Raw genomic sequence first — 72,089 nt, 5'->3', positions numbered from 1 at the left:
AGTCTTGGGAAAATGGCTGTGAGTATAGTATCACCATTAATATCTCTTTGTGGAAATTGGAGACCTGCAAACACTATGTGAGCCCTCAGGCATAGAGAATTATTATTAAGTCTGATTACAGATACTTCATTTTTATTGTATTTATGCCTGGTACTTCAAGGAATATTACTCTAGTTTACACATTTTAAAACAATGATAGTTGCTGTTAGCAAATATATTCTACCAAGCCACTCTAGAGCCTCACAAGATATGAGGAAATTGTCAAAAGAGTCAGCAATTACTTTTAAAAAGCTAACTACAATGCATACAGGTAACGTTTATGTCAATTTTCTTTTTAAATTGTGACAAAATGCTGGAGGTAAGTTCTGACATGCTTTCACTTATGAAATGTTTAGGATTACATCATATCACCAACTTAACTTACAAAATCTACTATATATTCCTCCAGAATATCTTTAAACTTGGAATAAGTCATTCCCATGGGCTTTGTGGAGACTAGTGTTCTAAGATCAAGCGTAGTGCTTACTTTTGATCCAGTCAAAAGGTCAACTGAAGTGAAGTCTGCTAAATAACATCATGACAGGTAAGTATAGTTAGTTCACCAGGAGACAATATGAGCTTTACCACTGAGACTGAGTCTGCAAAGTGGCTAGTGACAGCAAGAATGCCCACCAACAGCAACAGCTTGTTTCACTGCATAAGTCATCATCCTGAACCATCCAGGCCAAAGCAGAGCTAGCTCTGTATTCATGTTTGGTTTTGTATTCCTCACATTGCTTAAAAGTTTATTTGGCTTAACCGGAAGATGGCCATCTTGGTAAGAAGCTGGAAGAAGGACTCAAATTCTTGAAAGCAGGTAATGGTTCTGATGTTGAGACATTATCACGTAAATATATGTTTGTATTGTTGTGTGTATCTTCAAGACACTGCCAGGAAGGCTGCAGGAGACTGCAAGAGACAATCTTTCTAGATCTTCAGCCAATTCAATCTAAATCAGAAGAATGACCTCAGAAATGTTTCTCTCAAATGACCATTCAAGTTTAATGGTATAAAACAGATGGATGATAACAGTACATTGTACAAATTAGAAGGAAAAATGTTTGCATATCATTTGTTTTGTGGTTGTTGTTAGTTTCTGAAATCTGTATTTCTAAATGGAAACAACTTAGTAAAAATCTGTAGCAAATTTTTCAAAATTGCTTTGAAGATTTTCAAACACACAAAATCAGAGAGAATCACATATAAAACCTCTATATACTCATCACCAAGATTCAGTAATTATCAACATTTTGCCGTTCTTGTTTTATTTATTCATTCCCTTGTTTTTACTTTCTAGAATATTTTAAAACATACACATCAAATGTATCTCTAATTGAGAGCTAATTTCTCAAAATTTTGAGAACATTTAAACAAAGTTTAATGTGGGGAAAAAAGAAATATTTTAGGTAAATATTGCTAAATATTTTCATGCATCATTCCATTTTGAAAAAAATTCAGATGTTGCATTTTTTACTATCCAAAGTATCTAATAGAAGAAAACAAATATTTTACATTTTTGGAAAAAAAAATAGATTAGGTTACTGCCATGCTCCTGTGATGTGTTCAACGTTTAGAATTCTAGATGGATTTCACATGGTAAGTTCTCCCAAACATTAAAAAAATGCTTGTTTTCTATAGGAGATAATTCTAGAGTAAAGTTATTTTTAAAAGCTCTACTATTAGTCTTTTTCTTTGATTATTGTTTTTTGTTGGAAAAATTGGTGTGCTCAAATATAGTTCTTAATTTTATCTCAAAAAGTTATCCAAGGAGAAAAAATCTGTACATTTAACAAGTTCATGTTCTGCTTTAGGAATAATAAAAGTATATATATATATATATATATATATATATATATTTACAATTGTCCCCTCTTATCCACACAGGATACATTCCAAGTGGATGCCTGAAACTGCAGATGGTACCAAACTCTACATATACTGTTTTTTCCTATATATATATATATATATACATATATATATATATATACATATGATGAAGTTTAATTTATAAATTAAACAAACACTGTGCTACTGTGACAGTAGATCTAATAAAACTGAGAGGGCTACAAGTGGCTAATGGATGGGACATACTGGACAAAGGGATGATTCACATCCTGGGCTGGGCCAAGTGGAATGGTGTGAGATTTCATCATGCTACTCATAATGGTGTGCAATTTAAAATATATAAATTTCTTATTTCTGAAATTTTCCATTTAATGTTTTCAGACAACCATTAATCGCAGGTAACTGAAACTGTGGAAAGTGAAACCGCAAATAAGGGAGGGCTACTGTATATGTAAATATATATATATCTGCATATATATACATACTGTTATACATGTACATATGTATATGTATTATATATCTCAAGAAGCTATATATATTTATACTGTTATATATGTGTACATATTAAGAAGATACACACACAGTATCTTATTGAATGAGTAGGCACCTTTGCTTTACTTTTGTTGATATGCTACATGGTTAAATTAATCTAACAAATTAACACTGGGAGCACCACTGGGCAGCAGGCTTCTTTCTTCCCAGTCCTGATTTCATTCTGTGCATTCTCTATCACTGTGCTACCTTGATTCTCCTTGCCATGGCACCTGTGCCTTCACCTTTAGGCTTTCTGTCTGGTGATATAAGAAGCCCCTTCTAGTTCATGCACCAGCTGGAGTCACACTGACTGGCACCTTGCCTAAGGAGCATGTATAGAAATTGGTAAAAGTCAAATACTGGCTTAGAGAAGAAGGGCAACAATGAGAATTTAGAAGAAAGAGAAGCAGATTTTCAATTATTTGCTGTTTGTATTTGTGAAGATGTGCTGAATAGAACTGTGGTTTAAATTGTATATAAAAGAAAATCTATAAAACATAGCCCCTTTAATTCTGAAATTCAATTAATCAATGACAATGTAGTTTCCAAGCTTCCAAATAAATTTTTGAAATTAAAGCACATGTAAAAGGGCCTTATGTTATGATATCACACTTACTTTGAATTTCCCTGTAGCTTCTTGTGATACAGAAATTAATCTATAACACCTTTACTTGTTCTGCTCCTATGCTTCTTTCCCTATGATTAATGGCTTTAAAGGGGGAAAAAGTAGTTTCACTTGAAACTACTTTCTCTAAATGGTAAAAAAAATACTAAATTTTACTTTGCAAATCATTCTCTGCCTACTCATCTCTGTTTTTGCAAAATTATCTTCTGTATTCAAAGATATTTTCCCTACAAAATCAAGATAAAAAACTAGTTATACCTACTTAATTAAAGATTATATGTTTAGTTTCATGAAGAATCTAGAAATGACAAGAATATTAAAATTTTTTCCCTTGTTTCTCCTCAAAAAGCAATACATATTTGAATTTTGTTGCACAAAGCTCTAAAATTATCTAATTAAAAATGTATTGGAGATTTAGTGGAAGGCATAGTAACCACAAATCATATAATAGAAATAATAAGCATGCTCTACTCAGACTAAGTATAACGTAAAACTCAATTACTAATACATTGCAATTCCTCCTCCTTATCAGTGAATTTTGAAAGCAAAATTTTCAACTAATTTTAGAATACAGATAGTGTTTAGTAATACAAAAATCAATATTTTAAAGCTGCATCTACATATAGAAACTATGTTCATGTTTTTCTGCCATGATTTTGTGACTGGCTTCCTCTCTTTTATCCAATGCTTATTTAATGACTGCCTGGTATATTCATCTCACTTCCCTGTCTGCTAGGAATCTTTTCCTAAACATTTCAGCTTTGAGTGGTCTTCCTCTGTTTTGAATTCTTATTGAAAGATAAAACTTTGTTTAAAAGGCCGCAGTTAATAATCTACCATTTAAAATTATTAATTGCTTTTTGTTTATTATTATACATAATAATTATTTATACATAAACTCAATACTACTATTTCTGAAGAAAAACTAAACATTCATTTTAAGAAAACTATAAAACTTAGCATAATACTCCTCAGTGATTTAACAATATAACCTATCATTTAATATTGCCAATAACTTGGAATAGTTTTTAATTCTTGATTAATGCAGCTTTAATCGCATAACTTAACTTTAACCATAATACGTAGATAATTCTTAATATTAAGAATTCAGTAATGATTGAATGTTATAGAGTAATGAGTTACATGCAATCACTTAGAACCATTTAACAATTCTTCCAACAAATGAGCACCATCAAGGCCCATAAGAATTTGTTTTTGAGTTGTAAGTTAAATAAAATGCAGGGAGTGACCCCTTCATTGATTTCAATGAATATATTTATTCAATTCCTGCTAGTAAAAATTATTCTTTCCCCATTATTCTCATTAAAATTCCATTTGAGTCATCTTTTTTAACCTATAAACAATATACTTCCTTAATGCATATTTGTACATTCAAATTTTTATTCAGTGCAATGTATGATTATATAGTCTCTCAGTGTAAGCTGAAGTTTGTTTGATTGGAAATAGTATATTATTTTAGTTTATGACAAGATTTCAGATGAGCATAAGGCTTGTAACCCACTTAATCTGGAGGAATGTTTATCTTGAGTATCTCAGTATTATTTGTACTTACATAGTTCATTTTTGTTCTTCATTTTTATGAAATAATTTTTTAATTTAATTCATCATTTTCAAGGTGTCTTTATTTTTCACACTGGACTTATAACCACACATCCACTAAAGATAAATGTGGAATTTTTTCTTTTTTAATTTTATTTAATTCATTTTTTTTTTATACAGCAGGTCCTTATTAGTCATCAATTTTATACACGTCAGTGTATATATGTCAATCCCAATCTCCCAATTCATCACACCACCACCGCCAACACCCACCACTTTCCCCATTTGGTGTCCATATGTTTGTTCTCTACATCTGTGACTCAATTTCTGCCCTGCAAACCAGTTCATCTATACCATTTTTCTAGGTTCCACATATATGCGTTACTATGTGATATTTGTTTTGCTCTTTCTGACTTACTTCACTCTGTATGACAGTCTGTAGGTCCAACCACATCACTACAAATGACCCAATTTTGTTCCTTTTTATGGCTGAGTAATATTCCATTGTTTATATGTACCACATATTCTTTATCCATTTGTCTGTCGATGGGCATTTAGGTTGCTTCCATGACCTGGCTATTGTAAATAGTACTGCAATGAATATTGGGCTACATGTGTCTTTTTGAAATACAGTTTTCTCTGGGTATATGCCCAGTAGTGGGATTGCTGGATCATATGGTAATTCTATTTTTATTTCTTTCTTTATTATTTTTTTTGCGGTACATGGGCCTCTCACTGCTGTGGCCTACTCACTGTGGAACACAGGCTCCAGACGTGCAGGGCCAGCAGCCATGGCTCAAGGGCCCAGCTGCTCTGCATCATGCGGGATCCTCCCAGACTGGGGCATGAACCTGCGTCCCATGCATCGGCAGGCGAACTCTCAACCATTGCACCACAAGGGAATCCTATTTTTAGTTTTTTAAGGAACCTCTATACTGTTCTTCATAGTGGCTGTATCAATTTACATTCCTACCAACATAGCAAGAGGGTTCCCTTTTCTCCACACCCTCTCCAGCATTTGTTGTTTGTAAATTTTCTGATGATGCCCCTTCTAACTGATGTGAGGTGATATTTCACTGTAGTTTTGAATTTCATTTCTCTAATAATTAGTGATGTTGAACAGTTTTTATGTGCTTCTTGGCCATCTGTATGTTTTCTTTGGAGAAATGTCTATTTAGGTCCTATGTCCATTTTTGGATTGGCTTGTTTGTTTTCTTAATACTGAGCTGCATAAGCTGTTTATATATTTTGGAGATTAATCCTTTGTCCGTTGATTCATTTACAAATATTTTCTCCCATTCTGAGGGTTGTCTTTTTGTTTTGTTTAGGATTTCCTTTGCTGTTCAAAAGCTTTGAAGTTTCATTAGGTCTCATTTGTTTATTTTTGTTTTTATTTCCGTTACTCTAAGAGGTGCACCAAAAAAGATCTTGCCATGATTTATGTAAAAGAGTGTTTTTCCTATGTTTTCCTCTAAGAGTTTTATAGTGTCTGGTCTTACATTTAGGTCTCTAATCCATTTTGAGTTTATTTTTGTGTATGGTGTTAGGGAGTGTTCTAATTTCATTCTTTTGCATGTAGCTGTCCATTTTTCCCAGCACCACTTATTGAAGAGACTGTCTTTTCTCCATTGTATATCCTTGCCTCTTTTGTCATAGATTAGTTGACCATAGGTGCGTAGGTTTATCTCTGGGTTTTCTATCTTGTTCCATTGATCTATGTTTCTGTTTTTGTGCCAGTACCATATTGTCATGATTACTGTAGCTTTGTAGTATAGTCTGAAGTCAGGGAGTCTTATTCCTCTAGCTCCATTTTTTTCCCTCAGGACTGCTTTTTCTATTCAGGATCGTTTCTGTCTCCATACAAATTTTAAGATTTTTTGTTCTAGTTCCATAAAAAATATCATTGGTAATTTGATAGGGATTACATTGAATCTGTAGATTGCTTTGCGTAGTATAGTCATTTTCACAATATTGATTCTTCCAATCCAAGAACATGGTATATCTCTCCATCTGTTGGTATCATCTTTAATTTATTTCATCAGTGTCTTATAGTTTTCTGCATACAGGTCTTTTGTTTCCCTAGGTAGGTTTATACCTAGGTATTTTATTCTTTTGGTTGCAATGGTAAATGGGAGTGTTTCTTTAATTTCTCTTTCAGATTTTTTATCATTAGTGTATAGGAATGCAAGAGATTTCTGTGCATTAATTTTGTATAGTGCAACTTTACCAAATTCATTGATTAGCTCTAGTGGTTTTCTGGTGACATCTTTAGGATTCTCTATGTATAGTATCATGTCATCTGCAGACAGTGACAGTTTTACTTCTTCTTTTCCAATTTGAATTCCTTTTATTTCTTTTTCTTCTCTGATTGCCGTGTCTAGGACTTCCAAAACTATGTTGAATAATAGTGGTGAGAGTGCACACCCTTGTCTTGTTCCCAATCGTAGAGGAAATGCTTACAGATTTTCACCATTGAGAATGATGTTTGCTGTGGTTTTGTCGTATATGGCCTTTATTACGTTGAGGCAGGTCCCCTCTATGCCCACTTTCTGGAGAGTTTTTATCATAAATAGGTGTTGAATTTTGTCAAAAGCTTTTTCTGCATCTATTGAGATGATCATGTTTTTGCTTCTTCAATTTGTTAATATGGTTTATCACATTGACTGATTTACATATATTGAAGAATCCTTGCATCTCTGGGATAAATCCCACTTGATCATGGTGTATTATTCTTTTAATTTGTTGTTAGATTCTGTTTGCTAGTATTTTGTTGAGGACTTTTGCATCTATATTCATCAGTGATATTTGTCTGTATTTTTTTTTTTTTTTTGCAGTATATTTGCCTGATTTTAGTATCAGGGTGATGGTGGCCTCATAGAATGAGTTTGAAGTGTTTGTTCCTCTGCAATTTTTTGGAAGAGTTGAGAAGGATGGGTGTTTGCTCTTCTCTAAATGTTTGATACAATTCACCTGTGAAGCCATCTGGTCATGGATTCCTGTTTGTTGGAAGACTTTAAATCACAGTTTCAATTTCATTACTTGATTTGTCTGTTCATATTTTCTATTTCTTCCTGGTTCAGTCTTGGAAGGTTATACCTTTCTAAGAATTTGTTCATTTCTTCCAGGTTGTCTACTTTATTGGCATAGAGTTGTTTGTGGTAGTCTCTTAGGATGCTTTGTATTTCTGTGGTGGCTGTTGTAACTTCTCCTTTTTCATTTCTAATTTTACTGATTTGAGTCCTCTCCCTCTTTTTCTTGATGAGTCTGACTAATGGTTTATCAATTTTGTTTATCTTCTCAAAGAACCAGCTTTTAGTTTTATTGATCTTTGCTCTTGTTTTCTTTGTTTTTATTTCATTTATTTCTGCTCTGATTTTTATGATTTCTTTCCTCATGCTAACCTTGTGTTTTGTTTGTTCTTCTTTCTCTAGTTCCTTCAGGTATATGGTTAGATTGTTTATTTGAGATTTTTCTTGTTTCTTGAGGTTGGCTTGTATTGCTGTAAACTTCCCTTTTAGAACAGCTTTTTCTGCGTCCCATAGGTTTTTGGATCATTGTGTTTACATTGTAATTTTTCTCTAGGTATTTTTTGATTTTCTCTTTGATTTCTTTAGTTATCTCTTGGTTATTTAGTAATGTATTGTTTAGCCTCCATGTGTTTGTATTTTTTACATTTTTTTCCCTGTAATTCATTTCTAATCTCATAACGTTGTGGTCAGAAAAGATGCTTGATATGATTGCAATTTTCTTAAATTTACTGAGGCTTGATTTGTTACCCAAGATATGATCTATCCTGGAGAATGTTCCATGCACACTTGAGAAGAAAGTGTAATCTGCTGTTTCTGGATGGAATGTCCTATATTTCAATTAAATCTCTCTGGCCTATTGTGTCATTTAAAGCTTCTGCTTCCTCATTTATTTTCATTTTGGATGATCTGTCCATTGGTGTAAGTGAGGGGTTAATATCGCCCACTATTACTGTGTTACTGTCGGTTTCCTCTTTTATAGCTGTTAGCAGTTGTCTTACGTATTGAGGTGCTCCTCTGTTGAGTGCATATATATTTATAATTGTTATATCTTCTTCTTGGATTGATCCCTTGGTCATTACATAGTGTCTTTCCTTGTCTCTTGTAACATTCTTTATTTTAAAGCCTGTTTTATCTGATATGAGTATTGCTACTCCAGCTTTCTTCTGATTTCCATTTGCATGGAATATCTTTTTCCATTCCCTCACTTTCAGTCTGTATGTGTCCCTAGGTCTGAAGTGGGTCTCTTGTAGACAGCATATATATGGGTCTTGTTTTTGTATCCATTCAGTGAGCCTGTGTCTTTTGGTTGGAACATTTAATCCGTATACATTTAAGGTAATTATCAATATGTATGCTCCTATGACCATTTTCTTAATTGTTTTGGGTTTGTTTTTGTAGGTCCTTTTCTTCTCTTTTGTTTCTTACTTAGAGAAGTTCCTTTAGCATTTTTTGTAGAGCTGGTTTGGTGGTGCTGAATTCTCTTAGCTTTTGCTTGCTGTAAAACTTTTGATTTCTCCATCGAATCTGAAAGACATCCTTGTCTTGTAGAGTAATCTTGGTTGTAGGTTCTTCCCTTTCATTACTTTAAGTATATCATGCCACTCCCTTCTGGTTTGTAAAGTTTCTGCTGAGAAGTCAGCTGCTAACCTTATGGGCGTTCCCTTGTATGTTATTTGTTGTTTTTCCCTTGCTGCTTTCAATAAGTTTTCTTTGTCTTTAATTTTTGCCAATTTGGTTACTATGTGTCTCAGTGTGTTTCTCCTTGGGTTTATCCTGTATGGTACTCTCTGCACCTCCTGGACTTGGGTAGCCATTTCTTTTCCCATGTTAGGGAAGTTTTCGACTATAATCTCTTAAAATATTTTCTCTGGTCCTTTCTCTCTCTCTTATCCTTCTGGGAACCCTATAATGTAAATGTTGTTGCATTTAATGTTGATCCAGAGGTCTCTTAGGCTGTCTTCATTTCTTTTCATTCTTTTTTCTGTAGTCTGTTCTGCAGCAGTGAATTCCACCATTCTGTCTTCCAGGTCACTTATCCGTTCTTCTGTCTCAGTTATTCTGCTATTGATTCCTTCTAGTGTACTTTTCATTTCAGTTATTGTATTGTGCATCTCTGCTTGCTTGTTCTTTAATTTTTCTTGTCTGTGTTAAACATTTCTTTCATCTTCTTGATCTTTGCTTCCATTTTTTCCCCAAGGTCCTGGATCATCTTCATCATCATTATTCTGAATTCTTTTTCTGGAAGGTTGCCTATCTCTACTTCATTTAGTTGTTTTTCTGGGGTTTTATCTTGTTCCTTCATCTGGTACATAGCTCTCTGCCTTTTCATCTTGTCTATCCTTCTGTGAATGTGGTTTTTGTTCCACAGGCTGTAGGATTCTTGTTCTTCTTTCTTCTGCTGTCTGCCCTCTAGTGGATGAGGCTCTCTAAGAGGCTTGTGTAAATTTCCTGATGGGAGGGATTATTGGTGGGTAGAGCTGACTGTTGCCCTGGTGGGAAGAGCTCAGTAAAACTTTAATCCACTGGACTGTTGATGGGTGGGGCTGGGTTCCCTCCTTGTTGGCTGTTTTGCCTGAGGCAACCCAACACTGCAGCCTACCTGGGCTCATTGGTGGGCCTAATGGCAGACTCTGGGAGGGCTCACATCAAGGAGTACATTCCAGAACTTCTGCTGCCAGTGTCCTTGTCACCATACTGAACCACAGCCACTGCCTGCCTCTTCAGGAGATGCTACAACACTAGAAGATACGTCTGGTTCAGTCTCCCCTAGGGTCACTTCTCTTTCCCCTGGGTCCTGATGCTCACCCTACTTTGTGTGTTTCCTCCAAGAGTGGAGTCTCTGTTTCCCCCAGTCCTGTTGAAGTCCTGTAATAAAATCCCACTAGCCTTCAAGTTCTCATTCTCTAAGAATTCCTCCTCCAATTGCCAGACCCCCACGTTGGGCTCAGAACTTTCACCCTAGTTGGTTGACTTCTTTTGTAAAAGTGTTCTCTAGTCTGTGAGTCACCCACACAGTAGTTATGGTATTTGATTCTACCATCTCATTGTGGCTTCTCCTTTGTCTTTGTATGCGGGGTACATTTTATGGTGAGTTCCAGTGTCTTCCTGTCGATGATTGTCCAGCAGCTAGTTGTGATTCTGGTGTTCTCACAAGAGGTAGTGAGAGCACGTCCTTCTACTCTGCCATCTTGGTTCCTAATCCTTCATTTTTATTCTTGACACACTGTTTTCCTTATGAAAATTTCTGTTTCTTGATAATATAGTTTAACCACTCTGGACCTCAGTTTCTTCACCTGTAAAATGAGAATTACAGTGGTCCCTTCCTCAGGGGATGAGCCTGGCACATAGTGAAAAAATGTGGTTGTTAGTACTCTTAGTTGTGGTGGCTAGAGAAAGCACTATCAAAAAACAACACTGGTTTTACATAGTGGCAAATAATCAGCATGCCCGAATATTTCCCCTGCAGAATCTGTAGTAATAAGTAGTCATTTTGTTGACACAGAATAACAATTTGGTGATATTTTTCCTCTCTGTGTTCCACGAGGGCTCCTGGATGAACTAAAAATTCAATCTAGGTGTACCAAACCATTTCAATTAGAGCAATACCAAGCAGGAAGAATTTGTTCAGCAGGGGGAAGTATATCAAAAGCAGAGAAATCATTATATTAAAATCTTGTTTTTTCATATATTTCATTCATTTTTATCACTTGTCATTGCAATTTTTATTTTTCTCAACTTTCTGTGAAATTATATCTCAAATTATTCAAACTTCTGGTCCATTGGTTGTTGCCATTGAATGAAAAGTATCTTTTCTAGAGCTATTGTATCATGAGCCCATCACAGCGAGGCTGAGCATGTGTACTCTGGGTTGAGTCAGTGATACAATGTACTGTTTTAAAGAGGTAAAGATTCTTCACATTAAAAAGAATCTAACATTGGGTCCCAGAACTTTCTATGTAGATAGAAAGGCCAGTGTAATATTACTTTTTAGAAAAAAAGAAAAGGCTATGTTCATTAGGACTGTTTCACATGGACAGTGTATATACTGTATTATGGACCTAATATCCAGTATAATCTAAATACTACAATTGTAATGAATAGGTGTTTTAATTCCAAATGAAATTAAATTTTAAACAGAAGTTATTTTTTCTCAGCTTAGACTCTCCCATTCTTCATAATTACTCAAAAATATTACAGATCTTGTCTTATGAAGATTCACCAGAAAATTGTGGTATTGTTTTTAGGTGCAAGAATTTAGGAAATGTTAATTGAGAAGCTCCTTGAGTGGTCCTAGAAAACCCACCTAGTGCTTCTCTTTCAGTTTATTATTGTGAATGGGAATGATACTTGTGTTTTAACCTACATTCCTGACAATAGAAATCAAGATATGAAATATGTTTGATTATCTTTTGCTCTTTGGACAGAAGACAATGGAAAAAATTATACTGAAAATACACCCACTCCTCTACTTTACACCACTTTCTCCTGACCAAAAAAAAAAAAAGAGAGAGAGAGAACCACCACCACCACCAACAACAACAACAAAACCCTGAAAGTTGAAAACCCATACCTGTCTGGTCTAGACTGGCATTCTGGTTAAGTCTTTCTTTTCTTAATGCTCAAGTTAATATTTCTTTGATTGTGAGAAATAGACTTCTAAATACAACTCCATAGACTCCCCAAACTTACCAGAATTTGAAACAAATGACTTTTTTATTATTCCAAAAATAAAAGACTGCCAAGAGGATGAGCGTTCGCTCTCATTACATTCATTTAAATGAGGTGCCACAGACTTTGAAAGTAATTCTAAAAGGGGAATAGAAACAACTTGAGCAATGGAAGTGTTACAGGATTATGTATGGTGAGCTGACAGCATCATTCACTTTTCATTTGTGCATTTATATTCCACTTTATTTCCAAAAGGTTTGAGGAAAGTCTAACACTTATTTGGAAATACAAGTTCTGATATTTTTAAAAAGACAGTCACATAACCTTATTACACTATTATCATACCTATAGTATAAGAATTTTTACCACTCCAGATGAACACAAATGTAAAAATTGTTTCAATATATTATTATCCTTTTTTTGTTGTTTTGTGTATGGATTTATGAAAAAGCATTGACTGGTATTTTAAATGATGCTATTTTAAATAATTTTTGGTGGGGGGAGATAGAAGTGATACATCTTTTTATTTGTTTGCTTTCATCTAAACCAAAACGATGCATACATAGAAACATCACTTGTGAAAATCAGAGTACAATCTCTTTGTTAACATATTGTTTACAATAGTTTTACTAATAAAATTACTTACAAGAAAACGCTTTGAAAGAATCATATTTGACTTCAATCATGACTCAAAGCTGTTCTGTCTGGAAATTCAGGGACCATGTTTTGTTGTGAAAGAAATTTTGTAGCCTTATTTTAGCAGCACTGAGTTTCTTACTTTTCTGTAATCAGTGAAAGGAAAGCAATGATTAATGAGCTTCTCGGCCTGCTCTTTGTCTCACTCATGACACATTTGCCAAGTGCTTCAGCCTGCGAAGCTCAATTACCAAGCTCAATTATTAACAAATTTCTGTGAATGCTTCAAAGCAATTGTGGTAAATAAGAGTCATAATTCTCTGCCAGTTTCCAAATAAGAAATGTATATTAATTAACCAGGATTAATAAGACACTACTCTCTATTTACATACTCCTTGAATTTTTAAGGAATTTAGATTCCTCAGAAGCTTGGGTGTATAGTAAGAAAACTCATTTTTAAGTTCCTATTATGCTTCCTACTTACATTTTTGACTTTGGAGAATGTTTCTCAAAATCTTTGTTTTGTCTGAGTTTCATTATTTTAAAAATAAAAATGATAATAATGGCAATGACCTCACAGGCAGTTGAGCTCGGGATTATGAAAATACTTTGTAACTAGAAGGTGCAGTGAGTTGTTATTACTGTGAGCTAATTAGAGGAACTCTTGTTTATCACCATCTTCGTCACAATGTCACCAGTAGGAAGAAAGGGATTCCAAGTTGTCCATTCTGCTCTGGTTAAGTCTATTTTTTTTTTTTTTTTTGGTGGTACACTGGCCTCTCACTGTTGTGGCCTCTCCCATTGTGGAGCACAGGCTCCGGACGCGCAGGCTCAGTGACCATGGCTCACGGGCCTAGCTGCTCTGTGTCATGTGGGATCTTCCCGGACCAGGGCACGAACCCGTGTCCCCTGCATTGGCAGGCAGACTCTCAACCACTGTGCCACCAGGGAAGCCCTGTTTAAGTCTATTTTTAAATGAACAGATAGTGTACTCCCACCATGTACACCATACATATTGTAAGGGACATAAAGGGGTATAGAATATGAGAGACAGCTCATATTGTTCCAAGCTTCCCAAACATCAGGGGAATCACTTGGTCCTATTTAGAAATTCATCCTCAAAGTCTAAATAGAGATATGATTCCCCAACTTTCTTGGCCTTCTCATACACTATTCCTGTTTCTTAGTTGAAAAGGTAAATTAAATCCCAAAGTTGGTTTCTCAAGTGTTCATTTACCATCTGCTATGATTGTTGCCCTTGACTTGGAAGTGTTTATCTTGTGGACTCTAGAAAGCAAATGCATAGTGACACAGATTGTCTATTGAGCTACTTAGAAGAAATATAATACTGACCGTTCTCAATTCCTAGACTTTGGGAAATGTTGACAGGACCACCCACCCACAATTTTAGTAAGCTGGGGCTTAGTTTCACAAACCTGAGTCAAAGGATTTAAAAATTTTGGGGTTCAACACAGTAGTTTTCCTCATACTAGGCCTCTGAAAAAAGGAGAAGAAAAAAAAAACCCTGTGGTTAAAGCACAAAGAAGGGGTACTACTGACTCTCTTCAGAAAGATACTGAAATGTGATTAACTTTTATAAAATGTATTTGAGAAATTTGCTAGTTAATAATAACAGTGCTATCCAGACTGGGGACATCTCTTTCAAAAACTCATTATCCTGGAGTCTTGCACATCAATGCTCATGATTTCCTAGGTACAGTAATAGCAATACCTACTTATATCTACCTGTCATTTGAAGTTATCAAAATGATAAAGAGCTGCTGTTTGGAATCTGCCTCTAGTTTAATACCAAAATGATAGTATAGCTCAGAACTTCATGTCTCATGTAAAAGATATGTCTTGTTTATTGTTTAGATGTTCTAAGCTTCATTTTCATGATAATGGTTACTAAAAGGAGAGCTGTGTTCTTCCCAATGGGGCTGCATTCATACTTAGTCCACTTTTTATAAAGGAAATCAAGGAGTGACAAGAATTGTAGCTGCTTTTATGTTCTAGAAATTATTTAGTTTTAGCAACAACAGAGGAGCAACTACTACTATGAATCTGGATATTTTCTCTTTTCTTATTATGCCTAGCATTATTATTTTTATAATTTCTTCATCTCTGAATCTAGGAGGAAAAATATACTTAATATTTTCCCCTCAGAAACAGTAATAGTAGATTCTAAAATGATCAAGCAATAACCTTTTATAAAAGATTATTTAAAATTGTGCTTCTTTGAATTTTCTATGTTTACCTAGTATTATCTAGGGGGTAGTGTTGTGCCTCTGTGTCCATAACTGTTTTTTTTTCTTTCTTGTTTTAAAATCATGAAATGAGTGATTTGTTTTTTTAAAAAAGCTATGTTGTCTAAAAACTCATGTACGAGAGGAAAACAAAGTGACTGACTGCTATTATACTGTACTATTCCAAAGCCTCTTTACCCCCCTGCAAGACAGGTTACCAATTCAATATTCAAAATAGTGTAAAAAAGAAAGAAGTCAATGTTACTTAATGGTATAACAATAGGAAAAATTGAGCAAAAACATTAATAATTATTATCATAAATTGTTTACTGCAAAATGGAATAAAGAATGACTACTGCTATCTAATTTTTCTAAAATAAAATGTGGAATAAAGTAAAAAAAGCAAAAAGAAATAGAATTGACAGTAGGCTACAAAAATGTTGATCATTTTCTTCTAAATCTGACAGATCAAATATTCATGGTATGTGAACTACCCATGCTTTTCCTGAGAATATAATTTACAGAGTTAGAATAATGTGGAAGAAAAAGGAAAAATCCCTCAGAAGTATAATTTCACATGGAAGCTGAATTACATATTCCTGAGATTGTTGTTCCCCTGTGAAATAGCTTCAATGATGCTTTCTTGGATGGGCAGACCTGAATTGATAGATTGTTCTAGAAAGACAAGAAGGGGGTCCCCAGATTTGGATCATGTTGCCCATTCTACCACCATCACTTTCTACAAGCAACAAGGGCCGAAGGTACTCACTTTACCCTAGAGGTTCCTCCAGATGTTGTCAACTATCATCAGTATTTATTTTCTTAGAAAAAATGTTGTCCATTAGTGTAAACACATTTAAATGTACTTTTAAAATAGTCACTATTTAATGGTAAAAAATATAATAAATTAAAAGCGTCTTTAAAATAATATTATTTAATATCAATTAATGGGATTGAAATTGATAATTTGTTCCCTATACTACTTAGTTTTACCAAAAAAGAAAATGGAAATTACATAACTTGACCAAAGTTCTCTGCATAAATTATTTCCTTGATTTTTATTTATTTATCAGAGTCTACATCAGAGTGTCACATTTGATGGAATTACAGCAAGATGCATTTCCTAAAGGATAAGGGACAAAGAAATAAATCAAGAATAATTCCATTGGCAGAACGAGCTCCTCTTGCTGCTTTATTTTATTTTTTGAGATACAGGAAACGTAAAAGATTATCAGTGAAGTAGATTAGCATTTAGATATACAAGCAAACACAAACTGGCTTTTCTCCAGTTTTTACCCACTGATGTCATCTGGGAAATGGGCTGGCCTCACATTTGATATAGGACAATGAAGGTGTGAAGGAGGTGTCAGTGACATAAGGTAAATGTCTGATACAAACATAAATACCAGAGTGATCCCTAACGCTCCAGCTTTCTGGGCTCTATATTATTGGAATACCCAATAAAATAATCTGTATTCTTATTTTGCATTTTATCACAGGAAATATAGAATCTTCCTGTTATTGGTGAGATTTTCAAGAGCTGGATTTGGGCCATTGCATGCCCTGATTGTTGCCTATAAGCTTGAACTCTCAACTCTTCCTGCCATCTCCTCAAGACTTTTTCTGAACATTTTGTTATAAATTCTCCAGGCTGCTCTAGCTCATTCTTGTTTACTTCTACACAAAATAACAAAGAGATTATTTCCATAATGCCCCAAGTTCAGGGATCTGCCTCTCTCTTACCAGTTGGAAAACTAAATCTTCATATAGTTTTTACAAAGAGAGCAGTTTAGATACTGTGTTTCAACTTGGTTGTTGTGTTTCAGAATTGAGAAGCTTATAAATATGTGCTTTTCTAAACTAAAAGTTCCTTAATTTTTTGGTCTCAGGACCTCGTTATACTCTTGAAATACTGAGGGCCTTAAAGAGCTTTCCTTTATGTGGGTTATGTCTCCTGATATTTATCCTACCAGGAATTAAGAAAAATGTTAAAAATATTTATATATTAATAATTAATCTAGAAATGAGAGAGTGGCATGGACTTATATACACTACCAAATGTAAAATAGATAGCTAGTGGGAAGCAGCTGTATAGCACAGGGAGATCACCTCGGTGCTTTGTGACCACCTAGAGGGGTGAGGTAGGAAAGGTGGGAGGGAGACACAAGAGGGAGGAGATATGGGGATATATGTATATGTATAGCTGATTCACTTTGTTATAAAGCAGAAACTAACACACCATAGTAAAGGAATTATACGCCAATAAAGATGTTTAAAAAAAATGCACCTAAAATAATAAACCCAAGCAGTTAACTTTTTTATGGAAAATAACTGTTTTCCAAAACCAAAAAAATTTTCATGAGAACAGTGATCCTGCATATTTTTCAAAATTTTTAAACGTCTGGCATAATAGAAGACAGTGGATTTTCATTTCTGCTTCTGCATTGAAGGTGTTGCAATACAGTGCTTTGGTCAAAATATACAAAGAAAATCTGGATGAAGTTTGTGAAGTATAGGTAGCATTCAAAGAATATTATGAAGAAAATACTTAGGGAGGAGTACAGTCAGTTCTGCATTAATGGCACACATGCATTCATAAAAAGCACAGGAAAATAAAGTTTTATGAAAACAAGGTTAAGAACAGATAGAGCATTTCAAAATTTCTCAGTGACATGCAAAGAACTGGTTGGGAATCTAATTTAAAAACAGATAGGAATCTAATAAAAATGGTAGCATAGTTTTACACATTAAATAGTTAAGAAATACTATAATACAGCACTTTACCTTGCCAAAGACCTGAAGTTTGTTCATGGAACTAGGTGAACCACCTATTTGGGTCATGGAACCACCTACCTAGCTCCCAGGTCCACCACCCTAAGGGTGAGAGGAAGAGAACAAAAGGGAGACAAAAAAAAAAGAGAGAGAGAAGAGAGATGAGAAAGAAAAGAGAACACAAACAGAGGAAAAGTACAAGATAAGTTGAGAGGAAATGGGGAAAACTAAAGAGGGGAGAGTGTGGGACCATGTGTCCTTGGCAATTAGAAGGGTTGCACCTTGTGAGTTTCTGTGTAGTGGCAGTGGGAGGGTGAAGTGAAATCTATTAGAACATCAGATGTGCATGGGTGCATCGCAATATCCTTGTGACATGTGTGCTCCAGTGTGTTTTATGTATTCCTACAAGGGCACCCACAGTTGGGTGCAGTTTTCTGCATTCATCTAGTGATAACTGTTGGAATAAATTCAGATTTGCAAAACAAGCATTAAAATAGAATTATTTTTTGTAACCTTTCCAGATAATTGTGGATATTTTTGATATTACACGAAAATTCAACAATTTTAGCATCTTAAACCTTAATTGCAATGTCTAGGAAAACTCACATGAGACGAACACAGAGGCTGTTTCCATCATCTTTCCCTGTGAACCCTTCACTTTTAAAACAAGCCAAGTGAGGAGGCTGAATGCACTCTGAGTCAAGAACAAGAGCTGTGTCTCCCTCTTATGAGAGCACCAGAATCACAACTAACTGCTGAAAAATCATTGACATGAAGACACTGGAACTCACCAAAAAAGATACCCCACATCCAAAGACAAAGGAGAAGCCACAGTGAAATGGTAAGAGGGGTGCAATCACAATAAAATCAAATCCCATATCTGCTGAGTGGGTGATTCACAAACTGAAGAACACTTATACCAGAGAAGTCCATCCACTGAGGTGAAGGTTCTGAGATCCATGTCAGGATTCCCAATCTGGGCGTCTGGCAATGGAAGGAGGAATTCCTAGAGAATCAGAATTGAAGGCTAGAGGGATTTGATTGCAGGACTTCAACAGGACTGGGGGAAACAGAGACTCCACTAATGGATGGCACACATAAAGCCTTGTGTGCACCAGGACCCAGGGGGAAGGAGCAGTGACCCCACAGGAGACTGAACAAGACCTACCTGCTAGTGTTAGAGGGTCTCCTGCAGCAGAGTGGGGTGGCTGTGTCTCACCGTGAGGACAAGGACACTGGCAGCAGAGGTTTGGGGAAGTACTCCATGGCGTGAGCCTTCCCAGAGTCCACCATTAACCCCACCAAAGAGCCCAGGTGGCTCCAGTGTTGGGTCACCTCAGGCCAAACAAACAACAGGGAGAGAACCCAGGCCCCCCAGAAACAGAAAAGCAGATTAAAGTTTTACTGAGCTCTGCCCACCAGAGCAATAGCCAGCTCTACCCACCACCAGTTCCTCCCATCAGGAAACTTAAACAATCCTCGTAGATAGCCTCATCCACCAGAGGACAGACAGCAGAAGCAGGAAGAACTACAATCCTGCAGCACGTGGAACAAAAACCACATTCACAGAAGGATAGACCATATAAAAAGACAGAGAGCTATGTACCAGATGAAGCAATAAGATAAAACCCCAGAAAAAAAACTAAACGAAGTAGAGATAGGCAACCTTCCAGAAAAAGAATTCAGAATAAAGATGGTGAAGATGATCCAGGACCTCGGAAAAAGAATGGAGGCAAACATAGAGAAGATGCAAGAAATGTTTAATGAACACCTAAATGAATTAAAGAACAAACAAATAGAGATCAACAGTACAAAAACTGAAATGAAAACTACACTAGAAGGAATCAATAGCAGAATAAATGAGGCAGAAGAACAGATAAGTGAACTGGAAGACAGAATGGTGGAATTCACTGCTCTGAAACACAGTAAAGAAAAAAGAATGAAAAGAAATAAAGACAGCCTAAGACACCACCAGGTACAACATTAAACACAACAATATTCTCATTATAGGGGTCACAGAAGGAGAAGAGAGAGAGAAAGGACGCGAGAAAATATTTGAAGAGATTATAGTCAGAAACTTCCCTAACATGGGAAAGGAAATAGCCACCCAAGTCCAGGAAATGCAGAGTCTCATACAGGATAAACTCAAGGAGGAACACGCTGAGATACATAGTAATCAATTTGGCAAAAATTAAAGGCAAAGAAAACTTATTGAAAGCAGCAAGGGAAAAATGACAAATAATATACTAGTGAACTCCCATAAGGTTAATAGCTGTTTTCTCAGCAGAAACTTTACAAGCCAGAAGATAGTGGCATGAAATATTTAAGTGATGAAAGGGAAGGACCTACAACAAAGATTACTCTACCCAGCAAGGATGTCTTTCAGATTCAACGGAGAAATCAAAAACTTTACAACAAGCAAAAGCTAAGAGAAGTCAGCACCACCAAACCAGCTCTACAACAAATGCTAAAGGAACTTCTCTAAGTGGGAAACACAAGGGAAGAAAAGGACCTGCAAAAACAAAGCAAAACAATTAAGAAAATGGTAATAGGAGCATACGTATCGATAATTACCTTAAACGTGAATGGATTAAATGCTCCAACCAAAAGGCAGAAGCTCGCTGAATGGATACAAAAACAAGACCCGTATAGATGCTGTCTACAAGAGACCCGCTTCAGACCTAGGAACACATACAGACTGAAAGTGAGGGGATGGAAATAGATTTCCATGCAAAAGGAAATCAAAAGAAAGCTGGAGTAGCAATCCTCATATCAGATAAAGTAGACTTTAAAATGAAGAATATTATAAGAGACAAGAAAGGCCACTACATAATGATCAATCGAAGAAGATATAACAATTATAAATATATATGCACCCAACATAGGAGCACCACAATACATAAGGCAACTGCTAACAGCTACAAAAGAGGAAATCAACAGTAACACAATAATAGTAGGGGACATTAAAACCTCATTTACACCAATGGACAAATTATCCAACAGAAAATTAATAAGGAAACACAAGCTTTAAATGACACAATAGACCAGATAGATTTAATTGATATTTATAGGACATTTCATCCAAAAACAGCAGATTACACTTCTTCTCTAGTGCACATGGAACATTCTCCAGGATAGATCACATCTTGGGTCAGAAATCCAGCCTCAGTAAATTTAAGAAAACTGAAATCATATCAAGCATCTTTTCCAACCACAACACTATGAGATTAGAAATAAACTAGAGGGAAAAAAAGGTAAAAAACAGAAACACACGGAGGCTAAACAATACGTTACTAAATAACCTAGAGATCACTGAAGAAATCACATAGGAATTCAAAAGATACCTAGAAAAAATGACAGTGAAAACACGATGATCCAAAACCTAAGGGATGGAACAAAAGCAGTTGTAAGAGGGAAGATTACAGCAATACAATCCTACCACAAGAAACAACAAATATCTCAAATAAACAACATAACCTTACACCTAAAGGAACTAGAGAAAGAATAACAAAGAAAACCCAAAGTTAGCAGAAGGAAAGAAATCGTAAATATCAGAGCAGAAATAAATGAAATAGAAACAAGGAAGATGATAGCAAAAATCCATAAAACTAAAAGCTGGTTCTTTGAGAAGATAAACAAAATTGATAAACCATTATCCAGACTCATCAAGAAAAAGAGGGAGAAGACTCAAATCAATAAAAGTAGAAATGAAAAAGGAGAAGTTACAAGAGACACCACAGAAATACAAAGCATCCTAAGAGACAACTACAAGCATCTCTATGCCAATAAAATGGACAACCTGGAAGACATGGACGAATTCTTAGAAATGCACAACCTTCTGAGACTGAACCAGGAAGAAATAGAAAATATGAACAGACCAATTACAAGTAATGAAACTGAAACTGTGATTAAAAATCTTCCAACAAACAAAAGTCCAGGATCAGATGGCTTTAGAGATGAATTCTATCAAACATTTAGAGAAGAGTTAACACCCATCATTTTTAAACTCTTCCAAAAAATTGCAGAGGAAGGAACACCCCCAAACTCATTCTATGAAGCCCCCATTGCCCCAATACCAAAACCAAAGATACTACAAAAAAAGAAAATTACAGGGCAATATCACTGACGAATATAGATGCAAAAATCCTCAACAAAATGCTAACAAACAGAATCCAAAAACACATTAAAAGGATCATACACCATGATTAAGTGAGATTTATCCCAGGGATGCAAGGTTCTTCAATATATGTAAATCAATCAATGTGATACACCATATTAACAAATTGAAGAAGAAAAACCATATTATCATCTCAATAGATGCAGAAAAAGCTTTTGAGAAAATTCAACACATATTTATATAAAAACTCCCCAGAATGTTGGCATAGAGGGAACCTACCTCAACATAATAAAGACCTTACAACAAACCCACAGCAAACATCATTCTCAATGGTGAAAAACTGAAAGCATTTCAGCTAAGACAGTAACAAGACAAGGATGTCCACTCTCACCACTATTATTCAACATAGTTTTGGAAGCCCTAGCAACAGCAATCAGAAAAGAAAAAGAAATAAAAGGAATCCAAATTTGAAAAGAAGAAGTAAAACTGTCACTGTTTGCAGATGACATGATACTATACATAGATAATCCTAAAGATGCTACCAGAAAACTACTAGAGCTACTCAATGAATTTGGTAAAGTAGAAGGATACAAAATTAATGCACAGAAATCTCTTGCATTCCTATGCACTAATGATGAATAATCTGAAAGAGAAATTAAGGAAACACTCCCAATTACCACTGCAACAAAAAGAATAAAATACCGAGGAAAAACCTACTTGGGAGACAAAAGACCTGTATGCAGAAAACAATAAGACACTGCTGAAAAAAATTAAACATGATACCAACATATGGAGAGATATATCATGTCCTTGGATTGGAAGAATCAATATTGTGAAAATGACTATACTATCCAAAGCAATCTACAGATTCAATGCAATCACTATCAAAATACCAATGGCAATTTTTACAGATATAGAACAAAAATTCTTAAAATTTGTATGGAGACACAAAAGACCCCGAATAGCCAAACAGTCTTGAGGGAAAAAAACGGACCTGGAGGAATCAGACTCCCTGATTTCAGACTATACTACAAAGCTACAGTACTCAAGACAGTATGGTACTTGCACAAAAATGGAAATATAGGTCAATTCAACAAGATTGAAAGCCCTGAGATAAACCCACACACCTATAGTCAATTAATCTATGACAAAGGAGGCCAGGCTATACAATGGAGAAATGACAGTCTCTTCAATAAGTGGTGCTGGGTAAACTGGACAGTCACATGTAAAAGAATGAAATTAAAACACTCCCTAACACCATACACAAAAGTAAACTCAAAATGGATTAGAGACCTAAATGTAAGACTGGACACTATAAGACTCTTAGAGGAAAACATAGGAAGAACATTCTTTGACATAAATCTCAGCAATAATTTTTTTGACACACCTCCTAGAGTAATGGAAATAAAAAGCAAAAATAAACAAATGGGACCTAATGAAACTTAAAAAGCTTTTGCCAACAATGGTAGCTACAAACAACATGAAAAGACAGCCCTGAGAATGGGAGAAAATATTTGCAAATGAATCAATGGACAAAGGATTAATCTCGAAAATATATAAACAGCTCATGCAGCTCAATATTTAAAAAACAAACAACCCAATCCAAAAAATGGGCAGAAGAACTAAAGAGACATTTCTCCAAAGAAGACATACAGATGGCCAAGAAGCACATGAAAAGCTGCTCAACATCACTAATTATTAGAGAAATGAAAATCAAAACTACAATGAGGTATCCCCTCACACCTTTTAGAAGGGGTATCATCAGAAAATCTACAATAATATATGCTGGAGAGGGTGTGGAGAAAAGGGAACCCTTTTGCAGTGTTGGTGGAAATGTAAATTGATACAGCCACTCTGGAGAACAGTATGGAGGTTCCTTAAAGAACTAAAAATAGACCTACCATATGACCCAGCAATCCCACTACTGGGCATATTCCCAGAGAAAACCATAATTTAAAAAGACACATGCACCCTAATGTTCATTGCAGCACTATTTACAATAGCCAGGACATGGGAGCAACCTAAATGCCCATTCACAGATAAATAGATAAAGAAGGTGTGGCACATATATACAATGGAATATTAGCCAGAAAAAGCAATAAAATTGAATACTTTGTAGAGACGTGGGTGAATCTAGAGACTGTCATACAGAGTGAAGTAAGTCAGAAAGAGAAAAACAAATATCGTTTATTAACGCATATATGTGGAACCTAGAAAAATGGTATTGATGAACCAGTTTGCAGGGCAGAAATTGAGACACAGATGTAAAAACAAATGTATGAACACCAAGGGGGGAAAGTGGCGAGGGTGGTGGTGGTGGTGTGATGAATTGTGAGATTGGGATTCATATATATACATTAATATGTATAAAATGGATAACAAATAAGAATCTGCTCTTTAAAAAAATAAATAAAATTAAATTAAAAAAAGACAATTGCAATGTGGAATCTAAAACCATATTAATAAGATATTTGTGTGCTTACATTAAAATTATGTATGATTTTGTAACATGTTTTGGTCATTTGGAAATTATTGGTTTCCTTAATTATGCAGATCTTCCACATGGTGATACTTTTCATTGTACAATATTTAAAAAAATTACATTTGTTAATACCACCACTAAACTCATCAGAAAAATTGTTGGAGAGCCACATTGTGGCAGATCAAATTTCCCTAAATGCTCAATATTTAATACAATTAGTTTCTTTACTGCTTCATCAAAGACATTCTTTTCTTTCTTTCTTTCTTTTTTTTTTTCAATACGCGGGCCTCTCAGTGTTGTGGCCTCTCCCGTTGCGGAGCACATGCTCCGGACACGCAGGCCCAGCGGCCATGGCTCATGGGCCCAGCCGCTCCGCGGCATGTGAGATTTTCCCGGACCGGGGCACGAACCCATGTCCCCTGCATCAGCAGGCGGACTCTCAACCACTGCACCACCAGGGAAGCCCTCATCAAAGTCATTCTTAAGTGAAACTGGCTCTCTCTTTTAACTGAGATTGTGTGGATATGGAGATGAAGAAAACAAGGAGTGCTACTACAGCTTGGTGCCACTGCTTTGATTCGGACAAAGGCACCAGCATTTTTAACCACCATTGTTTTTTGCACCATCAGCATGCAAATGTGAATACAGTGAAAAAGATCAATAATGTCTAAGTGTTTCATGAAAAAAAATTGACCTTACTGATTCCCTGGAAGTGTCTCAGAATTTGCAGTCAGTAATTTGTGAGCTGTTGTTCTGTACCAAAGGGTCTACTGCATCTGACCTTTACCTTTAATCACATAGACAACTGGAAGAAGCTTTGAAATTACAGCATTTCTTAAATAGCCTTTATTGCCAGAAAAATCTTAGGGTGTGTTCTAGGTCAATTCTTTCCAATGAATTGTCTTGGACAATAGAATAGAGGATAATAGAATAATTTTTCTTCTGATTAAAAAATATTAGTTCCAGGATTTAAAAATCCGTATAGGAAAAATGTTACATGTGCATATTTTTTGTTTGATCTCAACACTGAATTTTAATGGCCTATAGAAAGCATCTATTACACTGAGGGCTTTTATCTATTAACACTGACATTTTAGAGTGTCAGTGGGCTTATGGTCTGAGAAACATGGTCCTGAAAGGTGTTTTGAAATATCACTTTCTCACTCCCACCACAAGACCATTGGTTATACATACAGTGGACTTTCCAGAAAATACTGTATTGAAGCTGGACAAAGTAAGAGAAAGTGACCCAGGAATTCTTTCTCTTAGGAAGAAGAAAGACATAAGAGGAGGAAAACATTTTAGTAACCTTCACTCTCTGTTAATTGACACATAATTAAAAAGAGGCAGGCTTCCCTGGTGGCGCAGTGGTTGAGAGTCCGCCTGCCGATGCAGGGGACACGGGTTCGTGCCCCCGGTCCGGGAAGATCCCACATGCTGCGGAGCGTCTAGGCCCATAAGCCATGGCCGCTGAGCCTGCGCGTCCAGAGCCTGTGCTCCGCAATGGGAGAGGCCACAACAGTGAGAGGCCCGCATGCTGCCAAAAAAAAAAAAAAAAAAAAAAAGCAGACAGGACACCCAATAATGCCATGCTGAATAATTTCAGCACATGTCTGATACTGGAAAAACAGGATTTTCTCATTTCCCATAGTTTGTCACACAGATTTGTGTGCATCTTTGTCAAGAGTCTGAGAAAAAAATAACACATGACTTATGTTTACAATTATGTAATCCATGTATTTGCCCCACATATACACAATCCTTGTTGTTTAGAGAAGTTTTCTTTGTAGGCTTAATTGATAAATTTCTGTTTCTTCTTTACATTGGCTACTAGAGAATTGGGAAGGAAATATAAGGACTAAGGGCTTGAAGCATATAATGTTGCTTAAAATCACAGAGAATTGTTCATGTATGAATTATTAGCAAAAGAAATTTCCCCTTAGAAATTTGAAAACTGGTGTATAGGGTTATGTTGAGAGACACACACGCACACACACACACGTGCGCATGCGCGCACACACACACACACACACACACACACACCAGAAAAGACATTCTACAAATAACAATGGTTTAAACAAGATAGGAGTTTCTTTCCTTCCTTCCTTTTTTTTTTTTTGTGGCCACACGGCATGTGGGATCTTAGTTTCCCAACCAAGGATCACCCACAGCCGCTGCACTAGAAGTGCTGAGTCCTAGCCTCCAGATCCATGGAAGTCCTTATTTCTTTCTTTCATAAAATAAACCTGAAGTTGATAGTTCAGGAATGATACAGATTTTCCACTATGTCTCAAGCATCCTGGTTTCTACATTTCTGCTCTGTACCTCAGTACTCATCCCTGAATTTCTTTGGGGGATTGGCTCCAGGACCCCCTGCAGATACCATAGTCTGAGGGTACTCAAGTCCCTTATATAAAAAGTCTCTTACATAAAATTGCCTATAACCTACATGTATCCTCCCATATACTTTAAATCATCTCTAGATTATTTATAATACCTAATAAAATGTAAATGCTTTGTAAATAATTGCCAGCATGTGCAAAATTCAAGTTTTGCTTTTTGAAAATTTCTGGATTTTTAAAAAAATATTTTTGATCCAAAGTTAGTTGAATTTGTGGATGTGGAGCCTGTAGATACTGAGGGCTGACTACTGTGGTTTTTTTCTTCAAGTTCACCTCATAATCCAAGAGGGCTGCTAGAGATCCAGATATCATATCTACATTCCAGGCAAGCAACAAGAATAAGAGAGATTATCTCCTTCCTTTTCTAGAGATCCACGTGACATTTTTGCTAACATCTCATCGGCCCACATTTAGTCACAATGTTTAGTCATAGCCCAGCAAGGGAAGATGGAATGTTTTATTTTTTAATTGGACAAATGAATATCTGGAGTAAAATTAAAGTGACTTTGTCTCTGCCACAGAAATGCTCATTGCTCTTAAAACATTTTTTTTGTTATTCTTGCTTTCATTTAATTTTTATGGAAAATACAAAACAGACAAAATAGTATATGAACTCTCATACACCTATTATTAAATCATGGCCAATAGTTTTTCACCTGTATCACCAATGTCTTCCTTCCTACTGCTTATTCTTTATTTTCTAATTGAGGTGAAATTCCCATAGGATAAAATTAAGCACTGTAAAGTGAACCATTCAGTGGCATTTAGCCCATTCACAGTGCTGGGCAACCACCACCTCTATCTAGTTCTAAAACATTTTAATTACCCCCAAAGTAATCCTTTATCCATTGAGCAGTTGCTCCCATTTCCCCACTCCTCCCAGCCCCTGGCAACCACCAATGTTTGTTCTGTCTCTTTGGTATCTTTTTTGTTATTCTTATTTTTTATTTGTCTTTGTTTTTGCCTCAATCCTTTTATTCTTCCTATTTAAAAAATTGAAGTAGAGTTGATATATAATATTATATTAGTTTCAGGTGTACAATAGAGGGATTCAATATTTTTATAGATTATACTCCATTTAAAGTAATTATGAACTATTGACTATATTCCCTGTGCTGTATATTATATCCTGGTATCTTATTTTATACCTAGTAGTTGGTATCTCTTAATTCTCTACACCTATCTTGACCCTTACTGTATCTCTCTTCCCACATGAAACCAGTAGTTAGTTCTATATATCTGTGAGTCTGTTTTGTTATATTCATTTGTTTGTTTAATTTTTTAGACTCCACATATAAATCAAAACACAGTTTTTGCCTTTTTCTGTCTGACATTTCACTAAGCATAGTACTCTCCACGTCTCCTGTTGTGGAGCACAGGTTCCAGACATGCAGGCTCAGTGGCCATGGCTCACGGACCCAGCCGCTCCGTGGCATGTGGGATCTTCCCAGACCAGGGCACGAACCCGTGTCCCCTGCATCGGCAGGCGGACTCTCAACCACTGTGCCAACAGGGAAGCCCATCATTGCATATTTTTGTTGAAGATTAATTGACCATAAGCATATGGGTTTATTTCTGGGCTCTCTATTCTGTTCCATTGATCTATGTGTCTGTTTTTGTGCCAGTACCATACTGTTTTGGTTACTGTAACTTTGTAGTATAGTCTGAAGTCAGGGAGCACAGTACTTCCAGCTTTGTTCTTTTTTCTCAGGATTACTTTTTTTCTATTTGAGATCTCCTGTGATTTCATATAAATTTTAAGATTATTTGTTCCAGTTCTGTGAAAAATGTCATGGATAGTTTGAATTGCATTAAATCTGTATATTTCTTTGGGTATTATAGACATTTTAGCAATATAAATTGTTCCAGTTAGTGAACATGGGACATCTTTCCATTTACATATATCATCTTCAATTTTCTTCATCCATGTCTTATAGTTTTCAGAGTATAGGTCTTTAACCTCCTTGGTTAAGTTTATTCCTAGGCATTTTATTTTTGTGTGTGTGATTTTAAATGGAATTGTTTTCTTGCTTTCCCTTTCTGATAGTCTGTTACTAGTATAGCATAGCAACAGATTTCTGTATATTAATCATGTATTCTGCATTTTTGCTGAATTTGTTTATTAGTTCTAATTGTTTTTTGGTGGAGATTTTAAACTTTTGTATGTATAGTAACATGCCATCTGCAAATAGTGACAGTTTTACTTCTTCCTTTCCAATTTGGATGCCTTTTATTTCTTTTCCTGTCTGATTGCTGTGGCTAGGACTTTCAATACTGTCTTAAATAAAATTGGCAAGAGTGGGCATCCTTATCTTCTTCCTGACATTAGAAGAAAACCTTTCAGCTTTTTACCATTGACTATGATGTTAGCTGTGGGTTTGTCATAAATGACCTTATTTATGTTGAGATATGTTCCCTCTATACAAACTTTGATGAGAGTTTTTATTTGAAATGGATATTGAATTTTGTCAAATGCTTTTTGTGTCTACTGAGATGATCATGTGATTTTTATTCTTTGTTTTGTTTTCTTTTTTCTACGAGTTTGTTTTAAAAGTTTTTTTATTTTTATTTTGAACTTTTTTGAAGTATAGTTGATTTACAATATTATTTTAGTTTTGGGTGTACAGTACAGTGATTCAGTATTTTTACATATTATACTCCATTAAAAGTAATTACAATATAATGGTTATGTGCTATGCAATATATCCTTATTTTTTATTAGTTCTTTGAGGAACCTCCATACTGTTTTCCATAGCTGCTGCACCAATTTACATTCCCATGAACAATATACATGTGTTCCCTTTCTCAACATTCCTTGCCAACATTTGTTATCTGTAGGTTTTTTAAGGATAGCCATTCTGATAGGTGTGGTTTTAATATGCATTTTTCTAACAATTAGTGACATTTACCAACTTTTCATGTACTTGTTAGCCATTTGTATGTCTTCTTTGGAAAAATGTCTGTTCAAGTTTTCTACACATTTGTTGATTGGGTTGCTTGGGTTTTTTTTGATATTGAGGTTTATGAGCTGTTTATATATTTTGGATATTCACCCCTTGTGGGTCATATCATTTGCAAATAGGTTCTCACATTTTGTAGGTTGTCTGAGTTTTCCTGCGAGTAAGCAGGCATGTGTGCATGCCCTTCTAGAGTGGAGTCTCAGTTTATTACTGCCCTCTGTTAAGCCTCACTGGTTTTCAAAGCAGCTAAGGGGACTTGTCTTCATGGTGTTGGACCCCAGGGCTGGGGTGCCTTCCCAGGGAGGATCCCCAAGCCTGTGATATCCTCTTCCACTTCTGTGACCCCCTACCAGGGGTACAGGTCCTGACCAAGTTGATTTTCCTTCCTTCCTACCAGAGTCTGTGTGGATCTTTTCTTACAAGCTTGGTTGTAGAAGAGCCCTTCTGCCAGTCTCCAAGTTTTCAGTGAGGAGTTTTCACCTTTTTCAGTGAGAGTTCTCCACATTTAGCTGTATTTTTGATGTGTTTGTTCGGGGAGATGTGTTCAGCATCCTTTTACTTTACTATCTTGATTGGATTGGAATGGTCTTATTATCTTTTATTAACAACCTAGTAATTTTACTTCACAGCCATCCAGACACAGGGGAATATCATTACTCTTATTTTTTTTAATATTCCAATAACTTTCTATATGTACTCAAAAATTAATTGAAAACTAAGGTAAAAGTATTTCAATTTATTTGAGACAATTGCTTACTTTTAGGTTATTTTCTTTAATCTACTTTGTAATAAAAGCTTTACTTCAGGTCTTTGGAAATGCTGGATGAAGGTAAAATTTTCTTTGAATATCTCTGAAACTATAAAAATAACTCCCTAAGAGTATTCTCCATTGATTATTTATGGACAGTACCTTTTAAACTGCCTATTTTATGTTTTAATTTGTGCTTGGAATATTTTATGTCCTTGATAACTAGATTGATTTTCAGTAAAGTGAGTAAAACATAGTTTCTTAAGAAAAATTCAGTTTAGAGGTTTTCACTTAACATCAGTTAGATATTATTGAAGGTTTGATATAATTCCTTTTGATATAATATCTCATTTCATTAATAATGAGAATAGGAGTACACACCAATATTGAAAAGAATTACATTCAGAGCTACAGATGTTTCCAGATCACATTAAAGTGCAAATACACTTCAATTTCAACTAACTTGATAAATAATTATATTTTAAATATACACAGTTCCATATCCATTAGCATAATTTTTCCTCCTAACAATCTCAAGAAGTAGGTAAAATCATATTATCATAAAACCTAACCTAACAAAGTTATGTGTATTGATAAGAAGCAGTTAGAAGGGTCAGGGACTTCTTAGTGTGGTGGGACACGAGCTGTAGAGGTAACAGTATTTGTGTGCATGTAAGGGTAGAGGTGGGAACACAGTTTCATATTCCAGAAAAAAACTTATATCAGATGTATAAATATTCAGATACAAAGTGTATGAGTGTTGATGACTGTCTAATATGTTCAGTTCTTCATGTGTGCGAAGGAAATTTACCTGGCAGGAACATGAGCTATAAGCAACTGTGCTACTGAAGAATACTGGGGACAGAAGTGTTACCAAATCCAAGTTCTTACTGCTTGGTGCACGACATGCCAATAAATCTATAGACAGCTTGTTAGAGCAAGGAATAACAACTTTATTTGGAAAGCCAGCAGATTGAGAAGATGGTGGACTAGTGCTCCAAAGAACCGTCTTACCCAGGTTAGAATTCAGGCTTCTTTTATACTAAAAGGGGAGGGGATGTGGGTGGTTGGTGCAAACCTCTTGGTGCAGGAATCCTTTGTTCTTGGAGCTGTCCAGCAGGTCTGATCACTATGTCCCTATAAATCTCTAACAAGACAATTGTTTTTTTCTGTTCTGCAACTTTTTATCTCTATATGAGTGGAAGAGTCTTATACTTTTAAAGTCAGAGCCTTGAGAATGGGCTATCATGTATATTTCATGCTATAGGGAACATTATTTTACAAAGGTGCAGAACCAGCATGACTAAGCACAGAAAATAGAGCATAAAGGTTAGAGCTAAAGGAGTAGATCCAATATGGAGTCAGGTTTGCTCTTCTCTGCTACAGAAGGACTAGACTAGTGTGGCTAGAAGGAGTATGAACATATTATAACTTGGAGCACACATAACAAGTAACTGCAGGGTTAGTTAAATATACAATGTATTATTGTGTACGTCTGGGATGGGTCTCCAGCATGCTTGTTTTAAAAGCCACAGAAATGAACCATCAGGTAATTAAAGCTCATTCTGGGTAGCAGCATTTGTGACATATCTGGGAGCCAGTGTCAGATTTGGAGAGCAAAGGCAGTGACCTAAAGACTAAGACATGAAGGAGAACATACATTTTAAAAAAGAAGACAGTGATGAATTTCTAGGTTCTTTCTGGATGCTGGCCATCTGTCACAGCAATGAGTCTACCAGTTTTAAGACAAGAGGACACAGCTGATATAAAGAAGGTGAATTATTAGTCTGTGGGTTTTGCAGAAATGCAATGGTCAGCAATGGATAATTTATGACTGGTGTCTCTCAAAAATTTAAACAACAGTTACTTAGGGACAATTATCATGAGTGATAGGACCCCAACCACTCAAATGATTGAGTCAAATACTTTAATTTATTGAGGAAGAAATAGGAAGAGTAAATAAGAAACTATATATAACCATTAATAGTTAACACCAAAAAGGGCAAAAGATATGAGAAGATGATTCATAGAAGAAAACACTAATGGCAAAAAAATCATAAGAAAAACATCCATCATTTTTGATAATAGCAAAAAGAATTAAAGTAAGCAGATAATTTTTATATCATGTTGGCAAAAATTTTTAAAGTAATAAGGTCTATATTACTTTCCTGTGGCTACTGTAACAAATTACCACAAACTGTGTGGCTTAAAAAAGCATGAATTTATTCTTCTACAATTCTGGAGGCCAGAAGCCTGAAATTAGTCTCACTGGACTAAAGTCAAGGTATTTGTTGAGCTGTTTCTTGCTGGAGGCTCTAGAGGAAAATTTCTTTCTAGCCTTTTCTGGCTTCTGGAGGCCACCTGCATTTCTTGGTCCATGACTATTTCCTTGCATCACTACTGTGTTTTGCTTCCATCGTTACATCAACTACTTCTATATCAAATCAGTCTTATAAAGATATTTGTAATTGTATTGGGGACCAATCCAAAACAGTTTCCTTAAGATCCTTAATTTAATCACATCTGAAAAATCCCTCTTGCCATATGTGTGGATATTCTGAACACCAGTTCCTGTGTGTGTGTGTGGGGGGGTGGTTCCCCACACATCACCAAGAATAAATTTTTGGATACCATCTGGGTGTCCTACAATTCAACTATATTCTTTTAAGAAAATTTTATTTATTGTGGTAACATTGGTTTATTAACATTATATTATATTCATGTGTACAATATTATATTTCAATTCTTATATGCACTACAGTGTATTCACCACCAAAAAGAAGAAAGATGGCGGTTTGGATCTTTAAATAGAAAAAAAGCCATTTCCTGCCACTTATGTGGAGGAGCTTATTCAAATGTTGGGAACATATCTACAAAAGCATAAGACAAGATTCTGAATGCACTGTCTTACTCTGTAAATGATACAATGTGATGCAAATAAAGGTAAATGCTGTGAAAAAAATTCTTTTTTCTTTTGACACCCAGATGTCTTTGTGAGGGCAATTATTTTCACTGCACCCTCATTCCAGCAGTGTAGCCTTTGCAAAACATGAAGGCTCCACAATCCAACTTTTTACCCCTAGCCTTGAAGCTGTCAAGAACACTGCTTATTCAGTCACTTTTTCTGGAATTGGCCACCGGTCTAAGGGTAAAATATTCCAAGGTCTCTTCTCTGAATTTCTGTCCTGTCCTGGACCTTGACTCAGTGATTCTTCACTAATAACATAATTTTAAAATTTATCATATCCTGATCATTTTTATATCATCAACAGATGATAATTTGTGAGACTGGACTCCAAGAGTTTTTATATATACATATTTTTAATTTATTTATTTTTGACTGTGTTGGGTCTTCATGGCTGCGTGGGCTTTCTCTAGTTGTGAAGAGTGGGGGCTACTCTTCTTTGCAGTGAGTGGGCTTCTCATTGTGGTGGCTTTTCTTGTTGCAGTTTGTGAGTTATAGGCGTGAAGGCTTCAGTAGTTGTGGTGTGCAGGCTTCGGTAGTTGTGGCTCGCGGGATCTAAAGCACAGGCTCAGTAGGTGTGGTGCACAGGCTTAGTTGTTCTGTGGCATGTGGGATCTTCCCAGACCAGGGCTCAAAACTGTGTCCCTCACATTTGCAGGCAGATCCTTAACCACTGTGTCACCAGGGAAGCCCATGGACTCCAAGAGTTTTTAAACCAAGACTTTGAAAAATGTATTATCACATTTTTACAAGTTTATTGTGTTAGAGCAGGGAGATAGACCACATACTTGGGATTCACAGGAGTGTAGTTTCTTCTGAGAAGTATAGACATTTTAGTTTTCAATCATTCTGGGAAAAGGTCAGGGTAAGGTACAAGAGATGGGTTTTAGGCTGAAGTAAAGAGTCATTTTGCTCTGATAAATGGAGTATTGCTAGTGATGTTGATGAAATCAGTAAACTGCTCTGAGTCATGGGAAGTACCTCAAGATTGGCAAGGAATATAGGATAAATCTGGGCTTCTATAGAAGTTGTAAGTAAGTTCTTGCCTTTTGTTATACCTTTAGCAACATATCATTAAATACAATAACCTAGCATCAAATGTCCCCTGGGGAACTTTGGATGCATCCATTCCATTCTGGTAGAAAGAAAGATAGTTCTTTCCCTCTGACATCAGAATGTAGTATGCACTGGTAAAAGACAGCTATGCCCAACACAGCAGTTACTTCACAATGGCCATTTCCACTGGAGACATCATAAAGAGTGTACTAGTTTCTAAGGCTGCCATAGCAAAGTACCAAAACCTGGGAAGCTTAAACACCATGTGGTTGCAATGGCAAATTTTTAATTTTTTATGGCTGAGTAACACTCTATTGTATATATTTCCTATTTTTTTTTTTTTTTTTTGCGGTCCGCGGGCCTCTCACTGCTGTGGCCTCTCCCATTGTGGAGCACAGGCTCTGGACACGCAGGTTCAGTGGCCATGGCTCACGGGCCCAGCCAGTGCGCGGCATGTGGGATCTTCCCAGACCGGGGCATGAACCCGTGTCCCCTGCATCAGCAGGCGGACTCTCAACAACTGCGCCACCAGGGAAGTCCTCCATTGTATATAAATACCATACCTTTTTTATCCATTCAACTGTTGATGGACACTTATGTTGCTTCCATATCTTGGCCATTGTAAATAATTCTCCTATGAACATTGAGGTGCATTTACCTTTTTTTTTTTTTTGATAAATACTTAAAGGGGGAATTCCTGGCTCATATAATAGCTCTATGTTTAATTTTTTGAGAGACATCCATACTATTTTTAATAGTGGCTGTATCAATTTAAATTCCCACCAACAGTGCACAAGGATTCCCTTTTCACCAAATCCTTACCAGCAATTGTTATTTCTTGCCTTTTCGGTAATAGCTATTCTGACAGCTGTGAGGTGATATCTCATTTGATTTGAATTTCCCTGACGGTTAGTGATGTTGAACATCTTTTAATGGACCGGCTGGTCATCTGTATGTATTCTTTGGGAAAATGTCTGTTCAGGACTTTCTCCTATTTTTATTCAGGGTGCTTGTGAATATATTTTGGATATTAACCCTGTAACAGATATGTCATTTGAAAATAGCTTCTTTCATTCGGTAGTTTACCTTTTCATATTGTTGATGATATCCTTTGTTGTGCAAAAGCTTTTTGTTTGATTTGGCCCTATTTGTTTATTTTTGCTTTTGATTCCCTTGACTGAGGAGACAGATCCAAAGACATATAACTAAAACCAATGTCAAAGAGTGTACCATCTATGTTTTCTCATAAGAATTTTATTGTATTAGATATGACATTTAAGTCTTTAATCCATTTTGAGTTTATTTTTTTATATGGTATGAGAAAATGGTGTAGTTTCATTCTATTACATGTTGCTGTTCAGTTTTCACAACAACACTTATTGAAAAGACTGTCTTTTCCCTATTGTATATTCGTGCCTCCTTTTTTTTGTAGTTTAATTGACCATAAGTGAGTGGGTTTATTTCTGGGCTTTTTATTCTATTCCATTGATTTATATATCTATTTTTTCACCACTGCCATACTATTTTGATTACTGTAGCACTGTATTATAGTTGGAAGTCATGGAGTGTGATACCTCCTGTTTTGTTCTTTCTCAAGATTTCTTTGGCTATTTCACATGTTTTGTGAATACATACAAATTTTAGGATTATTTGTTCTAGTTCTGTGAAAAATGCCATGGGTATTTTGATAGGAATTGCATTACTCTGCAGATTGCTTTGTGTAATATGGATATTTTAACACTATTAATTCTTTCATTTAATGAACATGATATATTTTTCCATTTCCTTGTATCATGCATCAATGTATTACAGTCACAGGTCATTCTCTTCATTGGTTAAATTTATTCCTAAGTATTTTTTTTGATGTGATTTTAAATGGAATTTTTTTCTTCATTTCTCTTCATGATAGTTCATTATTAGTGTATAGAAATGCAACAGATTTCTATATATTAATTTTGTATGCTTCAATTTTTAAAATTTATTTATAAGTTCTAATAGCTTTTTTTTTTTTTTTTTTTTTTTTTTTGCTGTACACGGGCCTCTCACTGCTGTGGCCTCTCCCACTGCAGAGCACAGGCTCCAGAGGCACAGGCTCAGCGACCATGGCTCATGGGCCCAGCCGCTCCACAGCACGTGGAATCTTCCCAGAACGGGGCATGAACCTGTGTCCCCTGCATCAGCAGGTGGACTCCCAGCCACTGTGCCACCAGGGAAGCCCCTAATAGCTTTTTGACAGACTTTTGGTTTTCTATATATAGAGTAACATGTCATCTGCAAATAGTGACAGATTTACTTCTCCCATTTCAATTTGGATGCCTTTTATTTCTTTTTCTTGTCTGATTGCTGTGGCTAGGACTTCAACACTATGTTGAATAAAAGTAGAGAATGGGCATTCTTGTCTTGTTCCTGATCTTAGAGGAAATGTTTTCAGCTTTTGGCCATTGAGTATGATGCTAGCTGTGAGTTTGTTATAATGTTGAGGTATGTTCTTTCTATACCCATTTTCTTGAATGTTTATGTTTTTTAAATCATGACTGGATGTTGAACTTTATCAAATGTTTTTTGTGCATCTATTGAGATGATGCTGTAATTCTTATTCTTTGTTTTATTGATTGTGGTGTATCACACTGATTGGTTTGCAGATATCACACCTTCATTGAATCCCTGGGTTAAAGTTCAGTTGATCATGATGTAGGATTTTTTTAATATATTGTATTTAGTTTGCTAATATTTTCTTTAGGATACTTGCATCTATGTTCATCAGTGGTATTGGCCTGTAATACTCTTTTATTGTAGGTTTTTCTCTGTTTCTGGTATCAGTGTAATGCTGGCCTTGTAGAATAAATTTGGGATTGTTCCCTCCCTTTCAATTTTTTGCGAATAGTTAGAGAAGGATAGGTGTTAACTCTCCTTTCTCTAAATGTTTGGTGGGACTCCTCTGTGAAGCCATCTAGACTTTCTGTTTGTTGGGAGTATATTGATTACTGATTCAATTGCATTTTACTAATAAACAAACATTCAGATTTTCTATTTTTTTCTGATTCGTCCTTGGAAGCATATATGGTTCTATGAATTCATTCATTTCTTCTAGGTTGTCCAATTTTTGACATATAATCTTTTCTAGTATTCTCTTATATTGTTTGTATTTCTTTAATATTGTTTGTAACTTTTCCACATTCGTCTGTAATTTTATTTACTTGGGCCTTCTCTCTTCATATCTTGATGAGTCTTGCTAAAGGTTTAGCAATTTTGTTTATCTTTTCAAAATACCAGCTCTTAGTTTCATTGATGTTTTCTATTTTCTAGGATGATTTCATATGATTTTGCTTTGATCTGTGTTATTTCTTTCCTTCTACTAACTTTGGATTTTATTTGTTCTTCTTTTTTCTAATTCTTTTTGTTGTTTAACTGAGACTTCTTGTTTTGAGGTAGGTCTGTAATGATATGAACTTGCCACTTATTATTATTATTTTTGTTATTGAAGTATAGTTGATTCACAATATTGTGTTAGTTTTACGTGTACAGCATAGTGATTCAGTATTTTTGCAGATTATATTGCAGTATAGGTTATTACAAGATAATAGGTATATTTCCTTGTGCTCTGCAGTAAATCCTTTTTGCTTATCTGTTTTATATGTAATAGTTTGTTAATCCCATACCTCTAAAGGTCCTTCCCCCATCCCCTCTCATGGTCCTTCCCCCCTCCTCTCTCCCCCTTGGTAACCACAAGTTTATTTTCTATATCTGTGAGTCTGTTTCTATTTTGTATATAATTCATTTGTATTATCTTTTTGATTCCACATATAAGTGATATCATACAGTATTTGCCTTTCTCTCTCTGACTTATTTCACTAAGCATAATATACTCTAAATCTATCCTCACTGTTGTAAATGTCAGTATTTCATTCTTTTCTTGACTGCATACGATTCCATTGTGTGTGTGTATGTATGTATATATACACATATATATACATAACATCTTTTTTTAATATATTTCTACTTGAGTAAAATTGCTTTACAATGGTGTGCTAGTTTCTGCTTTATAACAAAGTGAATCAGTTATACATATACATATGTTCCCATATCTCTTCCCTCTTGTGTCTCCCTCCCTCTCACCCTCCCTATCCCACCCCTCTAGGTGGTAACAAAGCACTGAGCTGATCTCCCTGTGCTATGTGGCTGCTTTCCACTAGCTATCTATTTTACGTTTGTTAGTGTATATATGTCCATGCCACTCTCTTGCTTTGTCACAGCTTACACTTCCCCCTCCCCATATCCTCAAGTCCATTCTCTAGTAGGTCTGTGTCTTTATTCCTGTCTTACCCTTAGGTTCTTCATGATATTTTTTTTCTTAAATTCCATATATATGTGTTAGCATACGGTATTTGTCTTTTTCTTTCTGACTTACTTCACCCGGTATGAAGTAAGTCAGACTCTAGGTCCATCCACCTCATTACAAATAGCTCAATTTCATTTCTTTTTATGGCTAATATTCCATTGTATATATGTGCCACATCTTCCTTATCCATTCATCCGATGATGGACACTTAGGTTGTTTCCATCTCCTGGCCAATGTAAATAGAGCAGCAATGAACATTTTGGCATATGACTCTTTTTGAATTATGGTTTTCTCAGGGTATATGCCCAGTAGTGGGATTGCTTGGTCATAGGGTAGTTTTATTTGTAGTTTTTTAAGGAACCTCCATACTGTTCTCCATAGTGGCTGTACCAATTCACATTCCCACCAGCAGTGCAAGAGTGTTCCCTTTTCTCCACACCCTCTCCAGCATTTATTGTTTCTAGATTTTTTGATGATGGCCATTCTGACTGGTGTGAGATGATATCTCATTGTAGTTTTGATTTGCATTTCTCTAATGATTAATGATGTTGAGCGATCTTTCATGTGTTTGTTGGCAGTCTGTATATATTCTTTGGAGAAGTGTCTACTTAGGTCTTCTGCCCATTTTTGGATTGAGTTGTTTGTTTTTTTGTTAATGAGCTGCACGGGCTGCTTGTAAATTTTGGAGATTAATCCTTTGTCAGTTGCTTCATTTGCAAATATTTTCTCCCATTCTGAGGGTTGCCTTTTGTTCTTCTTTATGGTTTCCTTTGCTGGGCAAAAGCTTTGAAGTTTCATTAAGTCCCATTTGTTTATTTTTGTTTTTATTTCCATTTCTCTGGGAGGGGGTCAAAAAAGATCTTGCTGTGATTTATGTCGTAGAGTGTTATGCCTATGTTTTCCTCTAAGAGTTTGATAGTTTCTGGCCTTACATTTAGGTCTTTAATCCATTTTGAGCTTATGTTTTGTGGATGGTGTTAGAGAGTGATCTAATCTCATAATTTTGCATGTACCTGTCCAGTTTTCCCAGCACCACTTATTGAAGAGGCTGTCCTTTCTCCACTGTACATTCCTGCCTCTTTTATCAAAGATAAGGTGACCATATGTGCATGGTTTATCTCTTGGGTTTCTATCCTGTTCCATTGATCTATCTTTCTGTTTTTGTGCCAGTCCCATACTGTCTTGATAACTGTAGCTTTGTAGTATAGGCTGAAGTCAGGGACTCTGATTCCTCCAGCTCCATTTTTCATTCTCAAGATTTCTTTGGCTATTTGGGGTCTTTTGTGTTTCCATACAAATTGTGAAATTTTTTGTTCTAGTTCTGTGAAAAATGCCAGTGGTAGTTTGATAGGGATTGCATTGAATCTGTAGATTGCTTTGGGTAGTAGAGTCATTTTCACAATGTTGATTCTTCCAATCCAAGAACATGGCATATCTCTCCATCTATTTGTACCATCTTTAATTTCTTTCATCAGTGTCTTATAATTTTCTGCATACACGTCTTTTGTCTCCTTAGTTAGGTTTAATCCTAGATATTTTATTCTTTTTTTTTTAATGGTAAATGGGAGTATTTTCTTTATTTCACTTCCAGATTTTTCATCATTAATGTATAGGAATGCCAGAAATTTCTGTGCATTAATATTGTATCCTGCAACTTTACCAAATTCATTGATTAGCTCTAGTAGTTTTCTGGTAGCATCTTTAGGATTCTCTATGTATAGTATCACATCATCTGCAAAACAGTGACAGCTTTACTTCTTTTCCGATTTGGATTCCTTTTATTTCCTTTTCTTCTCTGATTGCTGTGACTAATACTTCCACAACTATGTTGACTAATAGTGGTGAGAGTGGACAACCTTTTCTTGTTCCTGATCTTAGTGGAAATGCTTTCAGCTTTTCACCAGTAAAGATGATGTTGGCTGTGTGTTTGTCATATATGGCCTTTATTATGTTGAGGAAAGTTCCTTTTATGCCTGCTTTCTGCAGGGTTTTTATCATAAATCGGTGTTGAATTTTGTCAAAAGCTTTCTCTGCATCTGTTGAGATGATCATATGGTTTTTCTCCTTCAATTTTTTTAATATGGTGTATCTCATTGATTGAATTGCGTATATTGAAGAATCCGTGCATTCCTGGAATAAACCCCACTTGATCATGGTGTATGATCCTTTTAATGTGCCGTTGGATTCTGTTTGCTAGTATTTTGTTGAGGAGATTTGCATCTATGTTCATCAGTGTTATTGGCCTGTAGTTTTCTTTCTTTGTGACGTCCTTGTCTGGTTTTGGTATCAGGATGATGGTGGCCTCGTAGAATGTGTTTGGGAGTGTTCCTCCCTCTGCTATATTCTGGAACAGTTTGAGAAGGATAGGTATTACCTCTTCTCTAAATGTTTGGTAGTATTCGCCTGTGAAGCCATCTGGTCCTGGGCTTTTGTTTGTTGGAAAATTTTTTTTTTTTAACATCTTTATTGGAGTATAATTGCTTTACAATGGTGTGTTAGTTTCTGCTTTATAACAAAGTGAATCAGTCATACATAAACATATGTTCCCATATGTCTTCCCTGTTGCGTCTCCCTCCCTCCCACCCTCCCTATCCCACCCCTCCAGGCTGTCACAAAGCACCGAGCCAATATCCCTGTGCCATGTGGCTGCTTCCCACTAGCTATCTACCTTACTACGTTTGTTAGTGTGTATATGCCCATGACTCTCTCTCGCCCTGTCACAGCTCACCCTTCCCCTCCCCATAACCTCAAGTCCGTTCTCTAGGAGGTCTGCGTCTTTATTCCTGCTTTACCCCTAGGTTCTTCATGACATTATTTTTCTTAAATTCCATATATATGTGTTAGCATACGGTATTTGTCTTTTTCTTTCTGACTTACTTCACTCTGTATGACAGACTCTAGGTCTATCCACCTCATTACAAATAGTTCAATTTCGTTTCTTTTTATGACTGAGTAATATTCCATTGTATATATGTGCCACATCTTCTTTATCCATTCATCCGATGACGGGCACTTAAGTTGTTTCCATCTCCGGGCTATTGTAAATAGAGCTGCAATGAACATTTTGGTACATGACTCTTTTTGAATTTTGGTTTTCTCAGGGTATATGCCCAGTAGTGGGATTGCTGGGTCATATGGTAGTTCTATTTGTAGTTTTTTAAGGAACCTCCATACTGTTCTCCATAGTGTTGGAAAATTTTTAATCACAGTTTCAATTTCAGTGCTTGTGATTGGTCTGTTCATATTTTCTATTTCTTCCTGATTCAGTCTTGGCAGGTTGTGCATTTCTAAGAATTTGTCCATTTCTTTCAGCTTGTCCATTTTATTGGCATAGAATTGCTTGTAGTAATCTCTCATGATCTTTTGTATTTCTGCCGTGTCAGTTGTTACTTCTCCTTTTTCATTTCTAATTCTATTGATTTGAGTATTCTCCCTTTTTTTCTTGATGAGTCTGGCTAATGGTTTATCAATTTTGTTTATCTTCTCAAAGAACCAGCTTTTAGTTTTATTGATCTTTGCTATCGTTTCCTTCATTTCTTTTTCATTTATTTCTGATCTGATTTTTATGATTTCTTTCCCACCAATTTTTATCAAATGTATTTTTACTTTTATTTATATTTAGTCCTAATATTTTAAAACTTATTTGGGAGTTCTTCTTTGACCCCTTTTTAAATATAGAAGCATTTTTTTTCTCAAAATTTTTTTGAGAATTTGAAGCTTTCTATTTTTGTTTTCTAGTTTAATTCCACTGTTCTGACAACATATGATTTCTATTCTTTTGAATTTGTTAAGCTGTGTTTTATGACCCAGAATATGCTCTATTTTAGTTCCATGTGTGCTCTAGAAGAATGTATATAATGCTGTTGTGAGATGAAGTATTCTATAAATGTCAATATCCAATTGAATAATGGTGCTATCCAGTTCAACTATATCCTTATTAATTTTCTGACTGCTGGATCTTTATTAATTACTGAAAGAGGGGTGTTGAAGTCTCCAACTATAATACTGGATTTGTCTATTTCATTATCCAATTATATTATTGGATTTGTCTACTTCTCATTGGAGTTCTTTCAGCTTTTGCCTCAAGTATTTTGATACTTTGTCATCATGTGCATGCATTTTAAAGATTGTTTAAAGATTTAGAGATTCTTCTGGGAGAATTCAACTTTTAATCAATATGAAACACCCTTCTTTATCTCTGATAATTTTCATTGTTCTGAAATCTACTTTGTTTGAAATTAATATAAATAATCTTGATTTCTTAAGATTTAGCATGATAAGTCTCTCTTCCTCATAACTTTTAACCCATGTCTATATTAAAAGTGAGTTTCTTGTAGATAATATATAATTGGGTCTTGCTTAGTTTTCCACTCTAACCATTTATGTTTTCAACTGGTTAGGCTTTTTACTTAGGCTTTTCACCTTTAACCTGATTATTGTTATAGTTTGATTAATATCTACCATGTTTTTAACAGTTTTATATTCATTGCATTTGCTATTTATTTCTTTTTAAAATTTTTACCTCTTTTTTTCTGCCCTCTCTGGTTTTAATTAAGCATTGTATATTATTCTATTTTATATTCTCTCTTAGCATAATCAATTATGCTACTTTAAGACATTTCTTTGATGATTGCCATAACATTTTCAATATATATTTACAACTAATCTAAGTCATTTTTTCAAATAACACTATGCTATTCATGAATAGTGCATATACCATATAACATAGTAACCCCAATTCTCCACTCCCTTCACTTTTATCATTGTTGTCGTTCATTTTACTTATCTATATGCTATGTTCACCCAATATATTGTTACCCTTATTACTTATGAAAAAGATAAAAATATTTTATCTTTATTCCTTCTCTAATACTCTTTCTTTCTATATGTAGATTAATTTCTGACATTTATTATTTCTTTCTTTCTTTCTATTTATTAAAAAAAAGTTTGGTCTGTTTTCTTTCCAACTGCATCCCTGGTGCCTAGGAGAGTGCAGTATAGTGGATGACAAACAAGTATCTATGAGTGAATAAATGTTGGACAGGAGGAGTTGTAGGGAGTATTCTTTCTTATTCCTTACATTAAAATAAAAAGTATCTAACATATGAAAATTTCTAATAAACATAGCTTTTTTATGTAAAAAAATAATTTTCTTCTAGTCTTAGTGTTCTAGTATGTTTATACAAAATGCTGAACCTTATCAAATGATTTTTCTGCATATATGACAAAAGAGGCAGCATAAGAGAGAACTACTTTTTACATTTCTTGCTTGTCAGGTGTGCTGGTAACAAATTCTCTCTATTTTTATTGTCTGAGAAAGTCTATTTCTCCTTCACTTTTGAAAGATAAGTTCACTGGGTATAGTATTATAGGTTGGTGGCTTTTCTTTTCCCCACCAACTAAAATATTTCACCAAAAATCTTGCTTGCATGGTTTCTGATAATAAATTTATATAACTCTTACTTTTTCCCTCTATAGGTAAGGTACTATTTTTCTCTAGATCTTTAAAAACTCCTCTCTCTCTCTCTCTTGCCCCCATCCCTCTTTTTCAGTTATCTGTATTTTGAATATGATATAGGTAGGTGTAGATTTTTTGGTATGTTTCCTTCTTAGTATTCTCTGAGATTCCTGGATCTGTGGTTTGGTGCTCTTCACTAACTTTGAAAAACCATCTGCCATTATTATTTCAAGAATTTCTTCTTATTCTTTCCCCACTTTTCTTTCTGATATTTCTGTCATGTGTATGTTACATATTTTATAATTGTCTCACAGTTCTTAGATATTCTGTTTTTTCCATTCTTTTTTCTTTTTTTCTCTTCTATTTCATGGGAGATTTCTATTGATTTACCTTCAAGCTCACTGATTCCTTTGTCAGCCATATCTAGTCTACTGATGAGCCCATTAAAGGCATTCTTTATTTCTGTTATGGTAGTCTCAATTTATAGCACTTCCTTTTGATTCTTTCTTAGAGTTTTCATTTCTTCGCCTACATTATTCATCTGTTCTTGCAAGTTGTCCATTTTGTTCCATTACAGGTTTTAACATATTAATCAAAGTTATTTTAAATTCTGTACCTAATAATTCCAAAATCTGTGTCATACCTGAGTCTGACTTGGAAGATAGTTTTCTGTTCAGATTGTGTTTTGCTTACCGTTAGCATGTCTTACAGGTTTTTTTTTTTTTGGTAACCATGCAATGTATTGGACAGAAAATAAGCCTTTGTGTGAGGTTTTGCATTAATCTAGCTAAGAGCTGGGCTGTGTTTAATGTTTACTGTGTCAGAAGCTTCAACAATGTCCTCTTTTTTCACTTCCCTTTTGTGTTTTCCTAAGAACTTCTTATTTAATAAATTCTTGCATCTTGCAACTTGTTCAGATAATCCACTGCTATTATACTGGAGCTCTGTTCTTATGGTGGTAAGATGTGTGGGTGGAGAAGTGTTCTATGATCTTATGATTAAATGTCAGTGTTTTGAGAGGCTGAGTCTCAGGACTCACTTCAACCATGTACTTAGCCATTTTTTCCTCCTCTGAGACAAAGTCTAGGGGGAGCTGAATTGGATAATTGCTCTCTTCTAGGTAGATACGAGTCTGGTAAAGTCATTTGCTTTGGAGAACAGGTTTTTGTTATAGAGACTACTTTGGGCATATTTCAAAATGGTTAATTTTCTCTCTCTCTGCCCAAAACCCAAGGGGACTTTCCTTAGATTTTCACCTTGAAACCTTGGTGGGGTTCCTGGAGGTAAAACCCATGAAAGAGTGGGGATACCTTAAGACTGAGATCACTCTCATACTACTCTACATTTAACTTCCAGCAATTAGTCAAAACAACCAAAAGACATAGTGTAACCAAAAGACATAGACTTGCTGAATGGATACAAAAAACAAGACCTATATATATGCTGCCTACAAGAGACCCATTTCAGACCTAGGGACAGACACAGACTGAAAGTTAAGGGGTTGAAAAAGGCATTCCATGCAAATGTAAATCAAAAGAAAGCTGGAGTAGCAATACTTATATCAGACAAAATAGACTTTTAAATGAAGACTGCTACAAGAGACAAAGAAGGACATTACATAATGATCAAAGGATCAATCCAAGAAGAAGATATGACAACTGTAAATACATATGTACCCAACATAGGAGCAACACAATATATAAGGCAAATCCTAACAACTATAAAAGCAAAACTGACAGTAACACAATAATAATAGAGGACTTTAACACCCCACTTACACCAAGCGACAGATCATCCAGACAGAAAACTAATAAAGAAACACAAGCTTAAATGACACATTAGGCCAGATAGACTTAACTGATATTTATAAGATGCTCCATATGAAAGCAGCATAATACACATTCTTCTCAAGTGCACACGGAACATTCTCCAGGATAGATCACATCTTTGGTCAAAAATGAATCCTCAGTAAATTTAAGAAAATTGAAAACATATCAAGGATCTTTTCTGACCACAATGCTGTAATATTAGAAATCAATTACAGGGAAAAAAACCTGAAAGAACACAAACACATTAGAGGCTAAACAGTAAGTTAATAAATAATCAATGGATCACTGAAGAAATCAAAGAAAAAATCAAAAAATCCTAGACACAAATGACAATGAAACCACAATGATCCAAGACCTATGGGACAAAGCAAAAGCAGTTCTAAGAGAGAAGTTTATAGCAATTCACTTTCACCTCAAGAAACAAGAAAAATGTAAAATAAACAACCTAACCGTACACCTAAAGCAACTAGAGAAAGAAGAACAAACAAAATCCGAAGTTAGGAGAAGGAAAGAAATCATAAATATCAGAGCAGAAATAAATGAAATAGAGATGAAGAAACAATAGCAAAGATCAATGAAACTAAAAGCTGGTTCTTGAGAAGATAAACAAAATTGATAAACCTTTAGCCAAACTCATCAAGAAAAAAGGGAGAGGACTCAAGTCAATAAAATTAGAAATGAAAAAGGAGAAGTTACAATGGACACCACAGAAATACAAAGGATCATGAGAGACTATTACAAGCAACTATACACCAATAAAATGCATAACTTAGAAGAAATGGACAAATTATTAGAAAAGTACAACCTTCCAAGACTGAACCATAAGAAATAGAAAATATGAACAGACCATACACAAGTATAGAAATTCAAACTATGATTAAAAATCTTCTAACAAACAAAAGGCTTCCGAAGGGAATTCTATCCAACATTTAGAGAAGAGTTAACACCTACCCTTCTGAATCTCTTACAAAAAATTGCAGAAGTAACACCCCGAAGCTCATTCTAAGAGGTCACCATCACCCTGATACCAAAAACAAACAAAGATATCACAAAAAACGAGAATTACAGGCCAATATCACTGATGGACGTAGATGCAGAAATCCTCAATAAATATAGCAACCAAAAACCAACAACACATTACAAAGATCATACACCATAGTCAAATGGGATTTACCCCAGGGATTCAAGGATTCTTCAATATACACAAATCAATCCATGTGATACACCACATCAACAAATTGAAGAATAAAAACCATATGATCATCTTAATAGATGCAGAAAAACTTTTGACAATATGCAACACCAATTTATGATAAAAACTGTCCAGAAAGTGGGCATAGAGGGAATCTACCTCAATATAATAGAGGCCATACATGACAAACCCACAGAAAACATCATTTTGAACAGTGAAATACTGAAAACATTGCCTCTAAGATCAGGAAAAAGACAAGGATGTCCACTCACCCCACTTTTATTCAACATAATTTTGGAAGTCTTAGCCGCAACATTCAGAGAACAAATAGAAATAAAAGGAATCCAAATTGGAAAAGTAGATGTAAAACTGCCACTCTTTGCAGATGACATGATACTATACATAGAAAATCCTAAAGATGCCACCAGGAAACTGCTAGAGCTCATCAATAAATTTGATAAAGTGGCAGGATAAAAAATTAATACATAGAAATTCTTGCATTCCTATACACTAACAATGGAAGTTCAGAAAGAGAAATTAAAGAAATGATCCCATTCACCAGTGTATCAAAAACAATAAAATACCTAGGAATAGGGCTTCCCTGGTGGCGCAGTGGTTGAGAGTCCGCCTGCTGATGCAGGGGACATGGGTTCGTGCCCCGGTCCGGGAAGATCCCACATGCCGCGGAGCGGCTAGGCCCGTGAGCCATGGCCACTGAGCCTGCGCGTCCGGAGCCTGTGCTCTGCAACGGGAGAGGCCACAACAGTGAGAGGCCCATGTACCACAAAAAAAAAAAAATACCTAGGAATAAACCTACCTAAGGAGACAAAAGACCTTTACTCAGATGACTATAAGATACTGATGAAAGAAATCAAAGATGGCACAAACATATGGAGAGATAAAACATGTTCTTGGATTGGAAGAATCAACACTGTGAAAATGACTATATTAGCCAAAGCAATCTACAGATTCAATGCAATCCTATCAAATTATCAATGGTGTTTTCCAGAGAACTAGAACAAAAAAATTCACAATTTGTATGAAAACACAAAAGACCCCAAATAGCAAAAGCAATCTTGAGAAAGAAAAATGGAGTTGGAAAAATCAGGCTCCCTGACTTCAGACCATACTACAAACCTACTGTAATCAAAAAAGTATGGTACTGGCACAAAAAACAGAAATATAGGTCAGTGTAACAGGATAGAAAGTCCAGAGATAAGCCCACACATCTACGGTCACCTAATCTATGACAAAGGAGGCAAGAATATACAATGGAGAAAATACAGCCTTTTCACTAAATGGTGCTAGGAAAACTAAACAGCTACATGTAAAAGAATGAAATTAGAACACTTTCTAACACAATACACAAAAATAAACTCAAAATGGATTAAAGACCTGAATGTTAGGCTGAGCACTGTAAAATTCTGAGAGGAAAGCATAGGCAGAACACTCTTTGACAAAAATCACAGCAAGATCTTCTTCCAACCACCTCCTAGAGTAATGAAAACAAAAATAAACAAATGGGACCTAATTAAATTTAGAAACTTTTGAGTAGTAAAGGAAACCATAAACAAAATGAATAGACAGCCCTCAGAATGAGGAAAATATGTGCAAACAAAGCAACTAACAAGGGATTAATCTCCAAAATATACAAACAGCTCATGCAGCTCTATATCAAAAAAACAACCAACCCAATCAAAAAATGGGCAGATCTAAATAGACGTTTCTCCAAAGAAGACATATGGATGGCTGAAAAGCATGTGAAAAGATGCTCAACATCACTAATTATTATAGAAATGCAAATCAAAATTTCAATGAGGTACTTCACACAAGTCAGAATGGCCATCATCAAAAAATGTACAAACAATAAATGCTGGAGAGTGTGTGGAGAAAAAGGAACCCTCTTACATTGTTGGTGAGAATGTAAATTGGTGCAGACACTATGGAAAACAGTATGGAGATTCCTTAAAAAACTAAAAATAGAGCTACTATATGATCCAGCAATCATATTCCTGGCATATACTCAGATAAAACCATGCACCCCAAGATACATGCACCCCAATGTTCATTGCATCATTATTTACAATAGCCAGGATATGGAAGCAACTTAGATGTCCATGAACAGAGGAATGGTTAAAGAAGATGTGATACACATATACAATGGAATATTAATTACTAAGCCACAAAAAAGAACAAAATAATGCCATTTGCAGCAACATGGATGGACCTAGAGATTGTTATACTGAGTGAAGTAAGTCAGACAGAGAAAGATAAATACCATATGATATCGCTTATATGTGGAATCTAAAAAAAAGGTACAAAATAACTTATTTACAAAACAGAAATAGAGTCACAGATGTAGAAAAACTTTCAGTTACCAGGGGCCAAGGGGGGAGGGATAAATTGGGAGATTGGGGTTCAGATGCACAGACTACTATAAAATAGATAACTAATAAGTACTTATTGTATAGCACAGGGAGCTCTACTCAGTACTCTGTAATGGCCTGTATGGGAGAAGAATCTTAAAAAGAGTGGGTATATGTATAACGGATTTACTTTGCTGTACACCTGAAGCTTGTACAACATTGTAAATCAACTATACTCCAATAAAAACAAAACAAAACAAAAAAACCCACAGTAAGCAGAAGAAAATAAATAATAAGAATCACAGCAGAAAAAGAAAAAATTACCAAACAAGCATTCCTACTAGTTTGTGGCTCCAGAGGCTTCTGCTCCAGGTAAGCTGGTCTTGGCTATGATTCTCAGTGTCTGTCTCCCTCTCCAGATTTTGAGGTGGTGGTTGGCTGTGTGACCTGAATTCTCTGTTGAGCCTAAGAAAAGTTGTCAATTTTCCATTTGTTTAGCTGTTTTCTTATTGTAATGCTGTTTTCTTAGTTTGATGGCTATCAAACTCTTTACATATCAGAGTTGTAACCAGAAGTTCTCTAATCTCCTTCAATTTTTATTTAAACCAAAGTAAACTGATCTGTGAGAAATAAGCTGAGCTACTAGAGTATCGTTTCTGAGATTGAGTTGTTATCTGTCTTCCTGTGACTGCCATGCTGATCATGTAAATCAGTACAGCATGTGTTTTTTGTGTATGCATATGAACAACTTATTAGTAGCTATCAACCTGTGAAATGTCCCTTTCTTCAGTAGTTCCACTTCTAGGAATCTGTCCTACAGAAAGATGAGAACAAATGTCTAAAATAAAAGTATATAAATTTTATTTTAGGGAACTGTAATAGTGCTCTCTCTGGCATTGAAACTTCAAACAAAACTAAACAACCATTTGCCAGGTGTTTTAGAGGGCATTCTTGTGTCAAATAGGAGATTGGACTTCTTGTCCTCAAGTGTTCATCTCCAGTGGTTATGCTGGGTTGTGAACAGTCCAATGTGTCTCCTCCATATCCTCTGTTTAGAGAATATCCAGTGATTCATTGTCAAGCACATACTCTTCTGCAGAAGGATGAGTTTTCATCATCATAGTAAAGATGGAAGTCACCACCAGACAGGGCACAATATATAATACACTGTGCATTTTACTTATATCTCTTATTTCTTATTTATTTATTTATTACTTTTTATAAGTATAGTTGACATACAATATTATATTAGTTTCACGTGTACAACATAGTGATTCAATATTTTTCTAGATTATGCACCATACAAATTTATTACAATATTATTGACTATACTCCCTATGCTGTACATTACATCCCTATGACTTATTTATTTTATAATGGAAGTTTATACTTCTTAATCCCCTTCAGCTACTTTACCCATCTCCCAACTCCCTCACTTCTGATGACCACTGGTTTGTTTTCTGTATCAATGAGTCAGTCTCTGTTTTGCTTCGGTTTTATATACATGTATTTATATACATGTATATAAAACCAAAACAATACACGTATATTACATCTTCTTTATCCATTGATCTATTGATAAGCATTTAGGTTGCTTCCATATGTTAGCTGTTGTAAATAATGCTGCAATGAACATAGGGGTACATATATCTTTTCTAACTAGTATTCTTTTCTTTGGGTAAATACCCAGGGGTGGTTTGCTGAATCTACGGTAGTTCTATTTTTTCATTATTTGAGGAATCTCCATAATGTTTTCCACATTGGTGGCCCCAATTTACATTCTCATCAGCAGTGCAAGAGTTCCCTTTTCTCCACACCTTGTAAATAGTTGTTATTTGTTGTCTTTTTGATAAGAGTCATCCTGACAAGTATGAGGGATACATCATTGTAGTTCTTATTTGCATTTCCCTGGTGATTGGTAATGTTTAGCATCTTTCATGTGTCTGTTGGTCATCTGTATGTCTTCCTTGGAAAAATGTCTGTTCATGTCCTCTGCCCATTTTTTAATCAAATTGTTTCTTCATACTGAATTATGTGATTATTTATATATTTTGGATATTAACTCCTTATTGGATGTATTATTTGCAAACATCTTCTCTCATTCAGTAGGTTGCCTTTTCATATTGTTGATGCTTTCCTTTGCTGTGCAGAAGCTTTTTAGTTTGATGTAATCTTGTTTACTTTTTTCTTTTGATGCCCTTTTCTGAGGAGATAGATAAAAGAAATATATTGGTAAGACCTATATCAAAGAGCATGCTGCCTCTGTTTTCTTCTGGGAGTTTTATGGTTTCAGGTCTGAGATTTACGTCTTTAATCCATTTTGAGTTTATCTTTGTATATGGTGTGAGAAAGCAGTGTGGTTTCATTCTTTTGCATATACCTATCCAATTTTCCCAACACCATTTATTGAATTGTTTCCCAACATCATTTATTTCCCCTACTGTATACAGTTGACTCCTTTGTCATAAACTAATTGACCACATAAGTCTGAGTTTATTTCTGGGGTCTCTATTCCATTCCATTGATCTATGTGTCTGTTTTTGTGCTGATACCATACAGTTTTGATTACTGTAGCTTTGTAGTATAGTTTGAAATCAGGACATATGATATCTCCAGCTTTGTTTTTCTTTCTTAAGATTGTTTTCTTTTCTTGTCCTTAAACTGTCAGCTCCATTAGTCAGCTCACTCTTGTGCTTCCAGAACCAAAACAGGGCTGACATTACAGTGTATTTTTAATGATTACCTTATTTATCATTTGGGAGGTTCATAAGGCTTGTAATTCTGTCCATCATCTTGCTCAGTCACTATTTCTTCAGCTGTTTTCATCGACCTGGCTGTCATAGCCTCAGTGACACCTGCGGTTCCTGCTTATCATCTCCATGGATGCCACCATTACCTCCCTGGCCTTTATCAACTTTTGCCACTGCTCTGAACACAGCTGCAGTTGATGGAAGATTGAAGCATCAAGAGTTTTAACACTATGTGTCTCAGGGAATGGCCAACTGTGACTAAAGAACTTACCAGAAGTGGTGTATAGAGGAAGGGAGGAGGGAGTATGATGGTGATAGAACAGCATGGTGGGTCAGGTTCTGCCTTTGTTTCCCACTTTGAATTTATGTCACCTTCATTTGATATCCAGCCAATATACTTAATTAATTGGACAAAATAGAAGGCAAAGAATTAGGTATTAAAATACCCTAAAGGATTGTTAGGAGACAATTCTCCATAGGTATCTTTTGTTTATAAATATCTTGCAAGCAGAGGCACTGACAGCCTGTGTTCTGGACTATCTTTCCAAGAATCTTTTTAGAGTGAACAGCCTTGGAAGTTAGATATAGTGTGTCTTTCCAGAGCAAAAGGTGAATTTTCTTACTGACCAGTATGATAAAGATGGCTCCCTCCAATACAAACAGCAGGTTTCCTTGCAACCCCTATAAAATACTTGAGTTCCCTAAGCTCAGGGTTCCTCAGGTGTGACAAAAGCCAGGTGTATATGCAGCATCCATCTGGGCCTCTACTTATCACCAGAACTTGGAGCAAAGGGAACCAACAAATGTAGACTTGACCCTCACATTGCGTGTTGTGGCATAAGTAATAAAATCTTTTGTCTCTTGACCCAGGAGCCTTGTGGTTTTCTCAGTATCAATAAAGTAAAAACAGGATAACTTATTAGTGTAAAACTTGAAGTCTTTCACAGTTCTTGACAAAGATACCTCACTCTACCATTCCCTCCAAATAAGGTCCTTAATAAATTAAGTTTTTATTAACTATAATTAGAATTTTTCACTTTCAAAGTGTGCTTCAAAGACAGAATATTTTAAAATGCAAAGTCTTTTGACCTCCTTACAGTTTAAATTAAGAAATAACACTAAATTTACTGTGGGTTTTTTAACAACTTAATGTATGTAGATAAGCACTTGAGCTAGTGAAATAGGTAGCAATGACTTATTAATATTCAAAACCTCCAGGCTAATATAGTGGTATAAATTATTCTGTCTCTTTTCTTTCCTTTTGCAGTCATCCAAGATACAGCAGATGATTCTGAGTCTATTTAGTGATTTAAAAGAAGAGATTTATTTTACCCTTGTATGGCATTGTTCTCCCCATTGAATTTTTCAATTTTCTTTGTTTATTCATTCCAGAATATTTCTATTCTACTCTACTCTAAATATATTTGCTTTTATATTATTTAAGATAAAAGTAACCATTTAATTTATTGAGACAGATACCAATTCTACATAGGCCTGTTGACAAAAATTGCTTTTTAAAAATTGATATTTATTGGTAAGAAGATAACTGTATTAGAGTAAATGATTTGGAGATAAAAGATACATTATTCACTATGGCATACAGTCTTCCTTGTTATTTTCTTGTTTTGTTTTTGTTTCTTTGAAATAAATATCTAATCCCAATCTTAAGGGTAATATTAATTAGTAAAATTAATAAAACAGGAATAGATTTCAGTGAGTCTGTGGATAGAAATGAAAGCAAATTAATTGCAAGCATTCAGATAGTGTTTGCTATCTGCCAGATTTGCCAGACACTGATGAAGAAACTGAGGTGCAGGAAGCTCAAACACAAAAGTCACACAACTAGGCAATGGCCAAAGGAGTTCTGACCCTAGGATCCATATTCTTATCTACCTCACTATGTTGTCTCTCTTAAATTTCATTCTATTCCCACACAAGAAACAGAAATCCAATCTGTTTATATCCTTCTTTCATCCCACCTTAAATTATCATGTTTCTATTATCACAATCTACTTCCCCTTCTTTAAAAAACTGTGTATTTTCCTTCAATTACACAGTGTTATATAATTGAACACAAAATTACACAGGGTATAGTCATCCAAGACTTTAATAAAGATAAAAGATATAGCATAGCAGGAGAAAGATAACATATATAAATATCAGAGAGGTGTGAAACTTCCAGGTACAGTTCATAGGGCTCTTTTTTTGCACAGAATATGCTTTATCTTCAGATTGTGAGCCACCAAGAGAGTGCAAAATACCTTGGTCTTAAGGGAGTCAAAGCACAAGTTCACTGTGGGGTCTTTTACAAGCCACTAGTCACTTTGCTAAAGCCAGACTGCATGACTGATTAAACCATGTGCCAGCTATTAATATATCTTTTTATAACATATGAAAATCTTGGATATTTTCCATTGATGTACTCAGATTCAGTAATCTTTTCTTCTGCCATGCCTAATCTGTTGTTAATTCCATCCAGTGTATTTTTTTTAATCTCAGATAATGTATTTTTTTTTCATTTTTTAGACATTTGATTTGGGTATTTAAAGATATCTTTCATGTCTCTACTTAGCACATTCAAATTTCTTCTAGCTTCTCAAACATAAGGAATTCAATATAATAACTGTTATGGTATATTTGTCCATTAATTCTATCATCTGTATCATTTTTGGTTCAGTTTTATTTGATTCATTTTTCTCCTCATTATGGGTCATGTCTCCTGAATTTTACATGCCTGATAATTTCTGATTCAATGCCAGAAAACAGTTTGATCCTTGGGTCTTCCTTTTAGATTTAATAGGTGGAACCAGAGCAACATTTAGTTTAGGGATAATTTTTCACTACTGAAGCAAGATCGTTTTTACTACTCTAATGGATATCCAGTGAATTATGAAGTTTCCCACTATGACTATTGGGTACTGACACTGTTTTCAGTGCTATGAGATTTCCAGGCACTACTCTCTTTTGGGGGTGGTTATTCCTCAAATTCAGGTAGTTTCCTCATATGCTAGTGCTGATCAGCACCCAATTCAGTACTCGAGGAAGAAACTCTCATGATTTCTGAAGGTCTTTCTGTGTACAGCTCTTGGATCTTCTGTATACTACCCAGTACTACATCTTCAACTCATGTACACTAACTTAGGGTCTTGCCTGTGCTGTTCTTCTCTGCCATCACCTAGAAACTTATCTCCAGTCAGTAAACTGGGGCAATTGTAGGACTCACTTTATTTATGTCCTATATCTCAGGATCAGTGCTCTTCATTTAACTATGTCTCAAAAGCTGTTGTCTCATATATTTTGTCAGGTTTTTAGTTCCAATCCCTGTAACTCCATCTTGGCTGGAAGCAGAAGTCTATTGATTTTCAATGAACAATGTAGACAAGCTAATAAAAAGTGTCTCAAGGATTTTTAGATTTTAAATAGCATATTTTATCACTAGATATGACTATGACTATTTCTTTCTTGACCAAGGGTCAGTCCCATGGCTCCAGGCTTCCCTGGAGACGATCAGAGAAGTATCACAGAGACCAAATGAAAATTATCCTTATTCTTGTATAGGTCCCTGGAAATGCCATTGTTTCAGACCTCCATATGTTTTCCTGTTGCTTGCTATCGGCTCCTCTTCTGCCTGGCTTGTCTTCTCTAACTGTACCAAATCAAACTGAGCTTGCACTACCATTATACCTTATTCATTATTGTATCATTACATTTATCACACTGTATAATTATGTGTGTACATATCTATCTCCTTATGAGATCATAGGATCTCTGCAGGCAAAGATTATGTCCCTATAGCCCCAGTGCCTGATATTCTTAGGGTTTCATAATAATACATTGAATGAATTAATGAATAGAATGAATAAATATTGGAATACAAGTTATTTTAGCCAATAATTTAGCATAGAGATATTGGGAAATTAATATTAGAACTGCTATAAAGTATTTTAAAGTTGTTACCACAATTATGTTCAAAATAGCTAAATTGCAAGGAAGGATAATTTTCATTCCATTTAATTTTTCACTTTCTCACCAAATCATTTTACAGTTTTAAGAAATCTGGCTTTAAATAACCCTTCTAGGTACTTCATATTTCAGAGACCGGATTAGTTGAATCTTCTTGTATTACTTTATTTAAAATCTTTTATACAAAGAGGACAAATTAGATATTACTATAATAGCATTTGTAGTTTGAAAAGACCACATACATCTCAAAGGTGAAAAAGTAGGATTTTATTTCATAACTGAACATATCTTTGTTGTCCTTGCCTTACTTATTCTTAAGCAGCAGAAAATTAATTTTAAACTCTTAGGTACTTAGTTCAATCCAAATGTTCTTCTGCTATATTTAGATATTATTATTTATGTCAGTTGATTTTACACATGTCAGCCGGGATTCCTCTCCCATTCTCTTCCTCTGAGTTGCTTACAAGCCAGGCAAAACATATATAAACAAACTTTAGGTAAGTTAGGGTGGGACATGGAATGGAGGAGGTATACCCATACCTCTGGACTTGCTTTTTGCTATCTCTGTGCGGCTTCAAATGTCCATACCTTCTATGCTCTTGACATGAGCAATATTTGATGCTGACTATATTTGATGCTGGCTGTATTTGGTGGCTTCTAGGTCAGCATCTGTGCAGCTTTCAAACATGGAAGAGTCTATGAAACTTCAGACACAAAAGGAAAACTTTCCTTTGCTTAGTGAGCTTGTCTTTGGCTATAACTTGACTCATGCCCTCAGCTAATATATACAGCTTTCTTGGAATTGGAAAAATGCTATGTTAACATCAGTCTCATTAAGAAGATGTTTTTAAAAGCTTGACAAATAGAAAAACTTTCTCCTGATCACAGATATTACTAAACTTCTAAACTTTTAAGAAGACCTCACTGGGGACTGTCCCAGGAAAGGGTGAGAGTTTGGTGGGAAAGGAAAAAAAGCAGCCTGCTTTACTCTCACACTTCCTCAGAATTCCTATTCTTGCATTTACCCTCCTCTCCAGACTTCATATCTCTACCAGTACAGGTTCTGTGAGAACACATACCTTTTCAAATCTTTGAGTTTTCTGGTTTCACACTGCCCATCAAACTTGTGTTAGTATATAAGGACTAGAGAACCTGCTTCTTGGAACTAATAAACAAAAGAAAGTAGTTGTAGCCCAGTCACTACTCCCCAAACATATGCTGATCCAATGTTGGTAGCTTGTGCTGAGGCTGTTGCAATGAAGGAAAACAGAACATTTTGTGTGATGACTCCTGTTATTAATCCATCAAAACAAGCACTTCACATATCATTTTTCTTCACAGGTAGACCCACTCCTCATTTAGAGACTCATAGACCACCTATATTTGATTCACCTGCCTCAACATGGAACTTTCCAAGGAGTTACAAGGCATTTTACCTCAGTGTTCTCTAACACTTGCTAAAACTATCCTTCAAGAATCCTGGGGGACTTCCCTCGTGGTCAAGTGGTAAAGAATCAACCTTCCAATGCAGGGGACGTGGGTTCAGTCCATGGTAGGGGAACTAAGATCCCACATGCTACTGGGAAACTAAGCCCATGCACCTCAACTAGAGAGCCCATGTGCCACAAACTACAGAGCCCACGTGCTCTGGAACCTGTGCCACAACTAGAGAAGGGAAAACCTGCATACCACAACTAGAAAGAGAAAACCCACACACCATAACTAGAGAGAAGCCTGTGTACCTCAATGAAGAGCCCATGTGCTGCAATGAGGGCCACAACAAAGATCCCATGTGCCACAGTGAAGATCCCATGCGCCCCAATGAAGACCCAAAGCAGCCAAATAAATAAATAAATAGATATTTTAAAAAAAAGAATCTTGGGAGGTAACCAAAATGAATTGAGCATTATTTAGCAGACATTCTAAGGCCTTCCAAGGTGAGGTTTTCTGTAATAAATTTGGGGTTTTCAGGAGTAAGGATTCAGACTGTTTCATATCTTTTGTGGGTTCTCTTTTGCTTTAAAGTAGCAGCTGGATTTCTTGACAGATTTATTTCAGGTTATCAAACATTTATATCCTTGGCTCCTTTACTTTTCAGGCATAGAAAGGTAAGCCCTTTTTCTAGAAGTCAAATTGGAAAATGTAGTTCTAATATATTTTATTTTTGCTTGAGGCTATAGCTTGAATTCTGCTTTGAGTTATTTTGCTGTATTCCTCCATTACACCAGGGTCTACATGCAACAGGTGTTCAATAAATGCTCTATTTATCTTACATATAAAAATAAAAATGACAATTTGCTTGGGACTTGGGAAAGAAAATTTAATATTTCACAGCCACACAAACTTTTGTAAGGAGTCAATTTGTTGATTATATAATGAAATGAGTATCTAAGCTAGTACATTGTATATATGATAAATGAGCTTTACTAGTGACATTAATAAGACAATAAAATGTGAGTTTGACAAAATTTAGTGACAGAAATATTTTTCATAATTACAGTAGTGATTATTGATAGATTTTTGATAATCCATGTTTTGTTTATTAGGTCTGATTCTCTATGCATGGCTTATATCAGGCCTGAAAGATAACCTTCATCAGCACCTAAAGTGAAGACATGAGGAGGAGTTAAGATGGCAGAGGAGTAGAAGGACATGAAGTTCATTTTTCTCCATGGATGCAACAGGAATACAGCTATAGATGCAACAGTTCTCACAGAACACCAGCTGAACTCTAGAAGAAGACCTTGGACACTGTCAAGGACTATAAAGATCCCTGAATAGCTGGGTAGGACTAAAAAATGAAGGGACAAGGAGGGAGAAGTGAGATGGGACCTGCACCCCAGGGTGGGGGAGGTGAAGCAGAGGAGAGATACCTGAATTTGGGGAAAACCCCTCTCTGACAGGGTAATCCCCTTTCTGACGGGGAAATTGACTGGGACAGAAGGGAAGTTTTGAGGTTGTCAGAAGAGGGTGAAATGGCTGATCTGCCGCAGACAGGACAGAGTGAGAACCACACAGATGGTCCCTACTGAGGCCCTATGGGCCCCAGACTGGGACCTGTGTTCACAGGTGTGAAATGGGGCTTGGAGCTGGAGCATGGGAATTGGAGAACAGGCAAGAACTGCTATTGGCTGTTGGGAGATGAACTGAGGGGATGGGAGGGAGGAAATCTGCAGCAGTGAAGCCTATGGAAGAAGACTGGACTGCCATGGAAACAGGGCATTACTGCTGAGTCACACGCAGGGAGAAGAGCCTCTATTGTAGCCTCTCTCTCCCCACACGTTCCACCTGATGATGGACAATAAATAAAAGCTCTTTCAGGGCTTGCTCTTGGGTGCTGGCCACCAAGAAATAGAAAAATCCCTCTCAGAGCTGGCCCTAGTGCACCTGTTTCCAGGCACCAGAAAAAAACCCAGCCAGGGATGGCCCTCATGAGCCTTATGCCAGGCACCAGAAAAGGCCCACACTAGGGCCATATCTCTTGTGCCCATGGCATTTGGCACCTCTAGGGCTCCCACTATCCAAGTAGTCATACCACTTCTGTGCCCTGTTCTCACTAGGGCAGACCCAAGTGCTCTAGGGCAGCCCCAGGAGCAGACTCCTGTGGGGACCACAGGCAGAGGTAAGGGTAAAACCAGAGCTGAACCCCAGGGACAGGGTGACTAAGGAAGAGGATCAAAAATCTTTCCATCAGCTGCACAAGCTGCAGATTAAATCCCTGTGATCAGCTAGGTAGACCCTGTGTCTATGGAATATCTGAATAGACAATGAGCATTCTCACAAATGAAAACAGTGTAGCTCTGGCAGCTGTGAACTTTAAGAGCAAACACATGCAGGAATTGGGTCAGGTCAGAGTCTGAGTGGTCCCCAAAGGACACATAGCAGGTCCAGGGACCAGCCCAGAGGCAGAGGAGGACCTCTTGGGGAGGCAAAGGTGGGCTGTGGCTCACGGCATGTGCAAGGACATTTATAGCTGAGACCCCAGGGAAACATAAATATTATTTTTATTATGTTTTGATTTATTCTGTTGTTGGTTCTGGGTTGTTTTGTATGTTGTTGTTTTAGAATTTTTAAATTTTTTATTTAGTCTTTTGGGATCTTCATGTTTTATAACATATTTTTTAAAATATATTTCTATGTTTACTTTGTTTTTCTGTTGTTTTTTATTTTCCTTTATTTCTTGTTTTACTTTAATTAATTAATTAATGTTCATATTTCCATTTCTACTTTGTTTTTATGTTGTTCTGCTTCTCCTACCCCCCTTTATTTATTTATTTATTTTTTATTTTTGGCTGCTTTGGGACTTCACTCCTGTGTGCAGACTTTCTCTAGTTGTGGTGAGCGGGGGCTACTCTTCCTTGTGGTGCATGGGCTTCTCATTACAATGTCTTCTCTTCTTGTGGAGCACAGGCTCTAGACATGTGAGCTTCAGTAGTTTTGGTGAGCGGTCTCAGAAGCTGTGGCACACGGGCTTAGTTGCTCCACGGCATGTGGTATGTTCCCGGACCAGGGCTTGAACCCATGTCCCCTGCATTGGCAGGCAGATTCTTAGCGACTGTGCCACCAGGGAAGCCCCACCCCTTTTTTAAAAAAATAATTTTTATCAGTTCTGTTTCTTTGGTTTATTCTTCAGTTGGCACAATGCTTTGGCTTTGTTTTTAGGTTTTGTGTTTTGTTAGTTTTGATTCTGTTTGATTTTGTTTTTGGATTCTTCTGCTTTTCTGGTTGTTCTCTTGGTTTTTGTTTTATTTGTTTCTATTTTTGCTTTATTTCATTCTGTTTTTGTTTCTTTTCTGTGTGTTTACTTATTTCTGTTTTTGTTTGTTTGATTTTGTTTTTACCATTTGCCTGGGGTTTTGTTAGTCTTTTTTTTTTTAATCCTCTTTATCACTGGGGTGAGTGACCTTCCTGGGCTTTTTTCCTTGACTGGAAGTTGGACCTGAAGCTCTGTGGTAGCACTGGGTCCAGGTTGCTGGACCACTGGAGAATTCCAGGCCACAGGGAAGATTAATCACTGAAAATTCTCATGGAGGCCTCTACCTGAATCCAAGACCTGGCTCCACCTAACTGCCTGCAGCTCTCAGTGGCTGGATGCCTCAAAACAAACAACAAACAAGACAGGATGAAAACCCACCTATCAGCACACAGTAAAACTACCTAAAGTTATACTAAGCTCACAGACACCCCCAAACATACCACCTGACAAGGCCCTGTTCATCAGAGGGAAAAGACTCAGCTCCACCCACCAGAACGGAGGCACCAGTACCTCCCATCAGGAAGTTTATGCAAGCAATGGACAAACCTCACTACCAGGGACAGAGAACAGAAGCAAGAAGAACTGTGACCCTGCAGCCTAGGGAAAAGAGACTGCAAGTACTGTAAATTAGACAAAATGAGAAGACAGAGAAATATCTTGCAGACAAAGGAGCAAGATAAATACTCACAAGACAAAATAAATGAATAGGAAAGAGGCAAAGAAACTGAAGAACAATTCAGAAAAATGACAGTAAAGATGATGCAAAATCTCAGAAATACAACTGAGAAAATAACAAGAACCTAGAAGAACTAAAGAGCAAACAAACAGTAATGAACAGCATAATAACTGAAATTAAAAATATTCTAGAAGGAATCAATAGCAGAATAACTGAGCCAGAAAAACAGATAAGTGAGCTGGAAGATAGAAGGGTAGAAATAACTACCACAGAATAGAATTAAAAAAAGAATGAAAATAATTGAGGACAGTCTCAGAGACCTCTGGGAAAACATTAAATGCACCAACATTCTAATTATAAGGGTGCCAGAAGAGGAAGAGAAAAAAAAGGTCTGAGAAAATACTTGAAGAGATTATAGTTGAAAACATGGGAAAGGAAATAGTCAATCAAGTCCAGGAAGTGCAGAGATAAACCAAAGGTTTATGGGTATCCTGTTTACCCATACAGGATAAACACAAGAAGAAACACACAGAGACACATATTAATGAAATTAACAAAAATAAAATAAAATAAAAAACAAGGAACAAATTATTAAAAGCAGCAAGGGAAAAGCAACAAATAACATACAAGGTAATCAATATAAGGTTACCAGCTGACTTTACAACAGAAACTCTGCAAGCCAGAAGGGAGTAGCAGGATATATTTAAAGTGATAAAAGGGAAAAACCTAGAACCAAGATTACACTACCTAGCAAGGATATCACTCAGATTCGACAGAGAAATCAAAAGGTTTACAGACAAGCAAAAGCTAAGAGAATTCAGCACCACCAAACCAGCTTTACAAGAAATGCTAAAGAAACTTCCCTAGGAAGGAAACATAAGAGATGGAAAAGGCCTACAAAAACAAAAGCAAAACAATTAAGAAAATGGTAATAGAAACGTACATATCATTAATTACCTTAAATGTAAATGGATTAATGCTCCAACCAAAGGACACAGACTGGCTGAATGGATACAAACATAAGACCCATATATTTGTTGTCTACAAGAGACCTACTTCAGACCTAGAGACACATACAGACTGAAAGTGAGGGCATAAAAAAAGATATTCCATGCAAATGGAAATCAAAAGAAAGCTGGAGTAGCAATACTCATATCATATAAAATAGACTTTAACTAAAGACCATTACAAGAGACAAGGAAGGACACAACATTATGATCAAGGGATCAATCCAAGAAGAAGATATAACAATAGTAAATTTTTAATTTTTTTTTCCAGTACGTGGGCCTCTCACTGTTGTGGCCTCTCCCATTGTGGAGCATTGGCTCTGGACACGCAGGTTCAGCGGCCATGGCTCATGGGCCCAGCCACTCCATGGCATGTGGGATCCTCCCGGACTGGGGCACAAACCACGTCCCCTGCATTGGCAGGTGGGCTCTCCACCACTGCATCACCAGGGAAGCCCAACAATTGTAAATATTTATACACCCAACCTAGGAGCACCTCAATACATAAGGCAAATAGTAACAGCCATAAATGCAGAAATCGACACTAACACAATAATAGTAGGGGACTATAACACCCCACTTACCCCAATGGATAGATCATCCAAAAAGAAAATAAATAAGGAAACACAAACTTTAAATGACACATTAGACCAGAAGGACGTAATTGATATTTATAGGACATTCCATCCAAAAACAACACAATACACTTTCTGCTCAAGTGTACACGGAACATTCTCCAGGATAGATCACATCTTGGATCACAAATCAGTCCTTGGTAAAATTAAGAAAATTGCAATCATATCAAGCATCTTTTCCAGCCACAATGCTATGAGACTAGATATCAGTTACAAGGAAAAAACTGTAAAAAATACAAACACATGGAGGCTAAAGAATACTCTACTAAACAAGAAAGAGATCACTGAAGAAATTAAAGAGGAAATCAAAAAATACCTAGAGACAATTGACAATGAAAACACAATGACCCAAAACCTATGGGATGCAACAAAAGCAGTTCTAGGAGGGAATTTTATAGCATTACAATTCGACCTCAAGAAACAAGAAAAATCTCAAATAAACAACCTAAACTTACACCTAAAGCAATTAGAGAAAGAAGAACAAAAAACCCCAAAACTAGCAGAAGGAAAGAAATCATAAAGATCAGATCAGAAATAAATGAAAAAGAAATGAAGGAAACAATAGCAAAGATCAATAAAACTAAACACTGGCTCTTTAAGAAGATAAACAAAATTGATAAACCACTAGCCAGACTCATCAGGGAAAAAAGGGGGAAGATTCAAATCAAAAGAATTAGAAATGAAAAAGGAGAAGTATCAACTGACACCGCAGAAATACAAAGCATCATGAGCGACTACTACAAGCAACTCTATGCCAGTAAAAGGGACAACCTGGAAGAAATGGAACAATTCTCAGAAAAGTACAACTGTCCAAGACTGACCCAGGAAGAAATAGAAAATATGAACAGACCGATCACTGAAATTGAAACTGTGATTAAAAATCTTCCAACAAACAAAAGGCCAGGACCAGATGGCTTCACAGGTGAATTCTATCAAACATTTAGAGAAGAGCTAACACTTATACTTCTCAAACTCTTCCAAAATATAGCAGAGGGCAGAACACTCCCAAAATCATTCTATGAGGCCATCATGACCCTGATACCAAAACGATAGCAAGATGTCACAAAAAAGAAAATTACAGGCCAATATCACGGATGAACATAGATGTAAAAATCCTCAACAAAACACTAGCAAACAAAATCCAGCAGCACATTAAAAGGATCATACACCATGATCAAGTGGGGTTTATCCCAGGAATGCAAGGATCCTCAATATATTCAAATCAGTCAGTGTGATATGCCATATTAACATATTGAAGAATAAAAACCATATGATGATCTCAATAGATGAAGAAAAGGCTTTGGACAAATATCAACACACATTTATAATAAAAGCTCTACAGAAAGTGGGCAAAGAGTGAAACTACCTCAACATAATAAATGCCATATATGACAAACCAACAGCAAATATCATTGTGAAAAATTAAAAGCCTTTCCTCTAAGATCAGGAAAACAAGACAAGTGTGTCCACTCTCACTACTATTATTCAACATAGTTTTGGAAGTTTTAGCCACAGAAATCAGAGAAGAAAAGGAAATAAAAGGAATTCAAATTGGAAAAGAAGAAGTAAAATACTGTCACTGTTTGCAGATGACATGAAACCATACTTAGAAAATCCTAATGATATCACCAGAAAATTACTAGAGCTAATCAATTAATTTGGTAGAGTAGCAGGGTACAAAATTAATGCATGGAAGCCTCTTGCATACCTATACAATAACAATAAAAATCAGAAAGAGAAATTAGGAAACACTCCCAATTACCATTGCAACAAAAAGAATAAAATTCCTGGGAATAAACCTAACTAAGTAGGTAAAAGACCTGTATGCAGAAAACTATAAGATGCTGATGAAAGAAATCAAAGAAGATAAAAACATGTGGAGAGATATACCATGTTCTTCGATTGCAAGAATCAATATTGTTAAAATGACTATACTACCCAAAGCAATCTACAGATTCAACGCAATCCTTATCAAATTACCAATGGCATTTTTCACAAAACTAGAACAAAAAATTTTACAATTTATATGGAAACAACAAAAACCCCAAATAGCCAAAGCAAACTTGAGAAAGAAAATGGAGTTGGAGGAATCAGACTTCCTGACTTCAGACTATACTACAAAGCTACAGTAGTCAAGACAATATGGTAATGGCACAAAAAAAGAAATATAGATCAATGGAATAAGAGAAACCCCAGAGATAAACCCACTCTCCTATGGTCACCTTATCCTTGACAAAGGATGCAAGAATATACAATGGAGAAAAGACCGCCTCTTCAATAAGTGGTGCTGGGAAAACTGAGCAGCTGCATGTAAGAAAAAAACAAAATTAAAACACTGTCTAACATGATACACAAAAATAAACTCAAAATGGATTAAAGACCTAAATGTAAGACCAGACATTATAAAACTCTTAGAGGAAAACATAGGCAGAACACTGTGTGACATAAATCACAGCAAGATCCTTTTTGACCCACCTCCTAGAGTAATGGAAATAAAAACAAAAACAAAAAAATGGAACCTAATAAAACTTAAACACTTTTGCACAGCAAAGGAAACCATGAAAAAGACAAAAAGACAATCCTCAGTATAGGAGAAAATATTTGCAAACAAAGCAAGTGACAAAGGATTAATCTCCAAAATATACAAGCAGCTCATGCAGCTCAATATCAAAAAACAAACAACTGAATCCAAAAATGGGCAAAAGACCTAAATAGACATTTCTGCAAAGAAGGTATACAGATTGGCAACAAACACATGAAAAGATGCTCAACTTCACTAATCATTAGAGAAATGCAAATCAAAACCACAATGAGGTATCACCTCACACCGGTCAGAACGGCCATCATCACAAAATCTACAAACAGTAAATGCTGGAGAGGGTGTGGAGAAAGGGCACCCTCCTGCACGTTGGTGGGAATGGAAATTGATCCAGCCACTATGGAGAACAGTATGGAGGTTCCTTAAAAAAACAAAAATAGAACTACTATATGACCCAGCAATCCCACTGCTGGGCCCATACCCTGTGAAAACCATAATTCAAAAAGATACATGTACCACAATGTTCATTGCAGCACCATTTACAATAGCCAGTACATGATATGAACCTAAATGTCCTCTGACAGATGAATGGATAAAGAAGATGTGGCACATATATACAATGGAATGTTACTCAGGCATAAAAAGAAATGAAATTGAGTCATTTGTAGTAAGGTGGATGGACCTAGATTCTGTCATACAGAGCGAAGTAAGTCAGAAAGAGAAAAACAAATACTGTATGTTATATGGAATCTAAAAAGAAAATAAAATGATTCTGATGAACCTAGGGGCAGGACAGGAATAAAGACGCAGATGTAGAGAATGGACATGAGGACATGGGGTGGGGGGGAAGGGTAAGCTGGGGTGAAGTGAGAGAGTAGCATTGACATATATACACTACCAAATGTAAAACAGATAGCTAGTGGGAAGATGCTGCATAGCACAGGGAGATTAACTCTATGTTTTATGACAACCTAGAGGGATGGGATAGTGAGAAAGGGAGGGAGGCTTAAGAGAGAGGGGATATAGAGATATATGTATATATATAGCTGAATCACTTTGTTGTACAGCAGAAAATAACACAACAATGTAAAACAGTTATACTCCAATTGAAATGTATGCAAATTTCCCAATAAGAAACAAAGAATAAAAGTGAAAACACTTATTTAGGTTGTGCTTAAACTAAATATAGGGGAAGAAAAAGAGAATGGAGTCCTAATAAGAGGGCTGAAACAGCATTCTTGTACTTGCTAGAAATCTGTGAGTCCACACACAATCCAACAGGGGTACGACTATTGATCCTTGGGAGCCAGGCTGTGTGCAGTGTTCCCTTTGGTGATTCATGTCTGGCTTGTGTGGGTACCTCATCCCTCAGAGTGGCCTGCCACTGCCACCATTACAGATAAGCACAAAAATATCACCCAGTACTTTACTCCTTAGTTTATGTTTCTGTCAACGTCCTTAGATTGTGAATTCTTAAAAACATAGATTTTTGTCTTACTATGTTTTGTGTCTGCAGGATGTAATCGATAAATGTGTATTGAATGAAAGCAAATGAATAAACAATTATAAATAGTGCTCACCTTAAATACTAATGAATGGAGTGTATATAAATGCATATATACATACATAGTTTTATTAAATATAAATTTGAGAGAGGGGAGATAAGAGCACTGGCAGCTCCCTGAACGTAGAGGTTTTCTAGCCAGAATAGTATATAAATTATAATGGATATTATATAAAAATTGTAAATACAATTGACCCTTGAACAACATGGACTTGAAATACACAGGTCCACTTATACATGAAATTTTTTCAACAGTAGATACTACAGTAATACAGGATCTGTGATCAGTTTGATCTATGGAAGAACTGGGTATCTGGCTGACTGTAAGTTTTATGCAGATTTTTGACTGCTTGAAGGGTTGGCACCCCTAACCCCTATGTTGCTCAAGAGTCAACTATATTTCTTTAATTTTACTGAAATGAGAGACTAAAGTGTGGTTGTTTTTGCTAACAACATTTTGCCTATAGGAAAGTAGGAAAAGAGAAGCGCAGATGTGTAAACTGATTTCAGATTATTCTGGAGCTTAAATGCTGGATTGAGTATTTAGGTAATGCCAAGCCATCCAAATTTTAAATAGTAATGTAATTTTGTTTTTTAAACAAGGAAAGTGATGTGATCATATCTGTGTATTAGAGAGATTTAGATGACAAGAATATATATTCTATTTAAAGGAGAAGTTTGCAGATTAATAAATTGAAAATGTACTGAAATTATAAAAGGCCTTTTTAAATGCCAGGGTGAGTAACTCAAAATACATTGTCAGTTAGCAGAGCAAGGTAAAAGAGAAAGTATCAAAGTAAAAAAGTTGGTAAAAATACTTTTGGTTTCTGATAATAGTTTTGACACTTTTTAGAAGATAAAGATTTTTATATTAAACAACAATGAACTAATCACATTTGACTTGCTTTGAATCCTACAGTTATCAAGAAGGAATTTAATGCAACAGAAAAATAATTCAGGAAGGCTAAAGAGAAAGCCAGTCTTCTACATAGACTTTTTTCTATTCATCTATAAAGAAAAGGTGCTTTCGGCTATAGAGCCTAACAAACAAAATCACTAAAAAGTTAATAAGTGGAACTCCGGGATAAGGGTCTCTTCCCTCTGCCATCACAGAACTGCCCCAGAGCCCGAGGGGAGGGAGGCCTCACTGAGGCTGCTGGCTCTGGAGGGGCACCGGCAGCTGAAGCCATGACAGTCGTGGGGACAGCGGGCCGGATCACTCATCCTGGGGTAAGCCAGCTGCCATGTCATGAGGACACTCAAGCAGCACTAAGGAGAGATCCATGTGGCAAGGAAGAGAGGCCTCTTACCTACAGCTACGTGATCTGAGCCATGTGGATGAAAGGCTCTTGATGCTCCAGCCAGGAGTCAGTGCTGTACCTCAGAGGTGGGAGAACCAACTTCAGGACACTGGTCCACAAGAGATCTCCCAGCTCCACATAATATCAAATGGCGAAAATCTCCCAGAGTTCTCCAGCTCAACACCAAGACCCAGCTTCACTCCATGACCAACAAGCTACAGTGCTGGATTCCCTATGCCAAACAACTAGCAAGACAGGAACACAACACCACCCATTAGCAGAGAGGCTGCCTAAAATCATAATAAGGCCACAGACACCCTAAAACACACCACCAGACGTGGACCTGCCCACCAGAAGGACAAGGTCCAGCCTCATCCACCAGAACACAGGCACTAGTCCCCTTCACCAGGAAGCCTACACAACCCACTGAACCATCTTTAGCCACTGGGGACAGACAGCAAAAACAACGGAAACTGTGAACCTGCAGCCTGCAAAAGGAGACCCCAAATGCAGTAAGATGAGCAAAATGAGAAGACAGAAAAACACACAGCAGATGAAGGAGCAAGCTAAAAACCCACCAGGCCTAACAAATTAAGAGGAAATAGGCAGTCTACCTGAAAAAGAATTCAGAAAAATGATAGTAAAGATGATCCAAAATCTTGGAAACAGAATACACAAAATGCAAGAAACATTAACAAGGACCTAGAAGAACTAAAGAGGAAACAAGCAATGATGAACAACACAATAAATAAAATTAAAAATACTGTAGAAGGTATCAATAACAGAATAACTGAGGCAGAAGAACGGATAAGTGACCTGGAAGATAAAATAGTGGAAATAACTACTGCAGAGCAGAATAAAGAAAAAAGAATGAAAAGAACTGAGGACAGTCTCAGAGACTTCTGGGACAACATTAAATGCAACAACATTCAAATTATAGGGGTCCCAGAAGAAAAGAGAAAATGAAAGGGACCAAGAAAATATTTGAAGAAATTATAGTTGAAAACATCCCTAATATGGGAAAGGAAATAGTTAATCAAGTCTAGGAAGCACAGAGAGTCCCATATAGGATAAATCCAAGGAGAAACATGCCAAGAAGCATATTAATCAAACTATCAAAAATTAAATACAAAGAACAAATATTAAAAGCAGCAAGGGAAAAACAACAAATAAAACACAAGAGAATCACCATAAGGTTAACAGCTGATCTTTCAGCAAAACTCTGCAAGCCAGAAGGGAGTGGCAGGACATACTGAAAGTAATGAAGGAGAAAAATCTGCAGCCAAGACTACTCTATGCAGCAAGGATCTCATTCAGATTGGATGGAGAAATTAAAAACTTTACAGACAAGCAAAAGCTGAGAGAGTTCAGCACCACCAAACCAGCTTTACAACAAATGCTAAAGGAACTTCTCTAGGCAAGAAACACAAGAGAAGGAAAAAACCTACAATAACAAACCCAAAACAATTAAGAAAATGGGAATAGGAACATACATATTGATAATTACCTTAAATGTAAATGGATTAAATGCTCCCACCAAAAGACACAGACTGGCTGAATGGATAAAAAAACAAGACGCATATATATGCTGTCTCCAAGAGACACACTTCAGACCTAGGGACACATACAGACTGAAAGTGTGGGGATGGAAAACAGATATTCCATGCAAATGGAAATCAAAAGAAAGCTGGAGTAGCAATTCTCATATGAGACAAAATACACTTTAAAATAAGGACTATTACAAGAGAAAAAGAAGAACACTGCATAATGATCAAGGGATTGAGCCAAGAAGAAGATATAGCAATTGTAAATATTTATGCACCCAACATAGAAGCACCTCAATACGTAAGGCAAATACTAACAGCCACAAAAGGGGAAATTGACAGGAACGCAATCATAAAGGGACACTTTAACACCCCACTTTAACCAATGGACAGATCATCCAAAATGAAAATAAATAAGGAAACACAAGCTTTAAATGATACATTAAACAAGATGGACTTAATTGATATTTATTGGACATTCCATCCAAAAACAACATAATACACATTTTTCTCAAGTGCTAATGGAACATTCTCCAGGATAGATCATATCCTGGGTCATATATCAAGCCTTGGTAAATTTAAGAAAATTTAAATCGTATCAAGTATCTTTTCCAACCACAACGCTATGAGAGTAGATATCATTTAAGGGAAAAGATCTGTAATTGTAACTCGATGTACAAACACATGGAGGATAAACAATACACTACTTAATACCGAAGTGATCACTGAAGAAATCAAAGAGGAAATCAAAAAATACCTAGAAACAAATGAAAATGGAGACACGACAACCCAAAACCTATGGGATGCAGCAAAAGAAGTTCTAAGAGGGAACTTTATAACAATACAATCTTACATTAAGAAGTAGGAAACATCTCAAATAAACAACTAACCTTGCACCTAAAGCAAATAGAGAAAGAAGAACAAAAAAACCAAAAAGGTAGCAGAAGGAAAGAAATCATAAAGATCAGAGCAGAAATAAATGAAAAAGAAATGAAGGAAACAATAGCAAAAATCAATAAAACTAAAAGGTGGTTCTTTGAGAAGATAAACAAAATTGATATACCATTAGCCAGACTCATCAAGAAAAAAAAAGGGCGAAGACTCTATTAATAGAATTAGAAGTGAAAAAAGAGAAGTAACAACTGACACTGCAGAAATACAAAGGATCATGAGAGATTACTACAAGCAACACTCTACCAACAAAATGGACAACCTGGAAGAAATGGACCAATTCTTAGAAATGCACAACGTGCCAAGATTGAATCAGGAAGAAATGAAAATATGAACAGACCAATCACAAGCACAGAAATTGAAATGGTGATTAAAAATCTTCCAACAAACAAAAGCCCAGGACCAGATGGCTTCACAGGCGAATACTATCAAACATTTTGAGAAGAGCTAACACCTATCCTTCACAAACTGTTCCAAAATATTACAGAGGGAGGAACACTCCCAAACTCTGGTGAAAAACTAAAACCATTTCCAC

This window comes from Globicephala melas, chromosome 17, assembly GCF_963455315.2.
Source record: "Globicephala melas chromosome 17, mGloMel1.2, whole genome shotgun sequence".
Classification (NCBI taxonomy): domain Eukaryota; kingdom Metazoa; phylum Chordata; class Mammalia; order Artiodactyla; family Delphinidae; genus Globicephala; species Globicephala melas.
The sequence above is the reverse complement of the archived record's forward strand: the minus strand, read 5'-3'. Positions refer to the sequence as shown.